Source organism: Mercenaria mercenaria, unplaced genomic scaffold (genome assembly GCF_021730395.1).
Source record: "Mercenaria mercenaria strain notata unplaced genomic scaffold, MADL_Memer_1 contig_2147, whole genome shotgun sequence".
NCBI classification, from domain to species: Eukaryota; Metazoa; Mollusca; class Bivalvia; order Venerida; family Veneridae; genus Mercenaria; species Mercenaria mercenaria.
The window spans coordinates 1-64,460 of NW_026460188.1; the positions used below are offsets into that span (position 1 = coordinate 1).

A 64,460-nucleotide genomic window follows, 5' to 3' on the forward strand; every position below is an offset into this window, starting at 1 on the left:
AATCCGCTCCGAGTGCGGGAGGTCGTGGGTTCGATCCCCGGCCGCGTCATACCAAAGACGTAAAAAATGGTACTAGCAGCTTCTTCGCTTGGCGCTCAGCATTAAGGGGATAGTGCTAGGACTGGTCAGCCCGGTGTCAGTATAATGTGACTGGGTGGGGTATCATGCCACGTGTATACGGCGTGATATTCCAGTGAGGCATCACTATAAAGTTGGGCATTGTGCTCACTGCTACAAGTAGACACCGTCGTTTATATGACTGAAAAATTGTTGAAAAAGACGTTAAACCCGAACTTGTCTTATTTACTCACTGATATAAAACCATTTATTAGTTTCAACAAGATCCTTAAACATATGAAACCTGAATATTATTCTATGATATACTTGGCAGTTACATTTTACCCAGGACATTTTACCGCTATCCATTATATACCGTGTATATGGTAAGACAACTTATGAGGTATAGTCACATTATCAAAACTGATACCCCAAATTAATTACACTGTAGGTTATATTTTACTTCTGGACAATGAAGGACTAATTAAATTTTCGTATTATTGCAGGGTGGGTGTGTGTGTTGGAGGGGAGGGGTGGGGGTAAATCCAAAATAATTCCACAGGTGCACAACTTTACATGCTAAATAACAATCCTATGATGACTCTATTTGATGCACGACATAAATTCGGACGTACGGGCAAAGCACCTTGCCTTTTTCCACGTCCAAAATTTGTGACGTGCAATTTTGAAATTAACGATACTTGTGTGTGTGTGTGTGTGTGTGTGTGTGTGTGTGTGTGTGTGTGCGCGTGCGATCGTGTGTGTGTGTGTGTGTGCGCGCGCGCTCGTTTTTAGCGTCTTTTCCAACAGATTTAGTCATATAAACGACGGTGTCTATTTGTATCAGTGATCACATTGCCCATTTTACAGTGCTGCCTCACTGGAATATCACGCCGTAGACAAGTGGCATGATACACCATTTAGTCACATTATACTGACACCGGGCTGAGCAACCCCAGTACTGTCCTCCTAATGCTGAGCGCCAAGCGAGAAAGCTTCCATTTTTCACGTCTTTGGTATGACGCGGTCAGAGAGCGAACGCACCACCCGGGCGCTCCATTACTAGGTTACTGAGGCGGTTAATGAAATTTGAGAACTTGTGCGAAATGATCCATGTGTAAATGCATGCTCGACAAATTATTTACTACTAAATTAACGAAACGCACAAGTATCGGAAAGTATTTACTTAAAACGAATCGAATGTGTGTGTTCTAAAACATTTAACCATGTTGGGCTACAAAAATAGGTATGTCTTACTTTGTTGACAGACCTTAATACAATTGTCATATTATTTTAGGTTAAATGAAAACAAATTAGTTTTATTTACATTTGGAAAACACCAGGTTTCCGACTGTTTTTCTGAGCAGAAATCAGTTAGCCATTATATAGAACTGTCTCAGTTCCTATTGTCCTTTAACAGACTTAAGGAATAATGTTCAAGAAATAAGAAGTTTACAAAAGATATGGATCCAGTGGATAAAACAATATAATCCTATCAGTGCAACTCACTAAAGCAACAGATTCTTTTCAATTTTTGTAAAGATTTAAACATAATACGAAATCTTATATCTTAATAACGATTTCCATTTAAACCGTTTGGCGCTCATTTTACCGTGTCTTTCATAAAAATATGGTAATCTTCATGCAACGTCATGCAATTCGTGGTTGTCTCTTAAATTTCAAAAGCAACACTTCTTGATATCTGCCGTCATCATCTGTCATATATACACCTTTATAATAGTGTCGATATTAAAATCAAAAATAAAACTTTACAAAAAAAGAATATCTGCAAACCTTCTTCTGTTTCAAAGGTCACAAGAGCTGAATTGCTAGCTCTGTCAAACATAATTGCCTTAACAGTCCCGCCATAACTTTTAGGGTGTTCGAAATATAGCTGTAATATCTCTAAGTTGTCTTCACAAACAAGACATGCTGATCCACAAACTGCTATTGTACATGCTGGAACCGGTTTCCACACTTCGACTTTCACTGCTTGTCCCATCATTTCGATGTATTGTTTACTCAACACGATATCGACAGCTGAAAAACAATTACCCAGTTATACAAACAACACCAAAATCACAAATACACATCGCTTTTAAGGAACAAAAGGGCGATAATGCACATAATGAGTCATCAAAGAGACAGCTCTATTAATTAAAGTACTTTCAAAGCCTTTTGTTATTTTACAAGAACACCTGCCCATTCCCCTGGGGCCATATTTTTGACAAACAAAGATGAATTGAACACTTGGTAGACGGTTTTCAAAGAGAAGCATCTGTGCAATTGATTTGGAATTCGACCAGCCGTTTTGGACCAGATCATTTTTAAAGTTTCACTCTTCGTACACAGTTTTCTTTTGAAAAATAACGAACTTTTTAGTTAACAAAAATATATCTTGATAAGGGGCTGTTAATATGAATTGCCTTGCCTTTTTAATTTGCACATATCTATATTAGTCCAGTAAAATCATGTAAAAAATACTTCAGAAAATGGAAAAAGCACAAAACTTGGTACATAACTACTTTAGGGCAAAACATAAAAAATGAGCATGAGATCCACTCCAGGAAATCCAATATGGCCGAAAAATCCAAGATGGCCGCCATGCATGTATATATTTTCAGAAATACCTAATATTATCTATAAAACTTATATAGACACTTACAGTCATCAGTATAATTAGCTAAAATCACCTCTCTGAATAAATTCAAACATATTATATTAACAAAAAATGCCGCTCTTCCGCCAAAAATGAAAAGAGTTGTCTCCGTTGGACACAGTTTGCTATTAAGCAGAAGAAAAGTCAAAATGCATTTATTGAGTCAAAATTATAAAGTATATAATGGTAACTGGCATATCAAGAATGTTTAAAATGGCAACAGTCCTGTGAAGAACTTTGCAACAATTGTAAATTATCATAAATACAGCCGAACTTCGTTAACTGGAACCCGTCGGGACTGACAAAATGTTATCGGTAATTTGAGCGATCGAACAATATATTATAAATAATTTGGCCGGGACCTGACGATAGGTTCAATTGGAGGATGGTATTCGAATTATCTGAGTTTGAGCAAACGAAGTTTGACTGTAGTGTGTATTAGTGAATAAATGACATTACTGTGTTTCACTCTGTCATTAGTTTTCGCGACTCAGAATTTGTTAGTGTTGCTGTGTTCATTTAGATTTATTTATACTAAGAGAACTAATGACACTTAGTAAAACTATATAATTTATTAACTATGTTAGTGCGATAGACCATGTGAACATCCCTGGCCTGTCAGACCATCATGATTTCTTTGGGAAAATTTGCAAGTTCCTGTAATGTTCTGTTTTTGTCAAATTGTGGCACATTTTTCCATAACAATGGTTTTATAGTTTAATGTCATAAGCATATAATGTAAGTCACTAATGCCCTGATTACTCTCAGACGAAGACCATGAAGACCACACTGCGTCCTGAAAATTTTGACGCGGTGGGGACAGAGGTCAAATTCGAAAAATGTGCAGTTCTCAAGTTTAAGACTGCGCCGTTTCATCATCCTTGACAGGTTCTCACGGCGTCCAATACGTTCGCACTAATTTTCTGTTCACACACATCTTCACGTCCAATGCGTTCTTATTACATTCTTAGTATGACCAGTCAGATTGCACCTCTTGCTTGCCATGGGCTTATCACGTTCTCGCTGCGTTCGTCGGCTCCTCTTAAATAATACGCCACGCGCCTCTTTTTCATTCCTTCTGCAAGTTATATTGTGTCCCCATCTACACTCAACAACAATCAAATACAATATACAACAAGCCACTCCCCCCAACACCCCACTCGAAGAAATCAGAGCACTCTTATAGAGAGGTCGTGGTGGAAAAAGGAAAGGCAGCATGAAGCATGAATGGTATACGAAGGTCCAGAAGTCCACTACAAGCTGCCAATGAGTCTGTGATTGTGTGATAATTCCTGATGATGTGTGATCATACCCACTGCTGGTTAATGATGGGCCGACAATCGGCGACAATCGAATAATCGTCGGCGTTGCATTCATGACCGCGATCGCCGACTTCACATTTCCCTGGCCGATTAATTACTTGGCACCCCAAACGAAAAATTTTGTTGTTTCTGACCTTTTTCTTTCTGGTACTTACTGTTCTTTGGGGCAAATACGCCAAGGGAAACTACTCTACGTAAAAATGGCTTCCTCCAAAGTCTCAAAAGAAATTGAGTTAATCTGTGATCACCCAGATTTTGGAAGATATATGGCTTTTACAAAATTAAGCTGGGAAAAGCATCAATTTAAACTCTTGACATTAGTAATGAATGGCAATATGCATAGCATGCTGTTAGACTTACGCAAGCATATTAGCTAAAGTATTTTCAATTTTTGATTTTGTGGGATTGAAATCATTCCAGTCGTTAATACTTTTTGTTTGCTCCATATGATTTTAATTTGATAACACAATATATCAATGGATAAGAGTCTCTGGTGAAATTGAGACCGGTACCTGATTTGAAGTTTACTATCTTCACAAATATTTTATTTTTATGCTGTTAACTTACTTATGTTTATGTAAAGGAGAAAAGCCGAAAACTGTCCATTATGTGAAAGAATGGACAAATCGAGGCGCAACGCGCCGAGATTGTCCATTCTTTCACATAATGGATAGTTTGAGGCTTTTCTCTGACTTAAAACACGGTCCTCTCGAATAAATCAAGATTGTCGTGATATTATATAATGTCCCTAATATTGTCCTCTTTGAGGCAAAGACAAATCATTGATTTGTGTCTCTGTGCTAAGTAAAAATACCAAGTCAAATAAAGTTTAAATAAGATTGCATGAAATATTTATTGCAATGAAAAGATTTTTTTAACACTAATGATATGCAGTGCTGATTTTTAGGACAGTTTCGAACATATCACGTTTTGTCATATTTACATATGATTTGAAGTATCTTTACAAAAAGTAAAATTTAGCTTGGCCTTATGATGTATGTATTAATAGTTTTCCACGCTTTGTTCGTGCTGAGTTTGCAGTTTTATATAGATGACAGGTCCAGGGGAAGACATTCTAAAATGTATGTATATGTATTTTATATCATTATTACAAAACAACCGTTCTTATCTCGCAATTACGTTGTTTTCTATCAATTTTATTAAAAGACAATAACACGTATTATATGAGACGTTTACTAGTTATGAAAGTTAAAAACAAAATAATGTATTGTTAAATTAAAATCATTGCGGCCAAATTTCCCTGTATACCGAAATACCGAAACATGCAGTAAAACGATAAGAAATTTGACGTTTTTAGTGTGTTTTTTTGTTTGTTTGTCTTTGTAGTAGAAATGTGAAATTGCACATTTCTGAATGTCAGTTATGACAAAAAAATTAACCAGGTGTTTTAGCTGGACTATTCAAAGAATAAGTAAAGCTATTGGTTTCCAGTTTAATTCTGCCCATGGTTTTCTCGTTTAGAGCCCAACCATTATTTTATCCGCTTTTCAAGGAATTGCACTTTGTGCATCATTGAAGGTTCCATGTGCACCGCCGTATGAACACATGGTACAGAATCCAGGAACACTGGTTAGGTTAACTGCCCGCCGTTACATGACTAAAATACTGTTGAGAAACGGCGTTAAACCTAAAACAAACACACAAACATTGGGTTAAATATCATACGTTCCACATAAGGTTTTTTTATTGCAGCTACAAATTCTGAAAAAAAACACGTTGCAGTTTTAATATATTTCGAAACTTTCGAATTTCAAAGACTGATGTATTCACACCTCTCAACGTACAAGGTTGTTACTATACCTGTCCATTATTAACCTGTACCTGTCCATTCTTAAAGTATCCATTATTTTAAGAACGGACTCTTACAGGTTAATAATGGACAGGTATAGTAAAATAATCGTGTGTATAGAGCGGTATCGGTACAATAACCTATATAATAGACAAAACTAACAAAGGATTACGTCACAACCGTGTTTTAAGAAGGGATAAAATAGAAATAGGATATTTGATGCCTGTGTGGTTCATTTCTTAAGTAATGACATAAAACATACACTGTGAGGTTAACTTATAGATATGCAACTAGAGTAACCGATTATCCGATTATATCCGATTAATCGAATCGGTCGGCTTGTCCGATTATGCCGATTAATCGGTTGGCAAATCTAACCGATTTGCCCATGACTACTGCTGGTTAAAAATGAAGTGATAGGGAATTGGAAACTGAAACTAAAAAACTGAAAAACTGAATCCAGTATTCATACTCAATTCTCAGAATCTGTAACAGACACGGTGAGAACCTGCTGCAAACGTGACATAGACATGTTAAGCACCGAAAGAACGTATTGATAACCCAATGCGGTATTCTACAATGTGGCATGGACATAGCATGGTTATAGCACACAAATGTAGACTCTTCTTTACAAGAAAACGTGTCAAGTAGCTGATCAACCATCTGCTCACATAAATATTAGAGCTATAATGTGCATTCCTGCATTGTCTGCTACACCTCTTGAACATACTAAAAATGTTGCCCATAAGATCGGGCACATATGGGTGTCAGGTGTTCTATCACTTTCCTAAGTCTCCAAGTCAAGATAAATATAAATAAGAGGTATATTTGATAAATTGGAACCTTTTTGGTAGTTTTTGCATCAAGTGCCAGTCTTGCACCAATAGCTCCTCAAGTGCATGTACAAACTAGATGAAGGCTGTCGAGGAAGGTGCAATTTGTCTAAAGTGCTGAAATGTTCTGCACTGCCTTATGCAAGTTAACTAAAGTTGTCTACAATCTCGTGCTTGTTTGTACTGACACGAGTATCTGACATGTACCTTATTTCAGATTTCAGCTCACTGTGCTGAGTAATATATTTCACAGAATAGTTACTAAGTGCTGTCCGTGAAAGCAACATTAACATTTTAGCCTTACTCTTCTTTGTTATACAATTAGCATTAAATAATCGATGATTATGTGATCAATTCATTATGCAGATACTGTGACAGGGGGTACATAATTATAGGAACGTTGTTTCATTTGATCCTACTAGCCCGTCGCTGTAATCTATTCTTTCATTTCTAAGTCCCAAACCGAAAGGGATCGTTGTCGTACTTGGTGTCATAGGAACAACAGTTTTATATAGAAACTAAGTTAATTGATCTTCACATTCTCCATATTACCTACCATTTCAAAAAGAAGTCTTTAGAATTTGCACTTTTGAAGTAATTGAAGAATCCACCATTTGCGAATTATGGACGGGCATACAGACAAAATGATGTACAAAAGGAGAAAAGAAGATAACAAGCATTTTTTCTTTTTTCCTCCTACCTATGTACAACTTATCAAGAAACAATCTCTCCTAGTTTTAAAGAAATGCAGGATGACACTTTTCGTCATATTCGTGGACTATTTGTTGCCATAAGAACAAATTTGGGGCCTCCGTGGCCGAGTGGTTAAGGTCACTGACTTCAAATCACTTGCCCCTCATCGATGTTGGTTCGAGCCCCACTCGGGGCGTTGAATTCTTAATGTGAGGAAGCCATCCAGCTGGCTTACGGAAGGTCGGTGGTTCTACCCAGGTGCCCGCTCGTGATGAAATAATGCACGGAGGGTCACCTGGGGTCTTCCTCCACCATTAAAGCTGGAAAGTCGCCATATGACCTATCATGTGTCGGTGCGACGTTAAATCCAAAAAAAAAAAATACAAAAAAAATTTAAATGTCGTTTGCATTCTCCACATTGCCATCTATCCATGTACCACGTATCATGAAAATATGTTGTAGTTTTAAAGTTATTGCAGTATTCCTCTTTGCATGGCTGACATATTGACATGCATACGGGGGCAACCCATAAGCCCCCTCTGGCTAAACACTTGTGGGATAATAACAACAATGTATAATCACCCCTTGGATATGGTGCATGCTTTTTAATTTTGTCTTTTGACAGTTCCTGTGATACGCAGGCTCCATAACCTCAGATCCCCATCCTAAATTCCAGTTTGTTTAGTTCTGCCCATTGTTTTCTCGTTTGGGGCAAATCCATTATTTTATCTGGGGACCAAACGCCGCTCTTCATGGAGTTACACGCCTCAACACGTGTATCATTGAAGGTTCCATGTTCACCGCCGTTTGAATACATCTGCGGATGTCTCTAAATTGCTTTTTTACTTTTAGCATGTGTAAATGTTGAGTTCTGCTCAACCCTGGGCTAGAGGGCGTGGACGGTAGCATGCATTTCCACTACCGTCCATGAACAGGCTCAATCAAACCGAGCCTGCAACTTTTTCGTTTTTGTCGTCTTGAACGACCTGTGAAGTTTCCACTTTTTTTCTATTTTAATATATGCTGTGAATTTAATATTACATTTGTATGTGAATTACAGCGCTCTTACTGTTTAAACTATAAACTGTTTTTTTTTTTGTTTTTGTTTTTGTTTTGTTTTTTTTCATTATTTTTTATTATTATTATTTATTTTCATTATCAGTACGGAAATAAACCTGTCTATTATGCAATTACATATATACAATAGTGCCTATAAACATGTAAAACTAAACAAATACATATATATATGAATATACATGTGTATATTTATTGTCAATAAAACGTGGTAAAATATGCAAATTCAATGAGTGTATATCCCCGGCCGAATAAGTTGTTTTGTGAATGAGGGGACTATCTATTGAAAGATATCTAATTTCAAGATGCAGTACAATCGCGGTCCTACGAAAAGCCAACGGACCGGCCGTGTTTGTTGTTGTTGTAGTTGTTTTTGTTGTTGTTGTTTTTTTTTTTCTTTTTCGTAATATTGCATTTTCGTTCGAACGTAGCATAGGGAATTTCGCTGCGTTTACACGTGGTAACAACTACCCAACTGTAATGTCTACACGTCGTAATCTTTACGCATGTGATATTCGTATCGGAGTGCATGTGTACCAGATTTATATGTACTTAGCTCCGGTCTTCCCTGTCGCCGGCCCTTCACTGGATTGCCAGGAACACGAGAATTGCCTGTTCCGATTCAGCTTTCCTGCCAGATGACTGGACCCTTCACTGCATTGCATGGAATAATAAAACGACAATTTACAGACGACAAGGACTTCAATATTTATTTTTATCTTCTTTATGCAGTGGTTGTACGAGACATATAGATATCGAAGTGTGACTGGTGTGCCATAGGAGAGATCGCCATGACGTCACGCATAAATACCTGTTTATCTGGTGGTGGGTAAAACAAATGTTTTTACATCGTTTGTGTATGGGATCTGAATTTTTAATTTTTAATAACTTTTTCGCTCATTTATGGATTTTAAAGATTCAAAAAGTTTTGAAATGCTTACGATTTTCAGATTTTCCCATTTAAATATCTTTTTAAAATGAGTAACCGTTTTAAATGACATAAGATTTTAATAGCGGCGTAGCGATCCTCCAAACTTTTAGAAAAAAAAACACTGTAAGTTAAGCGTTCATAATTAATCTATTTAATTTCGAAATTATAATCAAAAGTAATAAATTAATTGCTTGTTTTATACACTTTCCATTGATCAAAAAATAATTGATATTATTTGTGTTTTAAAAAAGTTTAAGCCGTTAGAAAAACATCACTGTTGACAAAAAACATGGACGCTCGGCGTCTGCCCACCCGGACTTTGTCTTATCAGTTCTAAAAATAGAAAATACAATGGATTTGTTTACAAACACGATCTCTCCTATACGAAGGATATTTATAGGAGAAAATATCAATCACTATAACGTCAAATAACTTGTGTCATAGTGTGCAGCGTATGTATTTTTCTATTTAATTTGTAAGTTTTTACACTTTAGAAACTGTTTACGCCCAATTAATGGATACTGACACTTTCCATTCTAAAGCGTTCTTCACGCTTCACCGTGACGACCCGGATTTGAATAGAAGGTGTGAAAAATTAGCCGATACAGGTATTCGTAAAATTGCATCTCAAACAAGTTAAAAACAGGCTGTAAGGGTATAACAATACATTTGTTGGAGGGCATTTTTCGTTAAATTGCATATTCGTAAAACCGTGGCTTTGTGACATAGAAATTCAGTCCCTGGCTCGCGGATTTTGCCTTTTCCGCATTACCACCGGCTCAAATATTTACTCTGAGTGGAAAATCGCGATGATTTTTCTCATTGAATCACTACTGAAGACTGTGATAAATCGCGATGATTTTGTAAGACCCTGCGATCAATTATAGATAAAGTGTCCTAGGCGACTCGCGATGAAAACTCTCAGCGGGTCGCGCTGAATTGCGATGGATCGCGGCGAATCCCCGGCAGTCACCGCCAAATCCAGGTAAGGCTGGCTACGGGGCATTTATTCATTTATTTATACACTGAACAAATGATTTTACGAATTATTTGCAACTGCTTTTTTTGAAAATGGCTAAAAAACTAAAACTAATGAATGTATCTTAAAGTTTATAAAAGTTTACTTTTATCAAATACACTTTTAATAACTTAAATGCAATAACATTTAAATGATAATTTTACATTAATCATGACAACATTGACTGTAATAGGTTTTAAACAGGCTTTTGATACTGTATGGCGACAAAAACACATTGCAGAACAGGCAAATAAGGCCATGTTCTCTTTACTCAAGAAAACAAGAGCTCTTAATTTATCTATTGACTTGCAAGTTGATCTATATAATAAAGTTATTAAACCAATTTTGTTATACGGATGTGAGTTATGGGGATTCTCAAATAATAAAGATATAGAAACTGTACAGCTAAAATTTTTAAAACTGATACTTAATCTTAAAATGTCAACACCATCACATATGGTATACGGGGAATTAGGTGTCACACCCTTACAGCTAGACATTAATTCTAGAATGATAAGTTTCTGGAGTAAATTAACTGATAGAACAAGTAATAAACTATCTAATAACATGTATATAATTCTAATTGGGTTACAGGAACAAGGGAAATTAAATTCAAAATGGTTAATATATATAAAAACATTTTAGTACAAAAAATGGATTTGGAAATATATGGGATCAACAGACAGAAATTAATAGAAAATGGTTTCCAAAGGCTTTTAAACAAAAAATAAATGATCAGTACTTACAAGAATGGAATGATATAATATCAAAATCAACAAGCAGTTATAATTATAAATTATTTAAGGACAATTTCAGAATGAATGAATATTTCTTCTTATTACCAAACTATTTTTGTAAAATTTTAACAGCTTTTCGCACTAGAAACCACAGACTCCCAGTTGAGGTTGGTATGTGGACAGGATTATCATTGGCAGAGAGAATTAAATGCTTACTAAATAGTTTATTCACAATGGTATTTTAATATGCTCATTTATGTTATATGTCATTAAATATCTTATTTTTTGTCGTATTTTTATGTATTTGTAAAACGCCATTGAATATGTTTTGCGTAAAAATAGGCGTTTAATCAAATGAAACAGTTTCAGTTTTCAGTTTCAGAGAAAATGTGAACAAACTGAATTAGGAGATGAATTTCATTACCTATTTTGTTGTAACTTTTTTCAAGAACAGAGGAAGCAATTGATAAAACAGTATTATTATAGAAACCCCAATATAATAAAAATTTTCTCAGCTTTTGAAAAGTGGAAACAAATTTTAATTTATAAGATTGTGCAAAATTTTAGATATTGTTATGAAAACTGTTAGAAATAATCCTTAAAGATTTGAAGAGACCGGTAGTAAGTTTTAAAATATTATTTCAAATAATATAATCCATGTTGAATTTTGTTAATATTTTGTTAATTTTATTGTATAACTACTGCTGACTATATAACCTGTTTGTTATATTCCATGCAATGGTCTATTGTTTTAAATATTTATTAACTCAAGCAGAACTAGTTCTAACTGAACTATAGTATAGTTCTTATAGGTAACATTGACTGTACAGTATATGAAACTTGTATATGATAATGTTATATATACGCTTTTGTACAATACTGACACCTGGAACAGTAAACTTATATAATAATAATACAATTGACAAGGTTTATGCAAATACACGCACCTGCCAATCACATTTTAAAATTAGCTCTAGTCATTAATACCGTAGGACTAATGAAAATACTTACATTCTGACGTAGATATAAGTTCCAGGATTTTGATTTGGTCTTCATGAACCAAGATATCACTTCCACAAAATAGAAAAATAAATGGTTAGATTTCACACAAAATAAATAATTATAATACTTTCTTATATTTTGATTGTACTTTCCTGGAAAGCATACTCCAGTATACAGTAATTACATAATTCACTAGGTTATTAATCCATAGATATTTCCACGTGGCATACTTTTAGGCCGAAATTGGTCAATCTGTCACACAAACCGTTGTAAAAATACACACAGGCGATTACACGCTTCATAGCATCAACTCGGAACACGACCTATTTCTACTGACAAGATTAGTAATTAAGGCAAAGGAATACCGCATTTGTTGTAGTACTATTATTCTGTAATAGCAATATCTGTATTATCTTCCTTTTTGTGTGTGTTAAGAAGTTTTTATTGTTGCCCTCATGTATATAATGAATGTATTTGTCTCATGTTTTGTATATTTGCACAAACTGAGAGTAAATAAAATAAACTTTGAATAAATTTTGGAATTAAAATAAAGCGGCACCGTTAATTCAAATCCGGTTTATTTTGTTTTAATTAGTTTGCTACAATACTTGGTATATAAAAGTAGTATTTTATTTATTTTCACATAAGTATACAGAACGGACTACGATGTTAGTTAAACAAATCACACATTACGAATTAATAAAAATTGTTTAGTACTTCATCTGGACTTTTATTATTATGAATTTAATTATTGACATTATACAGGTATCTAGCGGAATGTCGTATTACATTCACCGATTTAATTTTAAAAACGCGTAGACTGTTCGTTTTGCAGTATAAAGCATCTGCATACATATCATTAATCTAAGGGAGGTTCTTTGATATATATGCAATTTATCTTCCATATTCATATTTGCTATCATGAGTTTTGACATTTCTTGCACAGGTGAAACTCAATAATCTGATTTCTTCCGGTTGCGTTAAATTTCTGTAGCTATGCATGATTGTACGTTTATGATATAAAATAACCATTCCTCTGTAAATTTTTTAAATAAATACAAAAGTCAATTGCTTTGATATGACATTTTTCATTATTTTATTATTATGATACTGGAAAAACTAAGTTTTCACTATACGTAGATATTGATCTTTTACATAACACGGCCACATTGAAAATCAAACTAAACACAATATTATAAAAAGTAACACAAAGAATGCATTCGTTATATAAATATAATTTTTATCAAATACTGTTAGCAGATAAATTTTATATTATGAAAATACGTATAACTGAAATAATCTAAGCAAATTATATTTGAAATTATTCTTATTAAAGATGGTGAAAACCCATTTACTTTTTTTTATTTTTTCCTCTCAATAATTCATGTTAAATTTTTGTCAGTTTTTATGCATTTAACACAGTATATTGTCATTTATCGAGTCATTCCCTTACCTGTAAATCGCGGCGATCCACCGCAATTCACCGCGAACCACCGGCACTTCACCGCGATGCGCTGCGATTTGTCTTCGCAATACACCGCAACCGATTTATTGCTTTTGGTCGCGGTGGAAGCTGTAAAATATATTACGGAGATGCAGAAATAACGCGCATCCCCGCGGCTGATAAAAATGTCCGCGCTAGGGTCGAATCGCGGGGAAGAGCGGACTTTGAAAAATCCGCGAGCCAGGGACTGTAAGAAGGTAAGCAGCCGGGATCACAACTCCTTTTCACAGTATACCGGTATTTCTATAAATTGCGAAACGTACCACCGCGAATGCACTATTTACAAAAGTTATGAACAAAAGGACCATGCAATCGCTTGTTGGTACCTACATTATACCAAATGAAGAGAAAAAGCTCAGCTCTACAGTGGTCTATATTTGTGTTTATATTATGTTTCATGAAGCTTCATCAGTGAGGTACTTTGTTTCGTATGAATTTCAATTAAAGGGCAAATGCAATATCTCTGCAGTTACTGAGGAGATCCTGATGACAGATACGTCGCTCTGTAGTAAATTCCATTAGTGTTAAATGTCATAAAGATTCATCAATGGATTACTTGCTATGTGGGAATTTAAGAAATATAAAATAATTAAAGGGCAATAACTATAGTTGATAAAGTAATACTGACGAAATTGTGAGTGTACCACCGCCCTATAGAGATTTAAAGTCGTGTAAAATTTCACGAAGAACCACTTATAGGTTACTCAGATAGTGTCAAAAATCCATATTATTAACAAATCAAAGGGGGAAAGCTGAGCCTAGGAGGATAATATAATTTTTTATGCTAATTGATAATTATGTGAAGTTCGGGTTATTCTAGCTGAAATTAAAAGCATTTTCAACTATTTCTTAATCAAATCAAGGGGAAATCTCTGGTTTTACTGGGTCATTGGAGATAAAACAAGGTACGAGCAAATATTATGTACTAATTGATAATAATGTAATGTTTGGTGTTTCTAGCAAAAATACTTTTTGAATCATATATATTATTATATTTCTTTTCTAATAAATCAAGGGGGTTGTGGGGACTTGATTGGTTAGGCGGGGATAATACTACAGTCATGTGAGCAAATAAGCAATTTCGGGCGGACAGATGGACGCCCCAAACTTTTGCAATAGGTGGTCAATCCATTGTTTTAAAGGAACAAAAGAGGTAAGTGGTTACGAAGTGAATACCATAGATTTCTATTGTTCTAGGCCACAACTTCAACCACCTAAGGCATCACCCGTTAGCTCGCACGGACGGACGGACGAACAACGCCAAAACAATGGATACTAAAAGATAAGAACAGACACCATGGAAGCATTTAACATAGCAATCAGCCACATAGAGCAAAGCTGGCCAATTACAAACATAATCTGCAAACGGAGTGTTTTAAATACAACAATGTACCCATCAACAAGAAACATTTTAATGGCATGAAATATATTAAAAACGGGGATTGAGGAAGGAGGGTAATTAAATAGGGTTGTGTATAAAAACTTGGGAGCGACAGCAACAACATAAAATACAACATACATAACATATAAACCGGTAAAGAAAAAAACAAGCTAAAAATGGGGAAGTAATCTACGTAAAGAGAAATAGAGTTTTAAAGCGTTTTGTACATAAAATTTCAAACTTATCCTACAAAAAATTACTAAATACATGTACTTGAAAGGTTTCGTGAATAATAATCATATTAAAATGTGGTAGTAAGAGGAAGAGTTATGGCGCATGCATTATACCGACCATGAGTATAGGCATTTTATGTACACATATACTTGCAAATAGTATAAATGCAATAAAATATTATAAACTTAATTTATTAGATCATTTATCTACTCAAAGTAAGGCAAATATACACTCAAATTCTATCAAGTACCAATCTATATGGACTCTGTTAAAAATAATCTCACGTTCAATATAACCCATTAGTCATTTTTGTGAACCAAAAATAAAATTGTGAGAACTTGGTAGCACAACTACGGAAACCCTGGAGGGGCACTTGACTTCCGTACTTCCCACTTCTGACTTCTAACTTTTGCACTTCTCACTTCCAACTTCTTGACTTTTTACTTCCTACTTTATTTTCCGCACTTCTGACTTATAACTTCCGCACTTCTGACATCCGACTTCCTAACTTTCAACTTCTGATGTTTAACTTTCACACTTCTTACCTCCGAGATCTTGACGTCTTACTTCCTTCTTCTAGCCTCAGCACTTCTGACTTCCAACTTCCGGACTTTTGGCCTCTTATTTCCAATTTCCAGACTTTTTACTTTCGAAGTTATACGTCAAGAGTGTGGAAGTAGAAAGTTAGAAGTTGGAAGTCAGCAATAAAAAGTTTGAAAGTCAGAAATAAGAAAGTTAGAACTTTGAATTTTGAAGCTGGAAGTTAAAAGAGTGAAAGTTAGAAGTCAGAAGTGGGGAAGTCCGAAGTAATAAATGTAGAAGTTGGAAATCAGAAGCCAGAGGTAAATAAGTTAGAGTTAAGACGTGTGGAAACTGTAAGTAAGAAATGATAAGTTTGCAAGTTATAAGTTAAAAGTGAAGAAATTGGAAGTCAGTAGTCGGGCGCAAATTAAGAATTTGGAAAGGTGGAAGTCAGAAGTCATAAAGTTAGAAGTCAGAAGTGCGAAGGTTAGAAGTTTGAAATAAGATGTCTAGAATTTGCAAGTGAGAAATGCAGAAGTCAGAAATTAAACGTAGGAAGTACGGAAGTCAATATCCCTGCTGGGCTTCCATACACAACGTTTAATTCATCCAGTTAAACCACCTATTTAAGAATATAAGAAATAAAACATTACAAACATGTACGCTCATTATTTTGAAACGGAAAATAGATTAATTTTAACTGTCATAGTATGTACCTTCCTGAGATTCAAACTCAATAATTGCCGTGGATGTTTCCTCGTTTAAAGAAACAACATGAACTGGTCCCCCACCATACTTTGTATTCTCGAAGAATAACTTCAGGTATTGAATGTGTGCACTAGGTGGAATACCTGACACCATTATTTTTGTAGACAGCTCTTTCTTCGTAGTATCTGTGTTAATCGGCTTCGGCTTTGTGGTCCTTTTTAAAATAACAAAATTTGGTATCACGTATAATAATCACTACAATGATTTAGATGTTATGATTATGTTAATTATATTAATACAAATTTTAACACCTGAAATCTTTAAATCATTCTCAAAAGAATTAAGATTGCAATCAGAGGTTGTTTTCATTAAAAACTTATATCTCCCCCATTTACCATGCAGATGCCACAAATAAAGGGCCATACCTAAGGAGAAAATCACTGAACCATAACATTTCAATAAGGCTTAGCGGAGGTACTTCCTGCGAATTGGTGGAATTCCAACAAGTGGTATAGAAGAATCATCACAGATGAAAGAATCTGACAAATTTAAGGTCATGACTTCACTGAAAATCATTTAATCAGAACTGACGATAATATGAACAACAATGCTTTACACTAACCTTTTGTGAAATTTGGTAAAATCCAGTCTAATTATATACCGCAAGCAGTGTAAAAATTGAAAAATACGACAAAAAAGGATCCATAAGAATTAGCTCTGATCACGTCTGTAAGGTCTGGAGGAAATCCGCCATATTATTCAAAAGAAGTTTCTAGAACATCAATTTTCTTTCAAAAAGGGCAATAACTCTACTGAGAAACAACGAACTGGAACATGCCGATGATATACAAAACTAGGTTTGGCAGTTGCTCTGACAAGGTACAATACGACCAATCGAGGGTCGTAACTCCACTGAAAATCGCTGAACTGGAACATGCAGACAAAATGCACAATTAGGCTTATTGCTGATAACTCTTGTAAGGTGTGGCGGAAATGAAGATGTGCCTAATTATTTTCAAAATAATCAATTAATTCCAATTTTATTGAGAAAATTGCTAATTAAATTAAATTAAATTACAAGCCATTTTCCAAAAGTAATTAATTAATTACAATTATTTTGCCAAAAGTAATTAATTATAATTAATTATTTTATCTCTAACAATTCAGTCATTTGCAAAATAATCTTTATTACTCAACATAATTATTACAATTCAAAGCTTTTTTTTTGACAAAATGTGCATAAAAGCAGCAAATCAAATCATTTACTTAGTACATGCATGTTAATATCAGCAAATATCAGCAAGAAAACATATTGAAATTCAGTCATTCAGCAAACGTACACATTGACATTGATATGAGACAGAATCCAGCAGGGATTAACACCTCTAACACCTGATTGTTGATACAACAATACCTGTCAGCTATTTACTGTCACTGTGAAAATTTCACACGCCCATTGATCAGTAAAAATGCCAAAGTAATTGAAAGTAATTAGATTTAATTGACAATTACAACCCAACTCTAAGTCAGTAATAAATTAATTTCAATTACTTTAATTTAGTTTGTGCTTAATTATTCATTATTTTCAACAAGATAAAAATTTGTAACTGGTTATAACTAATTAAATTACAATTATAATTAGGTACATCCCTGGTGGAAGTCCTCCCAACAATATTAGAAAGGCGGCAAAAACGCCATAAAAGTCGATAAAACACGGGCTATAACCCCGCTGAGAAACATCGATCCGGCAAAGTGTTTTAATACACACAACTATGCTTGGCTTTGATCATTTCTGTGTCAGTCTGGTGTAAATCAATTAAGCGCGTTGGAAGAGTTGCGTGGACAAACTATTTGACAGATTGACAGATTGACAGCATTTAATGAATATGTCTCCCCCACTACATATGGCAGACCCAAGGCAGGGGTGTGGGTTTCTATTTGACATAAGTGTTTACCTTCCGAGATTTTGTGTCTGATCTTCTCTGTCTGTAAAATTGTTTTCAGCAAATTTTCCTATAAAAAGATAAATACAGCTGTATTTATGCTATGTATGACCTGGAAATCTTTACAGATGTGTTTAAAAGATTATTTCTTCCACTACTGAGAAACGTCTTCTTTGATATTGATTTTCTATTTACGTCTGTTTTACTACATATAGTATTTTAAGAAATGTCAATATCAGTCGTCCTAGAAATAGTGATATATTGAGGACATGCATTTGTTTTGTTTTCTTTTAAGATTAAAGTAACTCGTGTGCACGACATCTTATCTCGAGCACACGACATCTTATCTTTTGAGCACGACATATTATCTCGTGCACTCGACATCTTATCTCGAGCGTACAACATCTTATCTTGAGCAGTCAATATTTTATCTCGTGCGCACAACATGTTATCTCGTGCGCTCGACATCATATCTAAATCACACGACATCTTATCTCGTGCGCAGGGTATCTTATCTCTTCCCTTTAGATGTGCACAAAGGGGCACATGGGAATCTCCTCCGTCATCAAAAGCTGGAAAGTTGCCATATGACAAAAATTGTGTCGGTGTGAAGTTATACCTAAGACAATAAACAAATAATCTTGTATGCCATCGCAATCTATGATTGCTGATTTGTGCCACTACGTTTCGCCGCAGCGACGCAACGACAAACGTCGCTTTAGCGTCCCGCCGAATGATACCCCGGCAAACATCGCCCTGCTAAATGTCGCTCACCAAAAGTAGCTCTGTTGAGCGTCGTTACTGTACCCTGACAAACGTCGTCCCACTGAATGTCGCTTATTAAGTGTTACCAAAGGAAACTTCTCACTCCGTTACCCCAACCCAACCGTCTATTTTATTTTTCAGTATGTTTGATCATTTACATTTTTACAAGATATTTTATGACATATAGATTGATAGAGGGCAATATGCGTGTGTGCGTCCGCCTGTCCGTCCATCCGTCTGTTTAATTTTTGTTGTGACACAGTCGTACGTTGGGAAATTACTATAGGCTTGCCTCAGTCAGATGCATTTTTAGGAGCATGACCCTTGACCAAACCCTTCAGACAAGTTTTACATTGAGCTTACAGATACAGATCTTATGTAAAGTATTTCCAAATGTACAGCAAAGTTATAATCTTGACAAAAATTAGCTGGACAGACGGATTGACGGACGGACGCACGCGAGCACGCATGCATAAATTCCCGCATACATATTGCCCTGTATCTATGTCATGAAAACGTTTGTTATTTAAAAGGTACACAACGTGCTACTGACGGACTCACTGATAGTTTGGAAGAATCAGGGGTATGGGTCAGAGCAGTGTGGTGAAAAGTAATAACACTTCTTTGGGACTGACAAATTTGTTACATGTATATTTTTTCATAAGTATTACCACCTATCAATTCTAATTTTATTAATTCAATCATTTTTCCGGAAGGCGATGTTCGGCGGGCGACATTCAGCGAGGCGACGTTTGGCGGGGCTATGTTCTGGGAGTGCCATAGCGACGTTTGTCAAACCAAGGATTTGAACAAATGACCAAAAAGCAAGTAGTAGACACTTTTCTCCTTCACTTCTGCGCCGCATTAGACCAATATCGAGTATAATGAGGTACAGTTGAGGTAATATGTGTGATACTGGACGTGTTATTTTAGGTGAATGAAACTACTAGTATATTATATATGGGTTTTGAAACGTAACTAGATTTGTGTCTATAGGACATTGGTGCCGAGATACTTATATGCAACACAAACTTTTAAGCACAATATGTAATTTTCACTAAATCAATGACCATAGCCCTGGTATGGTTGAGTGAAATCCCAAACAGAACACCAGTATGTTATGTTTTTGTTAGCTCGACTATTCAAAGAATAGTTTAGCTATTCTACTCACCCTGGGGTCAGCGTCGGCTTCGCCGTCACACCTTGGTTAAAGTTTTGCAAGCATGTACATATGGCTATCATTTTTGAAACTTTTTTTTCTTTTTCTAGGTCAATTACCAACCTCACTGGGTCAAGTCCCATAACACTGACATGTATTTTGACTTCGTCGTGTGCCCTTTTAGACTTAGAAAATCCTGGTTGAAGTTTTACATTCAAGTTACTACCTCCAAAACTAATGCAAATATTGAAACAAAACTTCACATGTGTCTTTGGAGTTATAAAACTAGTTGTTAGCATCAAGCCCCATAACTCTGACCTGCATTTTGGCCGAATTAAGCCCCCTTCTGGACTTAAAAAATCCTGGTTAAAGTTCTGCGTGCAAGTACATGCAGATATTACTTAAAGGCATATAGACTTGAAAATTATTTTTTCCTTTTCTAGGTCAGTCACCAACCTCACTAGGTCAAGTCCCTCTGACATGTATTTTGGGCAAAATATGCCCCTTTTGGACTTAGAAAATTCTGGTTAAAGTTTTACAGGCAAGTTACTATCTATCTCCAAAACTAATGCAGATATTGAATTGAAACTTCACAAGGGTCTTAGGGGTTATAAAACTAGTTGATTGCATCAAGTCCCATAACTCTGACCTGCATTTTGGCCAAATTAAGCTCCCTTTTGGACTTATTTTTTTCTTTTTTCTAGTTCAATTACCAACCTAACTTGGTCAAGTCACATAACTCTGACATGCATTTTGGGCAAATTATGCCCCCTTTTGGACTCAGAAAATTCTGGTTAAAGTTTTGCATGCAAGTCACTGTCTGCAGAATAAATGCAGATATCAGATTGAAACTTCACATGTGCCTTTGGGGTTATAAAACTAGCTGATTGCATCAAGTCCCATAACTCTGACATGCATTTTAGTCAAATTATGTCCCTTTCTGAACTAAAACCTTCTGGTTAAAGTTTTGCATGCAAGTTACTATCTCAAAAACTAATGCAGATACTGGATTGAAACTCTACAGATATTTTATCATTTAGGGTAATATGTTCCTGCTTCTGGGACAATAATTCGAATAGTCGAGCATTGGAGGTCAGCTCTTGTTTTTTTGTTCGAGTCCCTTCAAGTCGGGTATATTCATGCAATGAAGAGGTACCCGGCTAAATATATTTGCCATAAAAGATAAAAGGTATAAACTGTATATTACAATGCACAATTTCTAGCCGGTCGTTTGCAAACAAGAAAGGTATTGTTTGAGAGAGATTTCTTGAATCTTTTAAATGTTTTAAATTTGGTCAATGATTTCGAATATATATGCGTTTTAATTCATATCAGAACTGTGTATTTTACTGACTTTTATTAGTTTAAGTATTATCTGCTTATAAGGATACTATTTGTAAATCGGCACCGATTTCTTTATAATTCAACAAAATTTCATGTGCTACTGTTCAATCTGACTACGCAACTGAAATAAGGATTTGCATTTGCAAATACGTTTTAACAACTTCTGACTTCGTAATTAAGTTTTATTCCATCTATCGAGGTTGCAAAATCAAGAGAGAGGTATTAAAACTAAAACTACCCTTTTTAAACTGTTAACAACAATATGTATTTGTAAAACATGAATGCCACCAACCCCTCCCCCAACCCCTCCCATGATGACCTTTCCTGATGGCTATGTCCTTTGTCCTTTGACCAACTGATCCTAAAAACAATAGGGGTCATCTACCGACCACAGGTAATCATCCTATGAAGTTTGACGCAAGTAAGCCAAAGCGTTTTTCAGTTATCGATTGGAAACCGCTTTCAGTTTCAAGGTAACTACAACCTTGATCTTTGACCTACTGACACCAAAATAAAAGGGTTTCTCAATCCTATAACATTTGGCGCATGTATATCAAAGCGGTCTTCAGTCATCGATCGTAAACGGAGAGACGGGCAGATAGACAGACACTCTGCTTATTATATGTTGTAGGGCATGAAAAATACTCATTTCTCCAGTCAATCCTACGAAAGAGCATTAAAGTCAGATGTTTTATTGTTTGAAGTCAGTTGTTATATTACTCGACACTCGCAATGTCGACTAATCAACATGAGTTTTTGACTGACACAACATTTCGACAGACGTTATACTTACTAACTTTGATATTCCACATATGTAACTCGAAATTTGAACTATCGGTTATTTAAAATTTGCTTAATTGCTTGAAATTTTCACTAACCTAACTCAAAATTTACTTATTCGAAATTTCAATTTCAAATTACTTACTACTAACAAAGGAAAAGCAATGACAAAAGTGATGGTATCAGAGAATGGATAAATACACATGTATGTGGAACCATATTCCTCTTCACAAATGTTGTAAAATACGTACGAATGTGTAACGCCGTTTAGGTGTGAAAAATACGGAAATGATGCACATACACTTCTTAGGAGTTGACGCATGATACGAACTGTTCACATCATTTGAAAATTTGTACACATCCAAAATTTCCATTAAAGCCCCCTTAGAAGAATATAAAAAGGAGTTCTATAAAGCCTTGAAGTCGGTCGATCAATCGGTCAAATAACTTTCGGGAAAACGATGAACTGTTTGTCATCTGGTAAAAAAATCAAAGCCCTGAAAGGACTGTTGGGAAGCCTAGCTGAACCGGTATGCATTTTAATGGAGAAGCCAGGCAAGAAAAGATTCCATCATTTTGCAATATTTCACTAAATGCTTCCAGTTTCTCTGAACTCATTTAACCCAAAAAGTAACCCATATCCAGACCAAAGTCAGTAAAGGTTACTCAAATCATAATCTTTGACTTGCTTTAGATCTAATAGGGAACCAATGTCTGTATGTATGAAGTCTAATCATCAGTAAAAACAGACGAAGGCTTTAAAGGTCGCTTTGACCTCGACCCAAAAATCAATAGACTGAGGCAGACAGCCATGGCAGGATCTTCCTTCCAAAGTGAGATGTCAATGCATAAAACCAAGAGAACAAACAGAGAAAATGTTAAAATATTTAGTTTCTAAACTGTGTAACCATTTTTATAAATCTTACAAAACTGTGTTACAAATTTAAAAAAACCTTACAAAAAACAAAGTTTAGTATGTTGAAGGCAGGCTCAATATTTTCAACATGTCAAGAAATCCAACTGATTCACTTAATAGTATTGTGTGCGCACTTGAAAATAATTGGACAAGACTAGCAGCATATCAACAAAGTACCACAAGGGGGCTGGCAAGACTAGCATCACATCAGTAATATATAAGAAAAGGGTCCTAATGGCATTTCTAATTATGAGTGACTACTATTTTTTGCAAATACTTCATAAAAAATCTATATCCGTGATTTTCACGTTATAAACACTGGTGCTACCGGCAACTTGTATTTTAGCGGGTTGATATAGTTTTCCGTGTGTCATTCGCCTTGGTCACATGACAAAAATTTACCACGTAAATAAAGTAGTTCAACGCGTAGACAAAGATTTACATTTATAAAATTTACAAGACCGCTATTTTTATTTCAAAATTAGTGTTCAAATTTGTTGCATATCCATAATAAATTGCATCGATCTGTTTACTCTCATATCTTTCAAGTCCTTGTAAGTTTTGAACTACTTTTACGGCGCATGTATGGAGAAAGGTAGCGCTGAACCGGAACCATGCGTTCTTGGTCTTGGTCACGTGATAAATTTTTACGTCGTAAAGTAGTACGATGCGTAGACAAAGTTCTGTACAAATGTTATAAACCCTGCCATATTTTTATAAATTACATGTATGTGTTCATATTTATTGCATATGCTAAATAAATGGTATCGATCTGTTCACTCTCAGACCCTTGAATTTCAAAGAAGTACTGAACTACTTTTATAGCGTATGTTTGGAGAAAGGTAGTAACGGCATTTGTAACTGCAATTTTACATAGTATACATAGTTCGGCGACTTTGGGAAAGCTACGCTTCCAAAAAAACTATATAATATATGGCGGTAAACTCATATGGCTACCGATCTAGTGATATATAACGTTAATTTTGTCAGGGGGCAATCGGGAAGTCGGACCCGTTATTGCAATCCGGTTTCGAGCAGATAGTTAGTCAAAAGTTTTAGATACTAAATTGTAAATATTGAGTAAGAAAGACGTTTCGACTAATGTATCCCGTTAGCTAATCCAGTGTTTATAGTTTTAAGTATACTTCAAATAGATCCTTGACATATCCAAAATCCGACTGACCACAGTTTTGTGTAAAATAAATAAATGTCGTCTCATTAAATTTATTCTGATATACGTTTACTCGACCTAAAACATCAGTTAAATACTTTGATATGTCCGCCTAATTAGGTATATAGGTCCTTTATCCGGTGTACAATTTACCAACGGGATAGACTAGAATGTCTGACGTCTCTCATCATCTTTTATAAATAGACTCTCTTTTTAACAATAAAGTTGATGAAACTATATTTCATAATAATTGGTTTCATTATAATAACTGCTCACTATGGAAAGCCGCAGTTCACCCCCGGAGTACTATTCAGTTTTCTCTATATAACCACATATGGCTATTCTTCTACTGCCCTTATTCATTGTTGGAGGAGACAGAGAAGTATCGCGTTAGAAAATTGTTCTCCGGTAACAACAGACGGAGAAGAACACAACATAGTTCGGAGTATTGAAAATAAAGAGGGAGTTGTATAACATGCGGTTGGTTGTCCTTCGTTTCCTTACAAAAATCGACAGAGAACACAGCATAGTTTAGATGCTTCGTTGAAAATTTCAATACCGAAGTTGGTTGTTCTTCGTTTTTATTACAATTGGTGGAGAAGAACACCACATAGTCTGGATACTCCATCTCCGAGAATGAATAAGGGAAGTAGGAGAATAGTCATATGTGGTTATATAGAAAAAAAATGAATAATACTAAGTGGGTGAACTACGGCTTTCCTAAACATTTCAATTTAACAACCGTCGAAGAAGAACACAAAAAACAGGGAAATGTATAATATGCGGATCGTTTTCTTATAAAATTCGAAAGAGAACACAGCATAGTTTAGGTACTTCGTCGAAAGATAATGGGGAGATGTGCGATACCGGTGTAGGTTTTTCTTCGTCTTTTTTTTACAATCGGCGGAGAAGGACACGATATAGTCTGGATACATCAGACAATACATTCCGACAATGAATAAGGGAAGTAGAAGAACAGCCATATATGGTTATACAGAAAAAATAATAGTATTCCGGGGGTGAACTTCGGCTTTCCATAGTTCACGGCCTTAAATATAAAACTACTTACTGAGAGAAGACAACAAATCCATCACTGTAGTGGTTGTTATTTCTGCTGAAATAGCAAAACTGCCATTGTAAGTTTCCTCCAAAGCTATCGATAATTCTTGACATCTTTGTTGAAATAAATTGCCCTCAAGATATTCAAGTAGTTCAAGTAGTCCTCGGCAATTACTGCATTTCAGACTTATCCTTATGCATTCCCTTTCTACCTCTAAAACTTCGACACCATTGTAGTTTTCGATTTCTTCTAAAATAGTCCTAACGGCTCTGCAAAGTTTTGTCATGTCTTTTTCTCCTCCCGTTCGTTTTAACGCCGACCTAAAGAGCCTAGTGATGGACTCTTCTGCTGTCACTGTAAGTTCTTCGTTGGGTCCTCGTAACGCCATTTTTGTGTCAATCACTATAGAATAGATAAAAGCTTATGGAACGCAATCTTTATGTCGAAACATCTCTACGTATAAAATAATCGAACACATCTGAAATTGAAACTGATTAATTTGATTAAACGCCAATTTAAACCTACGCGAAGGGACATTACTCGGGAGAACGTTTGAAAAACGCCAGAAAAAATTAACACAACAATATGTCGAAATTATCGGGAACTGCGAGGTGTACGCAACTCGTACAACTACACTTTCATATTTATTGTTTTTGCGGATGATGTAAAGGTGACGTTTTTTTTGTTTATTTCTAAAAAAAGACTATATTTCGGCTGCACTGAAAATGCATTGTTATTGCTGTCGCTCGATCTAACTTCTAAATGTAAACAAACAACGTTTTAAATCATCTGTGTATATAATTAACAGAAAATTCAAGTTTTTTGCCTGAATATGGCTTTTATTTTCATCTCGAGGTATGAAAAAAACAACATAATTCACTCGTGGCTACGCCACTCGTGAAATATTTTATTTTCATACCACTCGATGAAAATAAAAACCATATTCAGGCAAAAAACTTGAATATCCTCTATATATATAATCGATAATGAAAGTGTTTTCAGATAAATACGGCTATAAACTTTATAACTGCCGAAAACAGTGTACAGATAACCATTTAACATCCATTTTCCCTAAAAAAAGCATTTTTTTCTGGATTTTAAATCGGCTTTTGAAACTTCATTTATTACAGGATACGGCAAGTGATGTGCTTTACCGAAAATTTCTTTTTATAGACCAAAATTATGAGTTTACCTACCCCACCCGAATTTTAAATCAATGTACCTATCTTGCGCCGAATATAGCCAGTTACCTAGTGTGCATGCGTGCGTGTATGGAGGCCGAACGCTTGCACACGTACTCTACAGAGCTATGTACTTCGTACCAACATAGAAATTACTAAACCGCGACTGGTAAGCTCGTGTCTTGTGTTAACTGTTTTGTTTTCTTCTTTCACATATTAATTTAAATTGATCAAATGTTGCATACTCCTGAAATTTAAACTTTTCATGGTTAACGTCCAATAAAACGCATGTATCTCGTATGACGACGTGACGTATGTAACCCTTGAATTCTCCACCTTTTCGTGATATCATTGGTATTGTAAACTAACAGTGCATAAATGTTCAGAAGCATTTAAATGTTTCTTATTTGAGTTTACCGTCTCATCGTTCGACATTCACATTGAAATACGAAATACTAAAGGTTGCATTCTGTGCGTTGTCTCATAACAGGTTTGAATCCCTCTGTGGTTGAGCGGATAGAACTGTTTGATTGAAAGACAAACACTCGAATGGGTAGACAAGTGCTTACACAAGACAAAATGCGTCTCAGTATTTCTAATAGACGCAATAAATATGCATAAAATGGACACATCAGGTTTACATGTACCTTGAAACGAATGGAAATCTTCATTTTGGTGCATCATCTTTCGCATCATCTGTTTGAGTTCTATATATGGAAATATAAACAGGTATTTGTGATTAGCAGCATCTAAATGTCCGACATTAACAGCAACTTACTTCCACATGCATAAGAATCGTGTATGTACAGAAAATGCTCTATTAAACAAGGAGCTGTGTTTACAAAAAAAAATCAAAACCCCGGGTGTATGACTTAAGTTTGTAAGTCTTGCCACAAGGTTTGTAAGTGTGAGTATGAACTAAATTGGGTCATAATATGGGTTGTAGGACCAAAAATGTGTATTTTGGTTTTCAGTCATATGAGGGTCAATGCCATTTATATATAGGTCCGTTAATAAGCCTTGCTAAAGGATTGTTGTGAGTATGAATTTAATCGGGTCATTAATTTGGACTGTAGGTAATCGTACGGAAGGACAAGCAAGTGGAAGGTCAGTTCAATCGCTACATGCCCGTGAGGTATGAAAATCATTCTAAAGAACCAAGTGCTTGTGACTAACTCGACTGAAAAACACGTTTTAGCCAATGCCACCTTTTGGGCCAATACTAAACTATACAAATTAGCTGAATTGTTGTTTCGTTACAATTACTTGTGTGGTAAGGTTGTCTTCGTATCAGTAACTCAAAATAATGGAAATGAAATATTAGAAAATTGAGGAATCTTTAAAACTTTTCTTTGCATTTTTTTAAAAATCTTATCGAGATAAATTTACCTTGCATATCCTCTGAAACGTCTCCTACTTTTCTCGTAAGACTCCGAATCTCTGCACTAATCATTTCGTCATACTTGCTTAATTCTTTTACTCTTTCAGTAGCTGCATGAATATCTACCGGACCAGTCGCAAACTCTTTTATGAAAGTTTGGCATCTGTCACTTACTGTGCGATCTAAGCCATTGCTAAGCTTAATAAGTGTAGAAGCCAGTTCTTTTCTATCTTCATCATACTCATTTTCATCCATAGATAGGGAAGACGCATGGGCCATACCGTTTCTCATATCCTTCAGTTTTCTTATTTCATTGCTTTCGTCACTGGTGAGGCTTTTCTTGAACAGCTGCAAAATAACCGTCGCTAGTAACGAAATGTCCCATGTGTTTACATCTGGAATTCCGTTTGCTGGAAAGACTTTTTGAAATTCTGACGTTTGGCGTTTCAAAGTCGTTTTATTCAGCTCCAGTAGCACTTCCAAAGTTTTGCCCGACTGATGTCTCTCTCTTTCGAGTAATTCTCTCAACACTAATGTCCCTCCTTCTCCGAGAAGTAGGATGTAGCGGAGGTGCCTCTCGTTGCTTATAGTTGCCATATCATACACTGGTACCTAAAACTTAAAGAAGACACATTTGTGTAAAACACGGACTTGTTGATTTCATATGAATTATTTATACAATAATAATATATCAAATACATAAAAGAGATAAACAAATATTAAACAAGAGTGTCAGACTGTCATACTATACGCCCGTCGTAGCATATTTCTTAACACTAATACCTGTCAAGGGGGAGGAACTGTTACATGAGACGCGGTTATTGAGGATATTGTGTTACAGACTTAGGATGCTGCTGCTACAGTTTTCCCGGATAACGTTACAGCATATGAAGGATAATAATGGGGTGCTACTTTTGGGTGTGTTTCTGATTTAGGATGACACTTTTTGCAATACGTTTAGACAATATACAACACCAGAATAGTAAATAAATTTAAACGTCATTAGTAATGCATTTATTTTTGTAAGATATAACAAATAAATTATACCAAGTGCATTTTTTTTTCGAAATTTCAAATCAACATCTGTATATACTAAAATGATATAAACAATTTCGGTTGCTGATTTTTGTAATCAAAATATTTGAGACAATAATGTTTTTGGTTTTCTAGTTAAAAAGATAAGAGACTGTACCTTTATAATTCCATTACTGAAATACATGTATGTTGCAATTAAGCATATATTTGTGCCCATCAGAAAGAATTTCAGCAAAACAAAACCAGAATAAACCAAAGCACTGACTACAATACTGATGAAAGGTGATTTATGTTAGTATGTGCATGAAAAGAATCCATTCAAAAAATGGCAAAAGCGCTAACAGCGCTTTGATAGTTAGAAACCCAATACTCATAGTCAAGTCAAGTCAAGTCAAAAGTTTATTAAATGTAACAAAGGCCTCCGGCCCAAAATACACTACATAATATATAGTAAGTGGTTCAATCAGATAGTTGTGATCCCACAAAATGTATACATATACACTGATTAAGTTGAGACACATATTCATAGATTCAGCACACAGTCGACTAGCAAACATATCTTAACATAATAGTTCTATAGGCTGCTGAATATCATGATTAACAGGTCAAACATTATTTAAAAGCTTCTCAAGATACAATGCTGTTTGATATAACACCTTTTCATTATCAGAGCTAAGTATGTTATAAAAACTTTGTATACTTCTGTCAGATGAATACCAATTAAGAAGATACTGATTACGGATCTCACTAAATTTCTCACATTGAAAAAAAGCATGATATTCACATTCAACAATACTAGTGTTACTTCTATTATAACAAAATTGGCAGATATGAGTTTCAAAAGGGGTATTGTTGTGCCTACCAGTTTCAACATGCAGCTTATGGCTTGAACAACGAAATTTTGACATTGCTAGCCTGTATTTAAATGGCAAATTTATTGTAAGGTAACGTTCTGTATTTAATAAAGTTTTAAAATGTTTATAATGGTGACATCTACTTGATTCATCGATAGACTCTTTCCAGTTTTGTGTATGACAATCTATGAGTCTTTGACGAAAAATACTAACGAAGTAGTCAATATCTCCAACATCATGTGAAACCCAAACATAACCAAAACCATACAAAAATAACAAGTGTTTGACCTGAGTAGCCCAGGTGATTCTGCCTACGTTGTCTAAAGATTTTAGCATCTAATAACACCGTTTAGGGTATCTAGAGTTATCCATCTATATTAGTTTACACCAATACTTAACACAGTTTGAATAATAGGTTATACACATTGGTAGTCTGCCACATTCTCCCAAAACAATTATATTATTCGTTGAGTTTTTTACTCCAAGAATTTTTTTACAAAACTTAGTATGTATGGTTTCTATTTCTGGCGAATATTTATATCCCCAAATCTGAGATCCATAGCAGAGTACTGGTTTTACCATAGCATCAAATAGCTGAAACAACTGTTTAATGTTAAAATATCCAAATGGCCTTTGATAGTTATACATAGCATATATCGACTTTTGTGCCTGTGACGCTTTTCTTTAGCTGCTGTCCAAGATAAGGTCGGCGTAAATAAGATGCCCATATACTTATAAACAGTCGTAACGCAAACTAATTGGCCACGGAAAAACCATCTTTCATTAATTCTTAAGGGTCCACCATTTCGAAATACAATTATTTCCGTTTTACTGAGGTTAACTTCCATCCCTGTTGAATTACAAAATTGTTCTATTACGTTGAGTTGTTGTTGTAACTTAAATACAGTTTCTGCACAATTTGCAATGTCATCTGCAAACATCAGACATAATATATCAGGTATTTAATTGTCGATAAAAATACCTGAATTGCATTTTTCACGCAGTAAGGAGGATAATTGATCAATAAATAAGGAAAAAATCACAGGACTACTTATGTCCCCTTGTCTTGTACCAATGTTACACGGAAAATAATCCGTTACTCTCCCCGTTGATGTCTTAACACAAGATTGTAAATTTTTGATACATTTGAGCAAGGATCCTGAGAAAATTACCGTTTACACCTTTAGATTGTAAACTTTCAAATAACTTTTTATGGTTAATCTTATCAAAAGCTTTCTTGAAGTCGACATATAGGCAGTAAAAACGACCACCAGATCTAGACAAGTATTTCTGAGCCATGGCTTGTAAACAAAACACGTTATCAATGGCAGAATAACCACGTCTAAAACCTGCTTGGGCTTCATCAATTTTTTTATTATTTTCAGCCCACGAATATAAACGTGAGTTCGTTATATTAGAATAGATTTTGTACATTGTGGTAGTTATAGATATACCTCTATAATTGCTCGGATCATTAAAGGCTCCTGACTTATGTATTGGACAGATTATACTTTGACCCCAAGAAGAGGGGAAACTCCCACTCATGAATATCTTGTTAAATAGAGCGCATAGTACATGAGCTATTATATCATCTGTATACTTATAAAATTCAGCATTTAATCCGTCATTACCTGGGCTTTTGCCGATTGCTAATTTTAAAATGGAGTTTTTAGTTTCCTCTAAGGTAATTTCAGAATTTAGAAATTGGTCGCGGGGACCCTCATCATTAATAACAATGGCTTCTACAGAGTCATCAAATAACAGTCTACTGAAATATGTAAACCATTCATTTGCTGAAACAGTTAAACTATTTACGCTCTGATTGGGTCTAGATATCTTCAGTACTTTCCATAACTGATTGATGTTATTACAACATTCAACGAGTTTAATGCGTTCTCTACTTTGAAAAGCATACTTTTTCTGAATTACAGCATTTTCTCTCTTTATAACATTCAAGGTCTTGATTATAATTTGTTGCTCTAAACTGACGCAGAGCCCTATATTTACTGAGTTTTAATATTTCACACTCTTCATCCCACCATTTTGGTTGAGTTACTGATAATGTAGTATTGCTAGATTTAGAATACACTCGCATATGTGATGCTGCCTCTTGATATACATTAGTTAATGTACTAACTGCTCTATTTATGTCTGTATTTATAAGATTGAGAAAGGAGTCTCTGTGCTGTTCAAAAAGATTATTAAAAACAGTGAAAAAAGTATGGCTCTTATTAGAATCCCATTTAAATTTCGGAAATATCATTCCAGATGTACTCTCTGAGACCAATGTTTGTGTTTCATTATGACTGTATATACTAAAGTGTAATCTACAGGCTACGGGAAAATGGTCCGATTCATCCCTTTCCAAGACATCGAAATATGAAACATGATTAAAAAGATCTTCACATGCTAACATATAGTCTACCACGCTAGCTCCATCCCCAGATAAACAAGTAAAATTACCTTGAGAATCATCAAAACGACCATTTAAAACATGCATGTCGTGGGTACAGCAAATATTTATAAGCTAACTATATCATCATTATGATACTGCGATTTTGTGATTCGGTGATATATACAGTTATGCATTCAAATCTCCATGAAAAGTAAAAAGATGTTAAGTACGCAGCCGGTAGTTATTCCTAGTAAATTACTGTCCCGTTGGTATATATTCAAAGTATGTTGAATAATTTTTACTAGGCATGAATACTTGTAAGTTTGTGATCAAGTCCACGGCTGCGTCAGAGGTGTTGATAGAGTGGGCCAAATTTTCCGGTCTGTAATTATAATGACGTCAGAGGTGGTAAATTATTCCGCATTGAACTACATTGTACAGCGGATAGATACGAAATAGCTGTGAGGCAGTCTATTCCTGATTAAATTCTGCGTGGTAGAGAATATGATTTTGGTAAATCACCTTCCAAAACTGAAAACTCCTCTTGAAACATTATGTCGGTTTTTGTTGCTCACATTCATTGTATTCGAGACAAAAGTATCAGGTCTGTGGACCTGATGTCCGAGAGAAATATGTTTTGTTGGAAATGTTAAATTTAAATTCCTTTTGATTTGTACAAGATTTTTAAATATCCTGCAGGTGCGCCATTTAACATACCGAGACTCTGGCGTAATATGATATAAGTAGGTCAAGTTTTATTTAGCAAGCAGAAGGTGATTTGATCTTTTGTTACTTCAAATCAAATTTTATTGCACATGTATGAATTTTCTATAGAAAAGTCAAATAATTTCATAAGTTCTCCTTTACCGATTCCCAGGGGATATTTTCTTTTAAGCATACGTTGCTAATGACAAACACAGAAACATTTATAGAGCTCTAGTGAACCTTAGACATATTTTATAAAACCACGAAAAATTAGACTTAAAATATTTTTATACCTCGTATTATAAGTGCATGCCTGGAAAGGTGTTTTAGAAATACAATATATATTTTTGCAAAAAAAAGAAGAAATACATCTTTGCCATTTAATTTGTCAACAAACCACCACCTGCGACTATTATCCGTCAGATGCTGTAATGTCATCCGGGAAAACTATCATTCATAACCGAGTCCCGTGTAACAGTTCGTCCCCCTTGACAGGTGTTAGTGTTAAAAAATTCTAGTTTATTTAAGTCTGTTTAAGTTAAGCTAGTCTAATCAAGCTTTAAGGGAATGTTATGTTATTGTAAAATTATTTAAACAAGTTAAAACATACTTAAAGTTTTTTCTAGGACACATCTATATAAATATATAATGATCATCTTGTAAAATTTTGGTTGCAATGTCTGTTTTAAATATTTATCACCCAGCATCGAACACAAGGTCACGACCGTTCTACCTTATTGGCATTCAGTATCTCTCCGTTTAACCGCCCGGGAGCGTTACATTTTGCACCAATGGTGCATTTATTCCTGCACTAAAATACAAAAAAACAAAAACAAAATTCAAAAAGAACTATATGTTGTTTTCTAATGCCTAAGCATGTCAAGCCCGCTATTTCCAAAGTATTTACGCTAACATTAATTGTTAAATCCAACCGCAAGGTAAATCCGTCACAACTTTTAGTTGAGTAAATACGGTAATTATACACAGTGACCCGGTCAGTCGATGTCGACATTTCGATGTACCATTCGAGGCGTGAAATTGTTGCGCACAATTAGAGGATCACACTGGGGTTTATTTTCACATATTGACCATGCATTCGAAGGTAACGACGTATGTTAACCTTTAATTAAGAAATCTGGCATGTTTCAAAAAAGCCACTTTTCCATCCTCGGGTTTGGAAAAATGTAATCCGTGGGGCGCATTTAGCCAGAAAGTCGCCTCAATTAGGAAAGAATAATTTTAACGTCAGAGATTATTTCTAAGATCACGGAGTTTGATTGGCCACCTTGTAATGACAACAGCTTTCGAAGTCGGTTGCTTAGTCAAGTGTGACTTACCAAGTCTAAGTGTTCTTTCTCAAGGGAAGGAACAATAACATTCTTTAAATTAATACAGAAGAAACTCCGAAAACCGGACCCTGTCGGGACCAAGTCAAAAGTCCAGTTTTCAGAGGATTCCGGTTTGCAGAGGACTTTGCACAAATTTTTGAGAGGATTTATATATGTATATTCTTATTTATTTCATTTGACTGTATCATGTTCAATGTTTTTTAGTTGTTTTTTTTTTCTTTCCCCAAATCTGCATTGAATGCCTCTGTTATATATTAAAACTGAATTATTTCTAACAAAAAAACATCACTTAAAATGATACTTAAAATAAAAAGAATGCTTTGCCTATTGCGCCGATATAAATTGTCTAGCTCCTATAAATTATGGAACATCATCATGTGAGTATTCTATAATTAATCATTAATACTAATGCTAAAAATAGTTAATAAGAATAAGATTCTTTTTCTTTCTCTACAAAAATGTAATTTTATGAAAAATCACCTGTACACCAATAAATCAATTAACTGCCCCCTATAAGATTAAAATGTTTTGCACTTTATAATGTTATAATTAATAAAACACACAGGTAAATGTTTTTCACACCTACTAAGGTAACATTTATGATTGTTAGTTGGTAAAATGATGTCGCCTGCTTGAGATTATGTTTTTAAAATCAATTCAAAGTAATAATACTCATAAGTTTTGACACTTACTGTCCGGTTTTCAGAGGATTTTTATAATATAATATTCCTTTGTGGCCATAAAGAACCGGCCTGTGGGCCGGTTGTCTAGTGGTAACACGCTTGTCTGTCAATCCAGAGGTCCGGGGTTCGAATCCAGGTCCACGCACTGGAAAATTCTGAAATGCTTTTGAGTGTCTAACCTAACTAAGAGACCTCTACTGGTTCTTCCCAGGAAAGACGGCTACGCGTGTATCGGCGCTATACACTGGGCACGTTAAAGATACAGACCGTCTATTTGCAAAGGGCTAGGCTAAGTTAGCCAGACAGGACTGTATCTAAAAATGATTTCTCTATATCTGTTCTGGGGGCTTTGTCTCACTCTGTCCCTCTGGTCAGATCGCTCTGTATCTGTACTAGTAGAGGATGAATTTCGCGCCCTGTGTGGCTGCGTTTGATATATGTAAAGCGTCTTTGAATGCGTTTATCATGAAAAGGGCGCTACATAAATCTGGTATAATAATGATTATAATAATAATAATAATAATAATAATGATAATAATTCAGAGTTTCCGGAGTGTTTTTAATTGAACTTATTAGAGAAAAACTTGGGACTTCGAAAATCGTCCGTTTTTCAGTGGATTCCGGTTGATGTAGGGTCCGGTTTTCGGAGTTTGTACTGTATATTATGTAATCGATAATGTCACAGAATGACTCTAATTATAAATATTACCTAGAATATGCTTTGTAGAAAAGTGCATGTATCATAGTAGTAATAGACAAGAAGTCAATAGGGGAAGGAGTGAAAGTCAAAGAGACACTGGTGATTGGCTGCAATATAAATAATCGTCTCTGCATGTCCAATCATCCCATAAAGTTCTCAACTTATTGATGGGAAAGGGGTTTCTATTGTCAGGCCCCTGTGACCTTAGCCTTTGCTAAAGTAACCCAGAAAACGGTAAGGGTCATCTACTCTGTAAGTCCTATCATCCTACGAAGATTGAAGGTACTGGGTCAAATGATGACTCTCAACTTACTGATCGGAAAACGTTCTGGTCACAGAAACCTTGACCTTTTAATCAAGTGACCTAAAAGATCAAAAGGGGTAATCTACACTATATGTCCAATCATTTTATGAAATTTCAACATTCTGGGTCAAATGGTTCTCAAGCTATTGATCAGAAACGGTTTTCCATGTTCAGGCCCCTGAGACCTTGAACTTTGATCCAGCACCCAAAAAACAATAGGGGTCTTCTACTCTGTAATCCCAATCACCCTATGAAGTTTGAAGGTTCTAGGTCAAATGATTTTCAAGTTACTGATCCAAAATTAACTGTGACGGACGGATGACCCCTTGGACCCTGACAATTGATGGAATGATCCCAAAAACAATAAGAGTCATCTACTCTGCAAGTCCTATCACCCTATGAAGTTTAAATGTTCTAGGTTAAATAGTTCTTACGTTACTGATCGGAAATGGATTTCCATGTTCAGCCCCCTGTGACCTTGACCTTATGAGAGCGATCCCAAAAATCAATATCGGGGGAGGGGGGGGGGGTCATCTACTTTGCATGTCCAACCATTCTGTGAAGTTTCAACATTATGGGTCAAGTGGTTCCCAGGTTATTGATCGGACATGTGTTGTTTTTATTTTTCATTTTCAGGCCTCTGTGACCTTTGCTGGAGTGACGCCTAAAACAATAGGGTACGTCTACGTTATAAGCCTTGCCACCCTACGAATTTTTAAGGTTCTAGGCCAAATGGTTCTCCAGTTGTTGATCGGAAATGAAGTATGGGAGACATAATTCTCGACATCAACAAATCGATTAAGTGACACGCAAGTGATCTCAAACATTGACTCCACATACATAAATATATATGTATAAGTACAGAGTTAAGTTTTTTCTATGCTAGCCAATATTACATACATGTCACACACATTTTTGAACCTAGGGCAATAATTTGAATAATAACGATAGAAATTACAAATCTAATATCACACGTCAAATATCCAGGCTCTATTGATTCAGAGAAGAAGATTTCCAATGTTTCTTATATAAAAGCCTATAGTAAGTACATGTCAGACACAGGGGCATGAACTTCTTTTTTTACCTTAGGGTAATAATTTGGACAAGTATGGTAGAACGTCAAATCGTTATATCATATGCCAAATATCAAAAGTCCAGAGAAAAAAAGATTTGCCTATTTTTAACCAAACAGACCCTTATGTTCAATGAACCGGAACCATTTGAACAATTTTGCAAGAGGGTTACCAAGAGATAATTTGTGTAAAGTTTCATCAATATCCATTCAGTGGTTTTTGAGGAGATACTGTTTAAAGAAATGTTTGATGAAAAGTGACCACGCCCTCTAGCGGTCATGTTTTTTTGATGAATCAGAAAAATTTGAACACTATTTGTAGAAGATCACAAAAGAACCATTTGTGTAAAATTTTTTTAAAATCGGACTAGCAGTTTCACATGAGAAGACTTTTAAAATTTCCACTATATACATATAGGGAAATGTGACCACGCCTTCTGGCGGCCATGTTTTTTGACGAATCGGTATCAATTGAACAATCTTGGTAGAGTGTCACAAAAGGACCATCTGTTTGAAATTATTCTAAAATCGGGCAAGCAGTTTCACACAAGAAGATTTTTAAAGTTTCCACTATCTACATATTTAGAAAAGTGACCACGCCCCCTGGCAGCCATGTTTTTGACGAAACAATATAATTTGAATAAACTTGGTAGAGCGTCACACAAGGACCATTTGTATAACATTATTCTAAAATCGGTCTAGCAGTTTCACACAAGAATATTTTTTTTAATTTTCCACTATATACATATAGGGAAAAGTGACTACGCCCCCTGGCGGCTATGTTTTTTTATGAATCGGTATAATTTGAATATTCTTGGTAGAGGATGACATAAGGACTATTTATGTGAAATTATTCCAAAATCGAACCGTCGGTATAGGAGGAGATGTCGTTTGAAGATTTTTCTATTTATAGCTTTGGTGGCCCCTATGTGCAACCAAGCGAAACTGTTTGAACAACTTTGGTAGATGGACATTCAATAACCATTTGTGTAAAATTATATTAAAATCGGACCAGCAGTTTCACACAAGAAGATTTTTTTAAATTTCCACTGTGTACATATACGGAAAAGTGACCACACCCCTGGCGGCTATGTTTTTTTATGAATCGGTATAATTTGAATATTCTTGGTAGAGGATGACATAAGGACTATTTATGTGAAATTATTCCAAAATCGAACCGTCGGTATAGGAGGAGATGTCGTTTGAAGATTTTTCTATTTATAGCTTTGGTGGCCCCTATGTGCAACCAAGCGAAACTGTTTGAACAACTTTGGTAGAGGACCATCCAAGGAACATCCACGCCAAGTTTCATCAAAGTCCATTCTGTGGTTTTGGAGGAGATGTCTTTTAAACATAATTGTTGACGACGGACGGCCAAACGGACACAGCGTGATCACAATAGCTCTGTAGCATACGTACGAAATCTGTTACAAATGCGATCTGTTACGAATGTGGTCCTACACGGCTCTTTATTTTCTCGTCCAAAAAAGCATCTCCGGTCAATATACCAAATTCCTATGTTTGAAAAAAATACCTTAAATTGTACAATGTGCACACGTACTTAAAGGTTTAAGAAATACCCGTTTTCTAATTTTTGCTGGAGTACTTCTTATCGTCAGTTGTAAAACGTTTAGAGTAACACGCATATTTAGACTTTGGAATACTCGTCTGGTCTGACACCATTTATGGTATACAGACATTAAAAAGGAAAAGGCACGAAAAAACAGTATCGCATATTGTGACGGATTCAAATAGTTCCCAGTTGGTCGCAAAGTTATTTTCTTTCATTTTTATGCTGCACTAACATGTCAGAGCATTTTCATAATAAAATAATAATATTACAGAATTTGTCATGGACGCTTATGTCATACACCACCATCACGACTTGGGTTCTTGTTTGGTGTCACACGCATGCACGCACACACGCACGCACACACGCACGCACACACGCACACACACACACACTGATTTGTATTCAGTAGTGGCAAGATTATCAAGGAAAAAATGTTACAGATATTTAAAATCTGTTCTGGTGTGTGCTGCTGCCATTAGAAGTTTCTCAATTTTATACAAATAATGAAGACCGGATTTTAGTTTGCTCATGCCTTTTGTCTCGTACCTCATTGAAAAACAATGTCAAATAAAAAGTAATTTGATCCAAATGAGAGCTTTTAGGTTGGACCATTGCCATATGCCGTAAGCAAAGTGGTTCAAATCTGCTATTTATGTGTGTAAAAAGGCAAATTCAGTTCACATCTGTTTTAATCATTGACAGAATCATGATACTAATAAGGTTAATAAAATAAAGCAGTTCTTCCGAAAAAGTCGCTCTTTGTTCTTCGCTTCTAATTGATTTGATTCTTAAAGGGATATTGAAAGGGATATTAGTCAATCTATCATGAAAGTTGGCATCACAATAGAATGCACAGCACTATCTGAAATGTGTATAATATATTTGATCCAACCTACTTTTATCTGAAGAAATTTTGTTTTTCAATGATTACAGAATATTTAATGTAAGAATTAAGCTATTGAACCAAATCAGTTACAGTCTGGCTTGGAAGCTATACTGATCTAGTGTTTAAATAACATAATGTGTGGCATTTCTTGTAATTACAAAACTTCAAAACCTACATGTTTATATTCTAAATTACTATTTTTACTGAGTTCTTTCCATGGACTTTGTAATATATACTAGTCAGAAAAATGAAATATGAGAACCGACTTAATTAACGTAAAGAGATTACCGACCCCTACCCAATTTTGCATGTTACATATCAGATTAAGGTAGTCTGATGGTTTTTGATCCCTGAAAAAAGTTAATGAGGACCGGAATGTTAATGCTTGGAGACAAAGGCCATATTAAAGTAGAACATCCCCTGTTCACCTGGGTGCTGTCTCCAAAATATACATGACCATTATATGCAAATTATAGAGGTCAAAATGTCATGTGTTAAAACTGATATTTATTTTATTTTCACATAATTTTCGGCAATGATGCAATGGTTCATGAATAATTGCACATTATACTGGATTTAATTTACAATTATAGGTTTAAATAAAACAAACACTTTTATCTAATTTATAAATTATGACTCGCACTCGAAAACGCATTGTATGCTCATATATTAAAAGTCACAGGTTATATATAGTGAACAAAATAGCTGCCAAATGCTAATTTTCCAAAATCTTTGCAGTTTCTGTAAATACATTCTGAAATTTGGAACATTGTTAGACCAAATTGTTGTTAAAAGCATAATAATTTTTTTTAAATATATTAAATGACGCAAACATGATTTTAATCAATTTACTAACTCAACCCATTGTAAAGTCACAAAAACACATAAAAGCTGCGGTTTAGACAACGAGTGAATACCACTTGTAAAGTACGAACTGTTCATAGTGTTATAATATGCCAAAGTGTTACTATTTTCAGGATGTCAATGTTGCCAACCCCCATCTCAGTTTACAGGTGAATCATTCTTTGCATACTTATAAAATAGATTACTCACATCAATTACAAGTTAATCTGCATAATGTCTTAGGTTTCACCACTTGAATAGTCATAACTTTGCATATTCCTTCGATTTCCTGAGATATTTTTGTTTTGACAAGTTGTTGTTGTCGTTGGGATTTTTTGCAAGTATAAATCCAAACTTTCCGTACATTTCCGTGTTCTTGAGTCACACCACTATTATAAATTACTCCTGTTACATTGATTAATCTTAGGAATATCTAATTGTTATGATATGTTGTGTATTTTTCATGTTTTTGTTGTTCCAGCCAATTCCGCTATTTGGTTACCTGTTGACATTGACCAATCAGAAAAGTTAACAGAATATAGAATGACCGAACCATCTAAACTTACCATAGATAATGCTGCCATAGTACCTGGTGTTGTACAGACGGTTAACGATGACCTTCATGTTAACTTCGTGAATTGTTCTAGTGATGATATTACTTTACACTTTAAGCATGCTGTGGGACAATGTGAACCTTATATCGACAAGGAAGCAAACATTATCAGAAATATAAGCACAGAATCAAAAAGCAATGAGCAGATCCAACGGGAATTACTTGAACATTTAAAAGACTTATTAGAGAGAAGTTCTAAAAATATTTCTGCAGAATAATCTGAACAACTCAAAGGTCTCCTTATCGAATACCAAGCGGTATTTGCAAAATCCTTTGATGATCTTGGTAAAACTGATAGAGTTCAACATCGCATACATACGGGTAATGCACCGCCGGTCCGACAACCTCCACGAAGGTGTTCGCCTCCTTGATGCAAATCTGAAACTAAAACAATCTAAATGCGCCGAATTTGAGACGGAGACGAAATTTCTTGGTCATATTGTTTCTGAAGAAGGGGTGGCCACTGACCCTGATAAAATCTCCGCAGTCAAGGCTTGACCTCAACCCACATCAGTGAAACAAATGCGAAGTTCCCTTGGCCTATGCTCATATTACTGCCGATACGTCCCTGGATTCGCGGGTATTGCACACCCCTACATAAGTTGTGTGAGAAGGGTGCAAAATTCACTTGGACTTCTGAATCAGAGTCAGCATTTCTTCAACTGAAAGAGGCATTGACAAGCGCTCCTGTTCTCGCATATCCACTACCTGATATTGGGTTCATTCTTGACACAGATGGTAGTGATAAATGCGTGGGTGCAGTATTGTCGCAGAAACTGAGTGACCATGAAAACGTCATAGCATACATGAGCAAGTCACTGAGCAAACACGAACAATCTTACTGTACTACGCGGAAAGAGCTATTGGCAGTAGTAACGGCGTTACTTGACAGTTGTCCACCGTGCTGGTTTGAAGCATTCAAATGTTGATGCGTTATCAAGGCAACCCTGTAAAGTTTTTGTGAGACCAAAACGCCTAAGTGAGTCTAAGAGTGATGACGATTATAAATATGATCCCTCGTATTTGCAATACATACATGTGCAAGAGAAAGCTCCGCTACAACATTTTCGTGTCGGTGCACCAATGAAAAATTTAGCACTCGACATACTTGGTCCGCTGCCCATTTCTGAATCGAAAAACAACTTGCAGTTGTTGATTACTTTACGAAATGGACAGAGGCTTACGCAATTCCTGACCAGGAATCACAGACTATCGTGAAAGTGTTAGTAAACAAATTTATATGTCGGTTCGGGACTCCCATGCAAATACTTACAGATCAGGGTACAAACTTTACCTCAACCCTTTTCAAGGGAATTTGTGAGTTTCTTCACATCAATAAGATCCAAACCAGTAGCATGGATCCTATAGCAAATGGGACCACTGAGAGATTTATGAGAACACTGCAGACAATGTTAACAATGTATTGTGAAGATAACCAGAGAACCTGGGACTTATACCTACCACAACTTCTTATAAGTTACAGGGTATCCGCGCATCCGAGTATTGGCACCTGCCCAAATAGGATGGTCCTGGGAAAACTTAGAGAAACTTCAAATGCTCTGTTAACGTCCATGAGCATGCTAGAAAATGTCTGCGTAAAACCGCAGATTATCAGAAGAGACAATATGACCTTAGGGCGAAGATAAGGTCAATGAGAGAGGGACAGCCAGTTTGGCTCTACAATCCCAATCGACGTGTTGATGTTTGTACAAAACTAACTGTTAGAAACATAAATGAAGTTTCTAATATTTGTTGTATCTGACGCTATTTTTTGACGTCTGTTTGGCGTCTTCAGCCACGTGATAATTTGCGGCGTTCATTGACGTCAACGTCATAGTTGTTTATACTTCCGCCCAGACTTTGAAAAGTTAACTGAACTGAACGTTAACTGTGTACATAAATTATTCTGATGAGACTTGATGAGTAAGAGACTAAATTCGGTAACTAAATACTGTTAATTTATTCAAAGCGTAATTATTGAACTCGAAGTTATGATATTGAATTTGTTAAATAACATAAAATGAATATATAGACTTTAAGTTTAATTTTCTGCATGATTGGATAGTGCAAGTTTTGTTGATGTGAAATATGTTTAAAAGTACATCTGTTGTTTATATGAGTATATGTATAATTGGTGAGCGCTGTATGAATGTTGTTTGTGTATTTGTATTTGCAGAGAATCGCTATAACTAGAGAAATAAAAGAGTAAAGGCGCATCTCTCGTTTAGTCACTGAGTTGATCCAAGTCCCAGAACAATTCTCGAATAGTCGAATAATCGAATGCTCGAATCCAGCGGTTGATGTAGATCCACTGAAGAAACAGTGACGATACCATTGGATACAAGATGACAGACTCTGAAAATAAAACCTTTCAAGGACTTAAGCGGTCAAGGTCAGCACAATGTGCGCAACTGACGAAACTGTATAAGGAGTTGGAGCAATACATGATTTCTCATGATAATGATGATCTTGTTGAAAACTTGTATGTGAAACTGTGCGACAAATTCAACACTTTCAAGAACATACATTTAGAGTGCCTAGACTTATGTGACGAACCCGCCGATTGTGAAAATCTAGAACAATCCTATGAGTGTTATCATAATAATTTCACAGAGTTTCAGGAAAGATATGAACAATGGAAGTCATCGAACCAGTATAATGAAAATGACGAAATTTGTAGCAATGCGTCATCAACGTGTAAAACGAAACTTGCGAGTTCCAAAGCTAAACGTTTGATTGCTGAGCAAAAGTTAAATTCTCTTAGAAAAAACACGAGCTTGAACTGGCGCGCAGAGAAATAGAAATTTAACAGAACTTAAATATCAGTGTGAAATAGAGCAAGCGCGTATTGAAGAATCGGTCTGGCACGAGGCATTGGAGGAAGAAACTGGTGAGCATGTGCAAGATTCGTCATATGTGAAGCAGGCGACAGTAAATGATTTCACATCCGGTCATGGACACAAGAAGTGCACACGACGACTGTGTAATTATAAATACACCTAACAACACTCATTTGATAACGGAGCAACGTAAGAATGAATCAATGAATCAGAACGCGCATCCATCTGAGAATGTAGTCACGAGCGTTTTGAGAAATACAGACACTAACGTTTTGAGAAATACAAACACTAGCATAGAATCAGCTTTTCAGTTGCTGGCAAATACGTTACAAGAAGGATTCAACTTACCAAAGCCGGAGCTCCTGAGATTCAGCGGTTCAACATTGGAATACTGCAAATTTGTAAATAACTTTGAAACAAACATTGAATGTAGCGTTCGTGACGACATGTTACGACTTAGTTACTTGATACAATACTGCGACGGAGAGGCAAATAGTGCAATAGAAGACTGTGTACTACTGAGTCCAAGTGAAGGTTATAAACGAGCAAGAGACATTTTGTACTCACGGTACGGTAGGCCACATAACATTGCTAGAACTTATGTAGATAAAATTGTTAATGGTCATTCCTTAAAGGCGTCTGACACTAATGGTCTTTCAGATTTAGCACTTGAGATGAGAAAATGTGAAATTACTTTGTCTCAGTTAGGATTTAAGTCAGACATAGATAACACAGACAACTTACGCCGCATTGTTAGACGTTTGCCTATGCACGTCCGCGGTAAATGGGTAGATATTGCACACTCAATTACTGAGTTTGGTAGGGAACCGGGCTTTTCAGATCTAGTGAAATTTGTAGAAGAAAAGGCTCGAATCGCCACTTCCCTATATGGCCTTGACCTTGCAAATGAGAAGAGTCATGGTAAGATTGTTGAAGATCGAACCTTTAAGTCAAAGCCAAGTCTTGCACCTCGTAGAAATAATGTTGTCAGTTTTGCTACGAATAGTACAGTAAACAATTCTATGTGTAAGCCGTCACGTAAGTGCTATTGTTGTTCAGGTAGTTGTAAAGATTTAGCTTCATGTACGAAATTTACAGCCATGAATTTAAATGACAGGGAACAGTTTGTAAAAAAGAACAGACTTTTTTTCAATTGTTTAAAGGGCAAACATTTTTCTAACGTTTGTAGAAAACCTACTGGGTGCAATGTAACAGAATGTAAATCTAGACAACACTTTCTTTTACATAGTTGGGTAGTTAGTAAATCTGATCACACAGATCAACAATTTATCGTAAATTGCGCAACTGAAATCGGATCTTATGTGAAGAACTGTTTAGGTATAATACCTGTACTTGTTAGAGGTAAAAGTGGGACGTACTGCAAGACTTATGCTCTGCTTGACGAGGGAGCTGACCAAACATTATGTGATGAACGCTTGTTGAAAACGCTGAACCTACCCTCCAAACCTGTGACGTTCAAGATGTCTACAGCAAGCTCTTCCGGTATCATCGTCGAAGGACAGGAAGTTGAGCTGCACGTGCAACCGGCGTCAGGTGGTAACGACGTTACGTTGAGAAAAGTTTGGTCAGTAAAATCTCTTCCAATATCAACTAGATCTGCTGCGAGAAACGCTGACATCAGAGATCTACCATATTTATCTAAGATAGAAATCCCTGAAATCGACTCTAGCTCTGTGATGCTTCTTATTGGAACAGATGCACCACAGGCACATATACCCTTAGAAGTGCGTTCAGGCCGCCATGATCAACCCTACGCCATTAAAACTCAACTAGGCTGGGCAGTGCGTGGACCTGTAACAGACACTACAGCACAGAAAACAGCTAATGTAAATTTTCAGCAGTCAGCTGATGTATTGTTACAACAACAACTTGAGAAAATGTGGACTACGGATTTGGATGACAAAGTGAAAGTAGACAGAAATTCAATGTCTCTAGAAGACAAGAAAGCTTTAAACACTATGAACTCTTCACTGCGATATGAAAATGGACATTACAAACTGAAATTACCATGGCGTGACGAGAAAGCAGTAATGCCTAAAAACTTGACTCTTGCGCATGCGTGACTCGAAAATTTGAAGAGGAAGCACGAGATCAGGAGCTGCCTAAAATGTACACAACACCAGTAACTGACTATATCCAGAAAGGACATGCAAAGGAAGTAAATAAACACATTGAATCTGATAGTAACCGCGTGTGGTACTTACCCCATCATCCTGTGACGAATCCTAATAAGCCCGGAAAAGTGAGAGTTGTATTCCAATGTGCCGCCAAATACAAAGGAATTTCCCTAAATAGTCAACTTCTATAGGGACCCGACTTTATGAACAGCTTGGTTTGCGTTTTAATCAGATTTCGTCAAGAGCCCGTTGCTATAGCAGCCGACATCGAGGCTATGTTTCATCAGGTCCGTGTCGAAGATTTAGATTATGATGCCCTACGGTTTCTATGGTGGCCTGAAGGGGACATGACTCAACAACCTAGATGCTATAAGATGCTGGTACACCTATTTGGCGCGACCTCATCCCCAAGTTGCACAGCATATGCATTAATACGAACAGCGTCGGATAACGCACATATGTATAAACCAGAGGTAGTCAACACCGTTAAAAGGAACTTTTACGTTGACGACTGCTTAAAATCAGTTTCTTCTGATGAGAAAGCAATCGAGTTAGCCGCAGACTTACAGTCATTGTTAAGGAGAGGAGGATTTCGTCTGACGAAATGGCTCAGCAATAAGAGAGATGTCGTTGAATCTATCCCAGAGTCAGAACGAGCGCCAACTATAATGAATCTTAGCAAGAGCGGCTGTTTGCCAGTAGATCGTGCCCTCGGTGTTCAGTGGAATGTAGAGAAAGATGAACTCAAATTTAAAGTGAAAGTAAGTGAAATGCCAATAACAAGACGCGGCATCCTTTCCATCGTCAGTTCCATATTTGATCCCCTTGGACTGGTAGCACCAGTAACTCTACGTGCAAAGGCTATAGTACAAAACCTATGTAGACAGAAGCTTTCATGGGACGATCCTATCCCTGAAAAAGATACGTACGAGTGGAAACAAAGGTTAGATACTCTTCCATATTTAGAAGCTGTCTCTGTGAGAAGATGTTTTAAACCACAGGACTTTTGGAACTTTAAAGAATGCCCAGCTACATGTATTCTGCGACGGTTCTCAACTTGGTTACGGCGAATGCGTGTACTTGAGATTAAAAGATGAAAAGAACCTGATTTCATGCTCTCTGGTTGCTGGAAAACCACGACTAGCACCAATAAAACAGACATCTATTCCAAGACTTGAACTTTCAGGAGCAGTTGTCGCTTCCCGGCTTTATACACTAGTAGCAGACGAACTAGAAATAGACATTGACAGTGTGACATTCTGGACAGATTCTATGATTGTCCTTGGATACATTACAAACGAAACCCGGAGATTCAAAACCTTTGTTGGAAATAGGGTAAGTGAAATTCATGATGTGACGTCACAAGACCAATGGAGACACGTAGATACGGCTTCCAATCCAACAGACGTCGCGTCTAGAAGAATGCATGCCAGTGATTTTAAGACAATGAAATTTTGGATACATGGACCTGAATTCCTTCAGAAAGATGAAAGCCATTGGCCAAGCCACCTAACTAAACCTGAATTAGACGACGACGACACTGAGCTGAAAAAAGAGGTTGTCGTCAACACAACTAGTGCAGTTGAAGAGCATGTACTTTCTAAGTCACGTGAGAAATATTGGATTCTACACGGATCTAGTGCATTGAAGAGTATTTTGAGAGGTTGCATTCCATGCAGACGACAACATACACCGTTAATGACCCAACAGATGGCGCCCTTGCTTGACGAGCAGACGACACCGGATATGCCACCATTTTCCCATATTGGAATCGATTATTTCGGACCATTTATTGTGAAGACAGCTCGTGCACGAGAAAAGCGTTATGATTGCATTTTCACGTGCTTAACGTCGCGTGCGGTACATTTTGAAATTGCTCACAGTCTATCTACCGATTCTGTCATATCAGCCTTTCAACGCTTTCAAAGTCGACGTGGACGCCCACGGAAAGTCTTCAGTGATAATGGAACCAATCTTGCTGGAGGTGAAACTGAACTACGAAAATCATTGCAGCTATGGAACCAGTCCAAACTCAGTGGATTATTTGCTCAGAACGACATTGAATGGATTTTCAACCCTCCGAACGCAAGCCATATGGGAGGAGCATTGGAACGTTTAATTCGTTCTACTAGAGTTATATTGAAATCTCTCGTCCGAGAACAACTACTTAACGACAAGCAGCTGCTTACATTAATGGCTGAAACAGAGAAAATACTAAATGACAGACCTTTGACACCCGTTAGCAGTGATCCCAGAGACCCACCAGCATTAACGCCGAGTATGCTACTGCTAATGAAATCAAACCAGTGCTTACCTGTTGGTATCTTTAAGAAGCAAGATATATACGCAAAACGGTGGTGGAGACAAGTGCAGTATCTCGCAAATGTATTTTGGAAACGATGATTGAGAGAATACTTACCACTACTTCAGAAACGTCAGAAATGGCAACGTAAAACTGTAAACCTGAAGAAAGAAAATGTAGTTCTTGTTGCCGTTGACAACGTTCCCAGAGGACAGTGGCCACTAGCCCGAGTGGTTGACGTGAATCTTGGTAGAAATGGCCTAGTTAGAAGCTGTGTGATCAGAACTAAATCAAGTCAATTAATTAGGCCAGTTACTAAACTGTGTCTTCTTGAGGCTTCAATGTAAATTTGATCCTAACTTTTTTCGAAGCTAAATAATAATTATAACAAACATGTAAGAGACAAGTTTTGTTGTACAAATTGTTATAAATGCGCTAATTAGTCTTTATGAAGCCGATAATTGTTGTTGGTTAGATTTCGTGCGCCTTGCATCGATTAACTAATTACGTGAAATATAATGTCATCAAGTTTTAAGAATTATTGCTTATTGAGTGTCATTTTTGTAAATGTTATTTGTGATGAAATTTATGTAATTTCATAGAGGGGACTGTTAGAAACATAAATGACGTTTCTAATATTTGTTGTATCTGACGCTATTTATTTGACGTCTGTTTGGCGTCTTCAGCCACGTGATAATTTGCGGTGTTCATTGACGTCAACGTCATAGTTGTTTATACTTCCGCCCAGACTTTGAAACGTTAACTGAACTGAACGTTAACTGTGTACATAAATTATTCTGATGAGACTTGATGAGTAAGAGACCAAATTCGGTAACTAAATACTGTTAATTTATTCAAAGCGTAATTATTGAACTCGAAGTTACGATATTGAATTTGTTAAATAACATAAAATGAATATATAGACTTTAAGTTTAATTTTCTGCATGATCGGATAGTGCAAGTTTTGTTGATGTGAAATATGTTTAAAAGTACATCTGTTGTTTATATGAGTATATGTATAATGGGTGAGCGCTGTATGAATGTTGTTTGTGTATTTGTATTGCAGAGAATCGCTATAACTAGAGAAATAAAAGAGTAAAGGCGCATCTCTCGTTTAGTCACTGAGTTGATCCCAAGTCCCAGAACACTAACTTCAAAGTGGAAAGGTCCATATATCATGGTTAAGTGGCTTGATGATGTTACGTATCTAGTCCAGATGTCGCCGAAGATGAAGCCAAAAATATACCATGTTGACCCACTCCTTCCATACCATGGTCAAAATCCTCCAAAGTGAGAAGTGCGCTGTACAGCGTACAATCGGTTAAAGTGTTAGTCAGTTGAGTTAGATGTACCGTGTTGATTGAGAGACAGTTGTGAGACAGTTATCTATGATAATTGTAGGTTGTTAACGAAGTCGATGCAATCAACGAGTTTTGTGAAATCAGTCATGAAATAAAGTTAGATTCGCACCGGGCGTGGTCTTGGGTATGAAGTTACACAATGATTGTAATTGATGGACCGGTACCATCAATCTCTTAACCGTTTGTTTAGGATGGATCTTTCTGATGGCACATTTGTAGTTGCGAGGTGTGCGCATCAAGTACGCGCTCAGACTTGATTATTGCGCCGTACGAGATGTATTACTGCGGTCTAAGGCGTGCAGTTTATTGACTGTATCGATGGCGGCTCCGTATGGGCCACACCTGCGGCTTGCAAAAGAAGGATTAGTTTGTTGGCACATATGCATGTGGAATCGGAATGTGCGCATCAAGTACGAGTTTGACCGAAACTAAAGAAATTTGTGTTAACATTGCTAGAAACCGAATTTGAAGCTGTTGACGCCCTAGAATTGTTAATGGAACTAAATGCGAAAAATTGACACGTGTGCATGCTATTTTCAAAGTGATTGACAATAGAAAGCTGTATAGAAACTTTACATGGATTGGACACAACCCGATTGGTTTTATTATCGGTCAATATATAATCAACTCTTGTATGAAGTGACTATGACTTAAAGTTTTATAGTGAATAATTAAGATAAACAACTAAAGTCTTAAAAGTAGCATTGGCACAAGATATTAATACTTGAATACATGAATACATTTCAATATAGAAATATTATGTATACTTCGACGGGAATGTTAATTTTGTCTTACAGTATGGAAAGATGTCCAGAGTGTCCCAAAATGGGGTTTCAGAGTAGAAAATTATTAAAAAAACATGTCGGTAAGGATCACTCATACTTTCACTTGTGAAAGACACTGAAACTACTGAAAACCATACACATGATACTCTAATTGATTTACATGACCAGGCTCCTGTGGAAGACACAGAGATTGCTGAACCATCTTAACCAAATTTACAAAGTGAATCAAATGACTCTTAACTTATAGATAACAATGTGGTCACTAATATTTTACAACAAGCAGCATTGAATGCTGGACTGACCGGCCCACCATTGCCATTGAAGTCAGGAAAATTGCCATTCCAAAAAACGCACAATCAACTCAAGTGAACTTATTCATGTTCCCCCGAAAAACGCAAGCTTCGCTTATAGGGCATCGAAAATGTTGCGCATGGGTGCGATGCCCCTGTTTCCACCAGCTCACAGACAATGGAAAGAGGATGAAATTGTGACCATCGAAGAAGGGAGAGTATCGAGAAGGTGGCCACCAAGAGGGTGGAAGGAGCTTTATTCAGACCAGAAATTACTCCAGCAGGAGTTTCTGTGTCTACAAATTCTTTAAGAAAGGCTTGGTGACATTTCGTCGATTGACTGTAGCGAAATGCTTGAGGAATTTAAATTCCTCGCTCTCCCTGGTGCAAAATCATTCCCCATCACAAAACCGGAGCAGCTGCCCAGGTACCACACTTTCAGCACGCTAGTGGCAGTCTCAAAAGGGTCGCTGACTCGACAAATAGACTGCAATGTTAGAAGGAAGAACCATTTGTAGAGATACTTTAAATGATAAACTTTTACAAGCTTGTTAAAAAGTGCCATTAAGATTTCAGAGTCATAACAATATACTAGGTTACGCAGACAGAGTATCAATTTAAGATTCTTGAATAATTGCTTGAAACAGTAGAAATGAGTAATATAATTAACACAATTTGCCAGTTTTACATTGGAACTTTACAATGATAGCGGTTGTTTTGCATAACAGCTGTGCCTAGGAGTGCATGATGTGCCTGTTGTTTGTTAAGTAAAAAAGTAATTTAACGCATAAGATTTATTATGATATAGTTTTGCTAGTTTAACTGGTTGAAATTGTTGAGTTGTTTGAGAGTTTAAATACTTTCATGAATATGTATCATTCAACTTCAATTTATTAATAAATGATGCAATTTGTACAATGTGTGACCTTAAGTCATGATACGTTTTAATTTAAGTAAAGGGTGTTCTAAATATATTGTTACATGCAGATTTTTAATTGCAGATTATTATGTGTTAGAGTCAAAGTTGATAAAATTGTTGTGAAATTTTGAAATTGTACCTAAAGAATTGTACAGTTCAGGAGAATTTGATTTTTGTAAGGTGGGGAGAGTGTTAGAATATGCCAAAGTGTTACTATCTTTGGGATGTCAATTTTGCCAACCCCCACCCAAGTTAACATGTAAATCATTCGTTTCATACTTATGAAATAGATTACTCACATCAATTACATGTTAATCTGCATAATTTCTTAGGTTACACCACTTGAATAGTCGTAACTTTGCATATTTCTTCGATTTTCTGAGATATATTTGTTTTGACAAGTTGTTGTTGTCGTTGGGATTTTTGGCAAGTATAAATCCAAACTTTCCGTACACTTCCTTGTTCTGGAGTCACACCACTACTATAAATTACTCTTGTTACAATGTTTAATCTTAGGAATATCCAATTGTTACGACATTTGTGTATTTTTCATGTTTTTGTTGTTTTTTGGGTTTTTTTGTTGTTTTTTTTTTTTGTCGAACGGCAATTTTCTTTACCGGGCAAGTCGGACATTGTAGCGCTGCCCGTTCAGTATTTTGTTTTTATGATTATATGAAAATTACACATATATCATTAATGTATTGCATATGTAAATGTTCAGAATCAAATAATCTATTTAACTATGTCAATATTTTAACATTGTATTATGTATTTGGATCGCTGGAACGGTAAAGTTAAGTTGCCGTTCCTGCGTTCTGATTGGTTGAACGGTAGACCGGCACTCGCAGATTCTCTATACATTTGAACGCTGGGTTCAATCAGAACCTTTCTGGGTCACCAAGTCAAATTGCTAAGCAACAAAGTAAACAAATAGTGTGATGACCGGCAAAATTCAAAACAAAGTTGAAATTAACTGAGATTGCCGTTTCCAGAAAAATGTGACTGCCGTTCTTGAAATTTAAATGCCGTTCTTAGCCATTTGATCACCTTTACATTTGGAATCTTTGCCAGGCGTTCACGTAAGTGCAGTAAATCTAACTGGGTTGTGTTCAACGTTCAGTGAGACAAGTAAAAGATACCGCTTGCAATGTGTGTGAAATTAGCCAGAGCAGTCAGAGTAGCCAGAGTACAGCCAGAGTTTAGCCGGAGTAGCCAGAGTTCAGCTAGAGTTTAGCCAGAGTTCAGCCAGAGGAGTCATAACTCTGGTAACGCTGGCTGGCCAGAGTAGCCAGAGTTCAGCCAGAGTAGCCAGAGTTCATCAGGTATCCAGAACTCTGGTTACTCTGGCTGGCCAGAGTAGCCAGAATTCAACCAGAGTAGGCAGAGTTTCTAAATTTTTAACATGTTCTGGCTATTTTGGTCAGCCAAAGTAGCCACAGTAGCCCGAGTCACCAGGATATCATTTGCTCTGGTTACCCTGGCTGTTTCTAACAGAGTAGCCAGAATTCAGTCAGAGTAGCCATGGTTTCTAGGATTTTAACATGTTCTGGCTACTCTGGTCAGCAAGAGTAGCCAGAATAGCCAGAGTAACCAGGTCCCGTGTTCGCAAAATATTTTCAGTCTTAGCTGAGTTTGATTATGAAACTTTATATGTCATTTCAATGTAAATAGCATATTTAAAACTGAATTTCAAGTTAATAACTATTTTCAAGTGGTTAATTAAAGTAGCTCTGGTTATTCTGGCTGGCCAGAGTAGCCCGAGTTTCTAGGGTTTTAACATGTTCTGGCTACTCTGGTCAACCAAAGTAGCCACAGTAGCCCGAGTGACCAGGTCCCGTGTTCGCAAAACATTTTCAGTCTTAGCTGAATTCGATCTTGAAACTTAATATGTTATTTCTTTCTAAATAGCATGTTTAAAACTGAATTTCATGTTAATAACTATTTTCAATTGGCTATTTATAGTAGCTATAGTAGCAAGAACTCTGGTTACTCTGGCTGGCCAGAGTAGGCAGAGTTCAGCCTGAGTAGCCAGAACTCTGAACAAGACTTTATTAGGATTTTAACATGTTCTGGCTTCTCATACCAAAGCAGCGTAACATCAATGCTTGAAACTTAAATGGCAGACACTAGAACATAGAAGAATACATGCATCCCGAATAATGTTGTACAAATAACTATTAATCAAATCATTCAGTTTCAGTTTTAATATTGCATATGCCATGTTTTTGTGATTTTCCTATATATCTGCGAAATGTCATATGTTTAACTGTTAAGCGCCCTTGAACGTATATTTTATATTAAATGGGCGCTCAACAAATCTGGATTAATAATAATAATGATGATGATGATAATAATAATAATAATAATAATAATAATAATAATGATGATGATGATGATTATAATAATAATAATAATATAATAATAATGATAATAATCTCAGATACTAAGTTTTTTTCTGCAATTGATGCAATATGGTGTTACAGTATTCTAATTGTGGGCGAATGTATGTTTTTAGGCAGTTTCTTTAATATTATTGCTATTACATTGTACATATTTTTTTATAAATCTGAGAGTGTAACTAGCTTTTGAAGATGTAATTTCAATATGTGTTTCCAAGTTAAGACATCACTAATAGTAATTCCAAGATATTTAGCATTTCCTGAAGTTTTTAGTTCTTGATTAAGTAATTTTTTTGAGATTCCTATTACTTTGCATTTATCAGGATTGAATTCCATAGACAAATTACGTTCCCATTCTTTGTAAGAGTCTATTAACGAGTCTATGTTGAGGTATATGATATTGCCATCAGCAAATAAGCGTATTCTACCTTTAACAGAGTCAGGAAGGTCATTGATAAAAACAAAGGAAGAGACAAGGACCCAACACTGAACCATGAGGAACCCCCTGATAGAACTGGTAAAGAGTGTGAGCTTTCAACTACTACAGATTTGTACTAAGGATAGGTTGAATCCAGAATAGAGAGATTTTGTAGACACAAAGTTTCACGATTTTATAGAGAAGGAATTGATGATTGATCTTGTCGAAAGCCTTCGAGAAATCCATTACAATAAGATCTGTTTGTTTCCAGATTGGAGATTGTCAAAAGTTTCTTTTGTAAAGGATAATAGTTGAGCCTCACAGCTATGTTTGGAACGGAAGCTATAATGGAAAGGTGTGAGAAGATTGTTGACTATTTTGGTTCTCTCAAGGTTGATTTTTTGTGTTTTATGTATCAAGTGATTCATAAAACGGACTTTGCCAGAGTAGCCAGAGTTTCTAGGTCTTTAACATGTTGCGAAATGACCCTTTTTTGTGCCCTCAGGTATTTTTAGTGTTTCATGTATCAAGTGATTCGTCAAACGGACTTCAAAGAATTGTCTTACTTATCAGTTAGCAGTCTTATAACTGTTTCATCCAAACATAGTCAATATCGTTTCATACACATACACAAGTAATACCGAGGTAATACAACATGGAATGTTGATTGTCTGGTGGCATAAGGTGACCACAATCAATTTTTGAATGGCATTTTGCGTTTTGATTGGCATGTCAGAGGGATCTACCTTTTCCCAAGGGTTTAGATGAAATACCGTTATTAAGCCGCTTTAAGTGTATGTGTTCACATGTCAACATTTCGTCAACTTCCACTACTTTAAAATGCAATTTTCAGGAATTGAATTTATTCTCCAATTTCTTTATATTATGTCTTCAATTTACTTTACTCTGGCTAGCCATAGTAGCCAGGGTTCAGCCAGAGTAGCCAGAACTCTGGTACAAATTCAAGGCAAACACTGAAGTTAAATAAATACAAAACCAGAAGCCTTCAAATAAATATTCTTTATTTTTACACTCAAAAGTTATATGGAATTCACTGCAATTGTTTATGATATCAATATAAACAAGAGGACCTATATGGTCCTGAATAAGGTCATCGCTTACCTGGACCTTGTGGGTTATGACAGTCATAGTAAAAATTCACAATTTGTAATTGTTTATTCTAAATTCCGGACACTCTGGAAATTTTAAACTTATATTTTATAAGATAAGAAGTATATTGATAATCCACAGAGAGACTAATATTCCCCTGGGGTGGTGATTCAATCAAATTTGAAAGAACTCCATTATAAACTTTGCTAATTTACATGCAAAATATTTCAGCTCTTACCTTGTGGATCTGAAAAAGATTTTTGCTATATAAGTATATCATTTTTTTCTATATAAAACTTAAGTAGGAACAATTTTGACTCTGGGGTATTGATTTGAACATGTAAAATATCTTAACTCTTATCATTGCAATTCTTTTGAGAAGATTTTTAAAGATTTTCCTGTAAGACTTTGCAAGCTCATTAGCACAAGCGGGAGGTAATTTTGGCATCAGGGACATGATTTGTGCAATTTTAAGAGAGGCATTCACTAGGCCATGCTACATACAAAATAAATATAGTCTATGCCTAAAGGAAAATAAAAATATATTTTTGTAGGATTTAATATATTACTCTATGTGAAACTTAAAGCCCCAAGGCAGATCCAGTATGACCCCGGAGTCCATGATTTGAACAATTTTGAAAGTGATGCACTTGCCAATGCTTCTTGCAAAATATCTAAGCTCTGGGTCTTGTGATACTTGAGAAGATTTCTAAGGTTTTACAATATAAAATGGAATGAGTACTGAGTTCAGTCAAAGAGCCTGACTCAGTCTGATAGACAAGACGAAAGTTGATCACAAAACCTCAACTTGTCACACAGTGACAAGAGCTAAAAAATTCAAGTATAGTGTATGAGGGTCATTCAATATATAATGGTTATTAAATATCATTATATCTGACTTAGTCTTACCTATCAGTTTTGTTCAGTAATGTACATATGTAATGTAAATTGACTTTTCACCATTTTCACACTGTTATGTACGGCGTTCTGTTTGGACAATCGTGACTTTTTATTTAATACTAAACCGCGATGCACGATGGTACGATGATACACTTGATACATATAAAACACTAAAAAATCAAACCTGAGAGTACCAAAAGGGTCATTTTGCAATAGGTATTACAGTATTTTCTCTGGCTATTCTGGCTAGTCAGGGTAGCTAGAACCAATGGACATCTCGGAAATTCTGGCTGTTCTGGCTAGCCAAAGTAGCTAGAGCAATTGACATCCTGGTTACCCGGCTACTCTGGCCAGCCAGGGTAACCATATTTCTGGCTACTTTGGCTGAACTCTGGCTATTCTGACCAGCCAGAGTAACCAGAATTCTGGCTACTCTGGCTGAAATCTGCTACTCTGGCTACTCTGGTTAAACTCAGGCTAAACTCTGGCTACTCTGGCCAGCCATAGTGACCAGAGTTCTGGCTACTCTAAATAGCCACTTGAAAATAGTTATTAACTTGAAATTCAGTTTTAAACATGCTATTTAGATAGAAATGATATATGACTCGCACCATAAGAAAACCAACATAGTGGGTTTGAGACCAGAATGGATCCAGTTGGATGCGCAGGCTGGTCATGATCCGTGCTGTTCGCTAACAGTTTCTCCAAGTCCAATACGCTTTAAAAGCGAACAGCATGGGTCCTGACCAGACTGCGCGGGCTTGTCTGGATCCATGCTGGTCGCAAAGTCACTATGTTTGTTTCCTCATGACACGACTCAATTATTAGATTTTATAACCAAGTTCAGCTAAGACTGAAAAACTTTTGTGAACATGGGACCTGGTTACTCTGGCTACTCCGGCTGAGTAGAGTAGCAAAAACATGTTAAAATTTTAGGAACTCTAGCTACTCTGGCCAGCCAAAGTAACCAGAGCAAATGAAATTCTGGTGACTCAGGCTACTCCGGATACTCTGGCTGACCGGAGTAGTCAGAACATATAAAAATCCTAGAAACTCTTGCTACTATGGCTGAACTCTTGCTACTCTGGCTGAACTCTTGCTACTATGGCTGAACTCTTGCTACTCTGGCTGAACTCTGGCTACTCTGCCTGCTCTGGCTACTTTAAATATCCACTTGAAAATAGTAATTAACTTAAAATTCAGTTTAAACATGCTATTTAGATAGAAATGACATATTAAGTTTCATAATCAAACTCAGCTAAGACGGAAAATGTTTTGTGAACTCTTGCTACTCTGGCTGAACTCTGGCTACTCTGGCTAGCCATAGTAGCAAGAGATCTGGCTACTCTGCCTACTCTGGCTACTCTAAATAGCCACTTGAAAATAGTAATTAACTTGAAATCAAGTTTAAACATGCTATTTAGATAGAAATAACATATTAAGTTTCATAATCAAACTCAGCTAAGACGTAAAATGTTTTGTGAACCAGGTTACTCTGGCTACTCCTAAAATCCTAGAAACTCTGGCTACTCTGGTCAGCCAGACTAACCAGTGCAAATAAAATCCATGTGACTCGGGCTATTCTGGATACTATGGCTGACCAGAATAGCCAGAACATTTTAACATCCTAGAAACTTTGACTTTTCTTGCTGAACTCTGGCTTCTCTGGCCAGCAAGAGTAATCAGAATTCTGGCTACTCTGGCTGAACTCTGGCTACTCTGGCTGAACTCTGGCTACACTGGCTAAACTCTGGCTGAACTCTGGCTAAACTCTGGCTACTCTGGCTAAACTCTGGCTGAACTCTGGCTACTCTGGCTGCTTTGGCTAATTTCACGCACATCCGCTCGCAAGTTTAATGTTATAGTGCCGTTCTGAATTAGCAGTACCGTTCGCAAGATGCATTTTATGCTAGATAGTAAAACCTGTTTGAATGCCGTTCTGAACTAGAAATACCGCTCGTACATTCTGCTAGGTAGTAAAACTTGTTTAAATGCAGTTCTAAATAAAATTGTGTTGATTTCAAATCGACTTCCGTTATGTTGTCATCCTGACGTAAATATATAGAGTGACGTTGCTAACAATATTAATATTTTTTCTAGAATGCTCTTTTAGAAAAGGCACGACAAAAGACGTTATTTCATTCTCTTTCCAAAATACGATTTTGTTTTAAATATGTATATGTAAATTGTAAACATTTTCGTTTATTTTTATGACTTATCAAAAATGGGTTGAAATCGTAAAATGAATGAATATATCTGAAGACGTGCTTTAATTCTGTTGGAAGTTCGACATTTCATCAATAAGATATTGTTCTGAGTGTACACTACATTTCAAGGTGTATTTTATGTTATTTTGAATCTTTGGTAGGACATGCCATGAAGTTTATATTTTTTTTCTTTGCTTTATTTTGATTTGTGGTGAGACTACCTAAGCAAATACTACCGATTTCTCGTTAAGATAATTTCCTTTATTCAACTGATACAATCCGTTTGATCATACAGATGCTTCTCAGTTTAAATGTTAAAAAATATATGCCAAAGGTCACAGTAAGTGGTATAAATATAGATAAACATGGTCATATTGCTTACTGAAAAGCTACATAATCTTGCATATAAAAGGGTATTGTTTACCAACTACAACAATGTTACTCTTATTGAAACACGATTCAATCACGTACAGAAATAAATCAATCTGACTTAAGTTCTTGATCTTCTATACGAAGATCTGAGAACGATCCATTCACATACGTCTTCTGTATATTTTTGATTTCCAGTATTGCTGTTTTTATTTTAACCAATCAGACGACTTGTTCGAATGTCAAAGAGTAAGAAAATGTGCAGCCATTCCAGGGCTCGAACCCGGGACCCCTCACTTACAAAGCAAGTGGCCTACCGACTGAGCTAACCGGCTATCTGACACATTACGACATAAGAATTGTAAATATCAAAAGTCAAGGCTACAGGTAGATTTGCAAAATCTTGTAAGTTAAGCTCTGATTGGCTAGCGAAAGGGTCGTCAGAACGAGGCTATGAATAGGTCGTTCTCAGATCCTATGCGTAGCGTAATAGGAGATGTACTTTAGTCAGATTGAGAAATAAATATTCTATTCTCTTTTCAGAAGGGTAATTTGATATATTACTCCATTCTATGACTGAAATCATTGTGTGTTATCACAAATTAACGCATATTTTTTAGAAAGATTCAGGATATAGTCAAGCAAGATATGTAAATTTGAATATCAGTACCCCGGAAAATACAAACGGTTTCAATGGTTGTCTAATCGTCTATTGCATTTAACGGAAGATATTGTCTAAAAGTTGCACATACCAAAACGTTCATTATCAACAAGAGCTCTGTAAAATAACAAACAAAAGTATAAACTAGTAGAGGCAATCGAAAGAATTATTCTTCCTGCACATTGCATCTTCTCTCAATGTTCTCTATCATTATGTGAAATCAATGTCAACTTGAATAGTTTTTCACTTATGTTCAGGACAAACAAGATATAATATAATAAAAGAATATGGTTTGTTGGTGTACAATTCCTGATTTTAAGGACAAATCCTTAAACCATTTCTTAAAAAATCCTTTAAAATATATTAAGTGATTGGGGATAATTCAAAAGTGACAAACAGTATGCAGCTTATGCAAACTTCCTTCCCCATTTGTAATGTTCAGGACAAATAAATGATACTTCAACACTTCCTTTCAACGTACCTTGCCATATTATTGAAAAATTCACAAAATCCTTAAGATGGTTTTGGAGTTGTTCTAATACACAAATATTATATAAAGGAAGGTTAGTAAATCGGCATTATGTGCATCTTACTACACAGAGTGTGTTTAGGTAAATGTTTTATAAAAGCAATCTTCGGTTGCTGTGCATTTAAATGTGTTAGATTAACGATAATGCTCTGTAAGTATATGAAGTTGATGCTTTAGAAATAAAGAAATCGGACTAATAAAATAATAGTTCTTTCTTTCAATCTTCTACGCAGTGATCTCTCTTACCTACAGGCAGTGATTTCTAAAGTTGAAGGGAAGTAACTCCTGCGTGCAGTTTGACTTTTCATAAAAGGACTGCCTAAGTCAAAATAAGAAAAGTCATATTTGGTAACATACTGGTAACAGGAAGAGATTGGTATATTGTGTTAAAAGCTATAATTTCCTCCCATTTTAAACTCGCGTCTATTTCAGCTGGATTTTTACTTGAAAAAAATGCGAATAATTCCACTTTAAGAAGAAAGAAGCAATGCTAAGTTATGGTTCTTGTACACAAGAACTTATCTTAATGTCCTCTTATTTTGTATGCAGATTGAAGAGATTCCATTCAGCACTTAGATTATAGCCAGAACAACTCAATAAGAGATACGTCAAAAAGTGAACAAGGTAGTGTTATTTTCTTGTACATGTACACAGCAAATTCCATTAATGCCATATAGTTTTGTCTTATGCAGTTCACTTCGCACATTTACACCGAATTCCACAAAGAACTATCAAAGTAGATGATTGGTAAATATTAAACAACAAGAGCTCGTAGAACACGAAAAGTCCGCCCCACCCCCTCCCCCTTGATGCATTCAGTAATTGCATAAGGAACTGAAATTATTTGGTCACTGTGCACGAAAGTTCTACTGTTCTTGGTCAAAGTGACCTTGACCTTTGACCTATTGACCTCAAAATCAACAGGGATCATCTGCTGGTCATGATAAACCTCCCTATTAAGTTTAGTTATCCTAGGCCCAAGCACTCTCAAGTTATCGTCTGGACACATTTTAACTGTTCCAGGTCACTGCGATCCTGACCTTTGACCTACTGATCTCAAAATAAAAAGGAGTCATCTGCTGTCATGATCAGTCTTCCTATTAAGTTTTGTGATCCTAGGCCTAAGCGTTCTCAAGTTCTCGCCAGGAAACGGTTTTACTGTTCCGGGTTACTGTGTCCTTGACCTTTGGTCTACTGACCACAAAATCAATAGGGGTTATCTACTGGTCATGACCAATCACCCTATCAACTTTCATGATCATAAGCCTAAACGTTATCGAGTTATCATTCGGAAACCGTTTAACTGTTCCGGGTCATTGTGACCTTTGACCTACTAATCTTAAATTAATAGTGGTCATCTACTGTTCATAATTAGCAATCCTATTAACTTTCATGATCCTAGGCTCACGTAGAAGCTTTTTAACTGTTCTGGGTCAATGTGACCTTTGCCTTTGACTTACTAACCTCAAAATCACTAGGGGTCATCTGCTAGTTATGACCAACCATCATATCAAATTTCATGATCCTAGGCCCAAGCGTTCTTGAGTTATCGTCCGGAAACGGATTGGTTTACATACCGACCGACCGACCGACATCTGCAAAATAATATACCCCTCCTTTCTCGAAGGTGGTGGGGTGGGGGGGGGCATAATAAATTGTTACCAACATCCTCTATCTTGGGCCATTTTCACAAACCACTCGCCAATACAACATCACCTCCTATAAACGACTGTACTCCCCTCTTCCTGTTGCGACCGATCAAAACAATAAACAGACATCGTCTTAAATCAATTATTTTGCTTTACACGTTATGTGTATTAGATATGTGTATATGGTGATATAATAGATGAAACAGACAAGTAATGTTTACAAAATGCTGACAAAATGTTGACTGATCACACTCATTGCATGAAAATTCACTCGACCAAGTCACGAAACTGATGAATAACACGTCAAATTGATCCAATAATTCATGATGTTTTCTGAAATAAGCGTGCATACTCCATAAATAAATGTAAATAAGATGTTTCATGTCTGTTGCGTTTTTGAAAGAAATAACTTTTTATCTAGTCGGTAAAAACATTCACTGTATGCCGACTTGCCAATTTTGATATTTGATCTGAACTCGTATTTGTGACTTACACTGTATTCCATTTTGCGACTACAGTAGGCGATTTATATCCTTTAAGGGTGTAAATGAAAAATAAAAAAATACATACCAAATTGTCTCTATTGATCAGTCGTTATGTATATAATGTCACTTAATGTCGAACCTCTCGTGCTATACATGTACTAATCCACTGGGGGTGGAGGGGGTGGGACACGCTGTCCAACCTAATTATATAATGAATTGAATGCTTCGTATCGTTTACATGCAAGTATTCCGTGTTGATTTTACAGACATATACTAACATAGAATACAGAATTAGAAATTAAAATACGCTGCACAAAGATTTCAGGAAATGGAACCCCTGTAGGTTATAATGTAGTAATTGATCGTAATTGCCTCCGTTGAAAGAATACCTTAAAAATAAACCCTCAATGTTTCATTTTTTGGCACAAGGGGGGCTTATTTCATTCGCAGAATGTATTTTCAGTAAAATAAGACAAGTTTCATGTAAAATTCCGTGTGTTTATGGCAGATACAAAGACAAAACTAAAATAGAGGTGTTTACTGTGCGACGCTGTCAAGAAAACGATCAACAAAATGTTAGTGGATTCAACCTGGTACCGTTTCACTACGAATCACCCCGTTTACTGTTCATATTTTGACAGCTTATTAATTGTAGTTTGCGATGATATATCGGTTTCAATGGGTTGAAATTCTAGAAAGTATAGTCTTGTGCGCGACACATCGTCTTATGATGGCGAACATTTGTGCTAAGTTATTTCAGAATTCCTTAATCATAAAGAAGTTTTGGCACGGACACGTACAATAGACCCTGTTTTACCGTTAATTGTCACATTAAAGAGAAAAGGAAAATAATAAGACGGGCATTAACTACATATGACTGATGTTTGACATTGTGTGTAAAGTTTGAGAGAGGTAGGTGTAATAGTATTCAAGTAATTGCACGACCAAATTTATGAGGACACACATACAAACAGACAGAACAGACAGACCGCATGGTGACTCCTATATACCACCCTCCTTTAAACTTCGTTTGTGGGTTATAATTATGAAGGAATACTACAGGAGCATAGGAAAAGCTGATATTTTATAAACAAGTCAGTTGCAAACAGGCATACAGTCTCTTTTACGAAAGTCGCAAAAATGCAAACATGCATACAGTCAGGAAATCACACAGGATCTTCATTGACGGTTATAAACAAATTGGAGATTTTAGCAATGATGTTATTTTATTGTACCAAACTCGTATTGTTTCTTTATCCATGAAACAGTGGAATTTGCATATAGATCATTCTTCAAGCAAGAAAATATGTACTTTTGATGCTGACAATTTACAATTTCTGGACAAAATCAGTAATCAATTGGGGTTTTTGCTGTAAATGTACCTGTCAGTAATCAGATTAACACATTATATACAGAAACAAATCGTGTTCAGCTTCCAATAAAATTTAAATATACCATCAAAGCAAATTAGTCACTTTAAAATCGTGTTTTTCAACTTTTAGCTGTCAGTTTATTGTTTTGATCGGTCGCAACAGGAAGAGGGGGAATACAGTCGTTATAGGGTGTGAACATTTCTTATCAAAGTAAGTGAGGGGGACCATATGTGTAAAAATGATAACTATATATACCATATAGTTCATGAAGAGGTATGTATTTGGAAATCTATATTTTTTATTGTTTTCAAATGTTAAAATCTACATTTTAAAAGAATGAATGTCATTTCAGTCTCAAATTGGTAAGAAATAAGAAATAAAAATGTAATTTAATATTATTATTATAATGTCATATTAAAGGGAAGTAAATAATAAGCAAATGAAATACAAGACATTTTTGTGGTACAAATGAAACTTGCTTTTTAAATAAAACACCAGTGAAAGTTAATACCAGTGTTGGTCAATGCA

General features: G+C 35.9%; 2 protein-coding genes across 2 annotated transcripts; one reads left to right on the forward strand and one right to left on the reverse strand.

Annotated features, from left to right (window-relative positions):
• Window positions 1–1,776: 1,776 nt before the first annotated feature.
• On the reverse strand, window positions 1,777–28,800 carry LOC128552200 (uncharacterized). The gene is made up of 6 exons (XM_053533223.1): window positions 28,194–28,800; window positions 27,452–27,511; window positions 25,633–26,025; window positions 18,441–18,498; window positions 16,494–16,699; window positions 1,777–2,097 (listed from the first exon to the last, which is right to left on the reverse strand). Exons 1-6 carry the CDS (start codon window positions 28,780–28,782, stop codon window positions 1,790–1,792), a joined length of 1,614 nt encoding a protein of 537 aa, XP_053389198.1. The 5' UTR covers window positions 28,783–28,800; the 3' UTR covers window positions 1,777–1,789.
• A 15,350-nt stretch (window positions 28,801–44,150) lies between these two features.
• On the forward strand, window positions 44,151–46,121 carry LOC128552201 (uncharacterized). Its single transcript, XM_053533224.1, has one exon. The coding sequence runs from the start codon at window positions 44,151–44,153 to the stop codon at window positions 46,119–46,121; it is 1,971 nt and encodes a 656-aa protein (XP_053389199.1).
• Window positions 46,122–64,460: the final 18,339 nt, after the last annotated feature.

Bases quoted from the DNA above. Each gene is read 5' to 3' on its own strand.
- LOC128552200 (XM_053533223.1), bottom strand. From the start codon at position 28,782: ATGGCAACTATAAGCAACGAGAGGCACCTCCGCTACATCCTACTTCTC. The intron at 27,512-28,193 runs GTAAATTTATCT...TTCCATATATAG, and splicing joins CGTTTCAGAGGATATGCAAG to AACTCAAACAGATGATGCGA. The intron at 16,700-18,440 runs GTAAACACTTAT...TATTTTAAAAAG, and splicing joins CAGACACAAAATCTCGGAAG to GACCACAAAGCCGAAGCCGA.
- LOC128552201 (XM_053533224.1), top strand. From the start codon at position 44,151: ATGGACACAAGAAGTGCACACGACGACTGTGTAATTATAAATACACCT.